Here is a 61318-nt window from a genome sequence, read left to right as displayed (position 1 = left end):
TAACCCGGTGTACGAGACAGCAAAAGAGACACTGATGTATAGAACAGTCTTATGGACTCTATGGGAGAGGGAGAGGGTGGGAAGATTTGGGAGAATGGCATTGAAGCATGTAAAATACCATGTAAGAAACGAGTTGCCAATCCAGGTTCGATGCACGATACTGGATGCTTGGGGCTAGTGCACTGGGACGACCCAGAGGGATGGTATGGGGAGGGAGGAGGGAGGAGGGTTCAGGATGGGGAACACATGTATACCTGTGGGGGATTCATATTGATATTTGGCAAAACTAATACAATTATGTAAATTTTAAAAAGAAAAGAAAAGAAAAAAAATGATAATAGTAAAAATATATCTAGGGCTTTCTCTGGAGCTGTTGCAGACAGTGTGGGGTCAGTTCATTTTCAGATAGTTCCTTGGTCCAGCTTGTACTTCTCAAGGTCTATAGGCCCCTTCCTATGTAGTTGGTGCAACTACAGGGTTTTAATCTATTGCACCTGTCACTTCCAAAGCGGTTCCCTCTATTTATTTTCGCTTCTTCTGTTTACTAGTCTCTTCAGTGTCTAATTTCCGCCCTGACACAAGGGGGGCAGTGATGGTCACTTTTTTTAGGCTCACTTGTTCAGTTGTGCTGTGAGGAGGGAGGAACACTGCAAACAAATATCACTGGCATGTGCTCACAGTGATTCAGCTACACTGGGTTTGCCTCCGCTCAGTGTGTGCGCTTTCCCAGTCTACACTGCTCAGGCTCTAGGTTTCTCTACCGGGAACTGTCTGATGCTGGCCCTGCATTGTAGGCACTCTCCAGGTCTAAGCCACTCAGGTTCAGGTTCCGGGGTACTCCATAAAGGCATAGATTTGGTTGGGCCTGCATTTTGTGCTTGTCCCAGGTCTGAGCAGCTCAGGTGACGAGGTGCTTGGTGAGCACAGTCGCCTCCAGTTAAAGGCTGTGACTTATCGCCTCCTCTATCCTAGCCACTCAGTTTTCTGGGTGTACAACAGGTGCGCCTTCTCAGATGTGCCGTGTGTCTCTTCTGGGGAGCTGATCTCTGGCTGCGACCCTCCCGGCGGATGTTGATCGTCCAGAATCCCAAGAAATCTTGGTTAGCAACGATGTCTGCTTGCAGTTTGGTACAGGATGCCTCTCTGGGGCAGCGATTGCCCCCTTCTGGCTCTGGCTGCCCTCGCCTGCCTGTCTCCAGTGGGGAATGTGCCGGTCTGCAGCCGGCTAGCTCTGCTCAATCCTTTGTTCTGTGAGTGGGCCTGGTGGTATCTTAGGTTAGGGCTTTTCACGGGATAGCTATCCCACAGTCTGGGTTGCTATCTCAAGCTAGTACCTTCAGATTGCCCTTGGCGCATTCAGACCTGGTCCTTATCCTAAGCAATGCAGCCTGCGCCTCCCTGTCCAGCCCCCGCTTGCTAGTGGGAGATGCGAGCATCTGGGCTGCTCCACTGGGAGTTGCTGTTAGGCACATAATCTGTGAGTTTTAATTATTTATTTATTTTTCCTTCCAGTTATTTTGCCCTTTGAGATTCCAAGGCTTGCCACAGACCTACCAGAGAGAATGTTTCCTGGTCTTTGGAAACTTCTCTCTTTTTTAAGTCTCCCTTCCTGGGATGCATCTCCATCCCTACCTCTTTTGTCTCTCTTTTTATCTTTTATATTTTGTCCTACCTCCTTTCAAAGGCAATGGGCTGCCTTTTTGGGTGCCTGATGTCCTCTGCCAGCATTCAGAAGTTGTTTTGTGGAATTTGCTCAGCATTCAAATGTTCTTTCGATGAATTTGTGGGGAAGAAAGTGGTCTCCCTGTTCTATTCCTCCTCCATCTTCTTGATATTCTCTTCTAATCTCAGATCTCTAGGGAAATAAACTAGTGGGGTTCTCTTCCAAACTTGTTAAAGAATCCTGATCTGGTCACTTTTATAATGAATCTAATGTGACCTTTAAACATTTTTGTTTATATTTTTTACTCTCTTAAGATTTGTTTTCTTATGACAACCTTTATTTTCATTTTCTGATTAGAAACAGACAATTTCACAGAGAAATAAAGTATTTAGACAGTCTAAATATCAGGCAGTAAGTGTTTATTGATTATCCACTATGGAGGATGTTATAGAGTATTCAAAAGAAACATGCAAAATTAGTCTAACTCTTAAAGAAGCTTAAAATCAGCTGAGAAGGCATATATATTTGGGAAATGAATAACACTGAAACACTGTATGATTAGGTAGAAAATGGCTAGCACAGAAAATAAGGTGGCCCTAAATCTTGTGCAATTTTAAATTAAGAAATCTAGTTAAAATGTGTTTGTCTCCAAAATATAAGAAGTAATTAGTGTCAGGGAGATGTTTATACAAGTTTCAGGAATCATAACATTAAACATACAGTCTCTGGAGTTAGATAGTTCGATTTAATCTGCCTTTTATTTGCCATTTATCAGCTGTGTGATTTTAGAAGCTCTCTTAACCTCTTTGTGCCTTGTTTTGTCATCTGTAAATTGGGAGCAGTTTATTTCTAACTTATACTATGTATGTGATGTGAGCAATGCTCATGTTTGCTATGTTGTGCTAAAGCTAAGTATGCTGCTACTGCTGCTGCCAAGTCGCTTCAGTCGTGTCCGACTCTGTGTGACCCCATAGATGGCAGCCCACCAGCCTCCCCTGTCCCTGGGATTCTCCAGGCAAGAACTCTGCAGTGGGTTGCCATTGCCTTCTCCAATGCAAGAAAGTGAAAGTGAAGTCGCTCAGTCATGTCTGACTCTTAGCGACCCCATGGACTTCAGCCTACCAGGTTCCTCTGCCCATGAGATTTTCCAGGCAAGAGTACTGGAGTGGGGTGCCATTGCCTTCTCCAGCTAAGTATGCTACAACTCAATAATTTAGACACTTGCAGGCAGTTAAATACTTGGCTGGAGTCATTAGATATTCAAATTATTTGACTAAGGAATTCTACTCATATGTTTTTATTATAAGCAAGAAGAGTAGGGGCAGGCTCCATTAACATTAGTTGAGATTATTATACTTAGTGAAGTTCACAGCATTAAAAAAATATTAATAACTTCAATGAAAACCCTGTGACTTACCCTTATTAGTTCCAGATAGGTAAATACTTTGCTAGTGAGTAATAAGTAAAATTAGCTTTCAACTCATAACATTATAAGTACAAGATTCTTGATATAAATATTAGTCATGCCACAGTAGAAACACATCTCTAGCTACACAAATAAGTTTAAGAAACACAATTATTATAGTAAAATAATTGGAAACAATTTAATAGTCAGTGTCAAAAGAATCTCCCTGCAATGCAGAAGACCTGGGTTCAATCCCTGGGTTGGGAAGATCCCTTGGAGAAGGAAATGGCAACCCACTCCAGTATTCTTTCCTTGAGAATTCTATGGACAGACCATGGAGTCACAAACAGTCAGACATGACTGAGCGACTAACACCTTCACTAACTTCATCAATGAACTAGTAAAATGAAATTTGGTAAATAAACATAAAAATAAAGTTGTTGAAATTAAATTTAGTACAATTATTATTCAAAAGTTTATAAGGCACGTAATTAAATAACACATAATCAGTACAATTATACAAAATATGTAAACATGGATGGTAGAGGCAAACACAAAATTATTGGTTTGTGCAATATATGATTCATATTTACTTTAGTCTGTATTATTTTTTCCATAAAAATCCCAAGGAAAGAAACTTAGAGGTAATTTATTAATACATACATTGTTGAAATCATTAATTTATTTATAAAATTACTTTGAAAATATATAAATTATATATAAACCCACTGAGATTAGTTCCTTGTATATGATAATACTAAGACAAAGTTATTTCCCTTAAGACATTCTAGGCTACTGAATTCAGTAAAGGCATTTATATTTTCAAAATTATTTTCTACTTAGAAAAAAATAATCTAGATTTGTATAACATTCTTTCTTTCCTGCAAAATGAAATCTAGGTGGTTTTATATATATATATAATAAAGAGGAGGCTCTATGGGCTCCCCTCGTGGCTCAGATGGTAAGGAATCCACCTGCAATGCAGGAGAACCAGGCTGGGAAGACCCCTGAAGAAGGGAATGGCTACCCACTCCAGTATTCTTGCCTGGAGCATTCAATGGACCAGCCCACCTGGAGCCTGGTGGGTTATAGTCCATGGGGTCACAAAGATTCGGACATGACTAAGTGACTAACATTATACCACTATATAATATATATACCTGGAATGTGTAATACATTTTAAGAGAAAAATTTTCCTAATACCATAAAGTAAATTATTGACAAATTCAACTTTATGAAAATTACTTTTCCATTAGAAAAATTACCGTGAATGAAGGCAATAAAACACAAAACGATACTGGATAATGATATTTATAACACATGCATGTGTGTATGCCAAGTTGCTTCAGTTGTGTCCAACTCTTTATGACCCCATGGATGTCATCCCTCCTGGTTTTTCTGTCCATGGAATTCTCCAAAAGAGAACACTGGAGTGGGTTGCCATGCCTTCCTCCAGGGATCTTACCAACCCAGGGATCAAACCCGTTTCTCTTGCAGCTCCTGCATTGCAAGTGGATTCTTTACCTCTTGAGCCACCAGGCAAGTCCCCTATAATAGGTAACGCAAATTAGTTTACTATATAAGATAGAAAAAAATTTAAAGGATCATCAGACAATTGGAAAACAGGGCCAAATAAATAACATGATACAGCAAGCATCCTGAGTTATGTTGTCATTATATTGGTGTATTCATTCAGTTCAGTTCAGTCACTCAGTTGTGTCCTACTCTTTGCAACCCCATGAATCGCAGCATGCCAGGCCTCCCTGTCCATCACCAACTCCTGGAGTTCATTCAGACTTACATCCATCAAGTCAGTGATGCCATCCAGCTATCTCATCCTCTGTTGTCCCCTTCTCTTCCTGCCCCCAATCCCTCCCAGCATAAGAGTCTTTTCCAATGAGTCAACTCTTTGCATGAGGTGGCCAAAGTACTGGAGTTTCAGTTTCAGCATCAGTCCTTCCAATGAACACCCAGGACTGATCTTTTTAGGATAGACTGGTTGGATCTCCTTGCAGTCCAAGGGACTCTCAAGAGTCTTCTCCAACACCACAGTTCAAAAGCATCAATTCTTTGGTGCTCAGCTTTCTTCACAGTCCAACTCTCACATCCATACATGACCACTGGAAAAACCATAGCCTTGACTAGATGGACCTTTGTTGGCAAAGTAATGTCTCTGCTTTTGAATATGCTATCTAGGTTGGTCATAACTTTCCTTCCAAGGAGTAAGCGTCTTTTACTTTCATGGCTGCAGTCACCATCTGCAGTAATTTTGGAGCCCAAAAAATAAAGTCTGACACTGTTTCCACTGTTTCCCCCTCTATTTCCCATGAAGTGATGGGACCAGATGCCATGATCTTCATTTTCTGAATGTTGAGCTTTAAGCCAATTTTTCACTCTCCTCTTTCACTTTCATCAAGAGGCTTTTTAGTTCCTCTTCACTTTCTGCCATAAAGGTGGGGTCATCTGCATATCTGAGGTTATTGAGATTTCTCCCAGCAATCTTGATTCCAGCTTGTGTTTCTTCCAGTCCAGCATTTCTCATGATGTATTCTGCATATAAGTTAAATAAGCAGGGTGACAATATTCAGCCTTGACGTACTCCTTTTCCTATTTGGAACCAGTCTGTTATTCCATGTCCAGTTCTAACTGCTGCTTCCTGACCTGTATATAGGTTTCTCAAGAGGCAGATCAGGTGGTCTGGTATTCCCATCTCTTTCAGAATTTTCCACAGTTTATTGTGATCCACACAGTCAAAGGCTTGGCATAGTCAATAAAGCAGAAATAGATGTTTTTCTTGAACTCTCTTGCTTTTTCCATGATCCAGCGGATGTTGGCAATTTGATCTCTGATTCCTCTGCCTTTTCTAAAACCAGCTTGAACATCTAACCTTCCTTAAAAGATTATTTTCAACTAAAACTGCTGCAGAAGAAATAGAAAACCTGGGTCATCATGTAACGATTAAGGAACAAAGATGTTAGATAAAAATATGTTCTCATAAAGAAAGCTAAGTCCAAATGTTTTTCTATGTGAATTATATCCAAAATTAAAAAGAAAAACATATACAAAGTATTTCAGAAAATAAAATAATAGGGAAAAACATCAAATTCATTTTATGAGCCTAGTATAAATCTGATGGGAGCTTCCCAGATGGCTCAGTGATAAAATATCTGCCTGGCAATGTAGGAGATGTAGGTTTAGTGCCTGGGTCAGGAAGATCCCTGGAGAAGGTAATGGCAACCCACTCCAGTATTGCCTGTAAATCCCATGGACAGGGGAGCCTGGTTGGCTATAGTCCATGGGGTCTCAAAAGAGTCAGACATGACTTACCAACTAAATAACAATAACACAAACCTGATATCAAATTTAGAGAAAGAATTAGAAACAAAAATTACAGGTCAATCTTACTTTGAATATAAATGAAAAATCACTGAATAGGCAACCCCAAATCCAGCAATATATAAGAAAGACACTACATCATAACCAACCTGCATGTAAGAAAGTGAAAGTGAAAGTCACTCAGTTGTGTCTGACTCTTCGTGACCCCATGGACTGTACAGTCCATGAAATTCTCCAGGCCAGAATACTGGAGTGGGTAGACTTTCCCTTCTCCAGGGGATCTTCCCAACTCAGGGATCCAACCCAGGTCTCCCACATTGCAGGTGGATTCTTTACCAGCTGAGCCACAAGGGAAGCCTAAGAATACTGGAGTGGGTAGCCTATCCCTTCTCTAGCAGATCTTGCTGACCCAGGAACTGAACAGGGGTCTCCCGTATTGCAGGCAGATTCTTTACCCATTGAGCTATCAGGGAAGCCCTGCATTTAAGGAAGCAGATTTAATTCAACATTCAACAACCTACACTGTAATTATCCACATTAGTAGAAATAGAAAAATTATATAATCATTTCAATGGAAGCTTAAATAAATCTGTGATCAAATCCAACAAACTTTACCTATTGTGTATGTATAAACCACACATATTGGTGGTGGTTTAGGTGCTAAGTCATGTCCAACTCTTGCAACCCCATGGACTGTAGCCTGCCAGGCTCCTCTGTCCATGGGATTCTTCAGGCAAGAACACTGGAGTGGGTTGCCATTTCCTTCTCCAGGGGATCTTCCCAACCCAGGGATCAAACCCGGGTCTCCTGCATTGCAGGCAGATTCTTTACCAACTGAGCTATGAGGGAAGCCCATATGGCTTCCATATATATATATGAAATATATATATATATATTACCAAATTAGGAATAAAAATAAACCTCTTTAACCTGATAAAGGAAATAAAAAAATATTCAAACAAATTATTAGAATAAGTAAATTTAGCAGTTTCTTGATAAAATGCCAATATATAAAATTTAATTTTTGTATGTATGAATACCATTTTTTAGTATATAATATTAATACACAGATATAATACCAACACACAAACTCAACTCAATATATAAAATATGATTTTATTTGTACACAATATATAAAAGTAACATTTCCAATAGGAACAACGTACACCAAAGTGCACCTAGGAGCAAAATAATGTATAAAAATTTTAAAGGAGAAAATTATAAAAATTTACAGAAAAATAGAAAATAAAGCATAAAAGTAAGAGATGTAAATACCACATTTGTGTATGAAAATATTAAATATCTTAAAGGTAATTTCTTTCTGAAGTGATCTAGTGAATAATGGGTAATTCTAAAAATTATTTGAAAGGATTTCTAAGTTGAATTAGCAATATAAATAATAGAATAAAGGACAAAAAACAGCTAAGATTTTTCAAAAAAGAGCCAGAGGAGCATTCATACTGTCCTGGATATAAAAATTTACTATCAATACATGAAAAATTAGAACAATATTTTATGAGCCTAGGGTAGACTGAGAGGTCAGAATCATATCCACCCCGTATTTAAAAGACTAATTCATGGCAGTACTTCATTGCATTATCAATGGTGAAAAATGGGTTAATAATTAAATAATGCATGGATTGCTCATTTAAAAAGAAAATAAAAGAACAAAAAATAGATCTTGACCCAATATCTTACACAAAACAAAATTCCTGATAGATCTAGTACTTAAACATGCATAGCCAACTTTACAAAAGAATGTTAGAATAAAGCCTTTGTGACTTTAAACTTGAAAAAAAGTTTATTTAAAAAGATAAAAGGCTAAAACCATAAAATAAAAACTAAATTAAAATTAAATTCCATTTCTCAAAAGTTGCCATATAGAGATTAGAGAAAGCACAAACTTGAAAATGCTGTTTGCAATCTGTAAAACCAGAAAAGGGTTAGAGTAAGAAATTGATAACCTATTTTTTAAATCAAGAAGAAAAAGACAAGTACTTTAATATAAAAATGGATGAAATATCCAAACAAATATTTCAGAATAGGAAAACACAAATGGACCAAGATTATATGAAAATATTCTCTCAACTTTATTAGAAATCAGAGAACAGCCAATTAAAAACTCTCACTTTTGTAACACTGCAACACCTGAAAATATCAAATAGTCTTAAGCACGTGAAGTAGTCACTGAAAGTGAGGGTCCAAGCTGAAACAATGACTTTGAAAAACAATTTTGGCATGATTAGTAAGCTTGAGAATATCTGATGACCCAGCAGTTCTGTTTTCCAAAATACATAGCCTTGAGAAACTTTTCTGTGTAGTTACCACAAGAGATATAAAAGAACATGTGCAGCAGCACTGCATTTAATTAAAAAAAATTATTCATCAATAGTGTACCACATAAATAACTAATGGACTATTCATTCAATGGGATACAACAGTGAAGATGAGTTAGTACAATACAGATTAATCTCAAAATCCTATGTTGTATGAAAGAAGCAATTCATCATAGAATATAGAATATTTCCCCCTCTACTTAATGCCCCAAACCAGCTAAAACTAAACAATACATATTTAGGGGTAAATACAGATGTGATAAAAATGCTAAGGCATGGGACTTCCCTGGTGGTCCAGCGGCTAAGACTCCGTGCTCCCATTGCAGGGGATCTGAGTTAGATCGGGGTCAGGGAGCTTGATCCTACATGCCACAAGTAAGACTTCACATGCTGTAACTAAGACCTGGCACAGCCAAATAAATAAATATTTTTAAACATGGTAAGGCAAAATTGCATTGTTAGCACAAAAATTTCAGTTACCTCTGATGGTGGTGAAATAGAATGTTAGCAGAAGAATGCAGGAATTTTTCAGGTGATTCTGAAGTTTGGTGTTAGGTACTGCCAAGTCTCTTCAGTCGTGTCCGACTCTGTGCGACCCCATGGACAGCAGCCTACCAGGCTTCTCCGTCCATGGGATTCTCCAGGCAAGAACACTGGAGCGGGTTGCCATTTCCTTCTCCAGGTGTTAGGTACAGGGGTGTTTATTTTATTTATTTTTATTAATGTGCTTTAAAATGTACTATATACATATTTATACATTTTCTTTGATATGATGTATTTCTCAATTTACACAGTGAAAAAAATATTTTTCTCTTCTACCAGAGCTCATTTTAATCTCTTGAACACTGAGCTAAAACTATTTTGTTGTTTTGTACATTCCTAAACACTTGTTCACATTTCTGTACAAAATACTTTCTTTCAGCCATTTGATACCCTCCAAACACCTTGGAGAGTCAAGACATCTTTATTTGCTTAGAAAGGATATGGGAAAATACACCAACCCCTGTACTGAGAATTTACCATCTACCAGGTATGCTATATAATTTCAATATCTGTCTTATTTAATTAACATATTAATATCCTGAGGTATTAATATTTCCATTTTTACTTGAAGAATCAGAGGGTCATCCACATGCAGAGTTGTGATTTGAGGCCAGGCTAGTTGGATATCAACTGTGTATTTTCATTCACTCCCTGTTTTCACAGATTTAGCATTTATTTCTGACACCTTGAGATCCTGAGCTACTTGTGAGCAAGAACTGTGGGAGTGTGGTTTGGGGGAGAATGGTTACCTGTGTATGTACAGTTGGATCCCTTTGCCATTTACCTGAAACTGTCACAACATTGTTTATTGGCTGTGAAAGTGTTAGTCGCTCAGTGGTGTCTCACTCTAAAGATGCTAAGGCATGGAACTTCTGTGGTGGTTCAGTGGGACCATCACCCACCAGATTCCTCTGTCCATGGAATTTTCCAGTCAAGAATACTAGAGTGGGATCCCGTTTACTTCTCTGGGGGATTTTCCCGACCCAGGGTTCAAACCTGGATCTCCTGCACTGTAGTTGGATTCTTTACTGCCTGAGCCACCAGGAAAGCCTGTTAATTGGCTATACCCCAACACAAAATAAAAAGCTGAAAAAACAAAGACAAAAAATAGCTATGGTACTTCATCCTCAGAGCCCTTAACTCTGACCCAGATTAGGGTTAGAGCAATCAGTGAGTTTTAGGACATTTTGGCCCATGTATTTATCATGAGTTATAATAGCCAGAATGAGAGAGGAACATTTTAAATTATTTAATTCAATGATCTTACATTATATTTAAGTAAACTGAGGCCTGAAATGTTTAATTGGCCAGGCTCTGACACCACATCCACAGAACTAAGAGATATATCCATCTTTGTATCTCTTTTCTCCTTGGTCTTCTCTTTCCAACACCTCCCACTGTGGATTTGGCTATTTTTTCCGTGTGGAGTTGGATAGGGTCCACTTGAAGAGTTTAACACCTATCTGTTTGTCCAATCTATTCCCTAACTTAGGTGTTTTCCTTAGTGAATAGAGCTGAGGACATTTTAATTAATTTATTATGTCCCTTCAATTAAGGGACCCAATTAATAATTGAAATGGAGTTTTAATTGGTTTATATCCTCTAGGGTATCATATTAATAACATAAATAAACTAACAGGTTTGCATTAAATTAGAATTCATCTATATGTATATTTGTTGCCTCCCAATACATTATCTATTCTTAACCTCCAAAACCGAATGTAACTTTTTAAATGAAGATATCCTAATGGGCTCGTTTTTTGTTATTGTTATTCCACTTTAAGGCAAGGTCATAGTGTGTTCTAGTTTGAAATGAAAAATATTGATGTTATTTTTACTTTTGTCACTAGATTCATAATTTCCCCAGTTCTCCAGTCCTTTCATGTAGAAATCACTTTTGAGTAGTCTCTCTTCTTCAACAGTCTATCTGATCATAGCCTTAGGTACCACCTCGGAGAGGCAGATCATTTGTTTTTAGGTAATGAAATTGAAAATCAGAGAGGTCACACAGCATGCCTGAGCTCACACAGCAAGTTAGTAATAAGGATAGTGGTCTGTATTTAGACATCTTGTGGATTTTTCCCTCAAATGTCGTTGACTTTGGCCCTCCATTCCCCTTTGGGATGTTATGACACAAGATTACATTGGGATGAATCTTCCCTTCTGTTGAGAATAACTGAATGACTTATCTTATTGGAAAAAATAATCAAATTTCTTTCTGTTATTCCCAGCACTTAGCAAAATATCTAGGACAATAGTGTCTTATTACAAGTTATTCAGGGTAAACTGCCCAAAGGCTTCTAGCATTTTCTCCTGCCTGAAGTGTTAAATGAATGCACCCTCAGAAGGACATTTCAGTACAATCCACCCTTGAATGGTTGGGCTAATTTATTTTTGCAACATTGTTCCTGATATTTCTCTTATACAATTTATCTTCCCTGCGTAGCTACCATGTTTCCCATCGGATCCCACTGACATTCTTTCTTCCCTGCCTCCAGTTCTGAAGACTCCTCTAACTCAGTGATTTGCAAAATGTAGTCCTCAGACTATGATCTGAGAAATTGGTAAAGAAGCTGATTCTTGGCCCTTCTCCTCACTAATTCTGGGGGTGAGTTCTACACTCTGTTTTAACAAGTTCTCCAGGTGATTGGGATGCATGAGAAAGTTTGAGAACAGTTATTCTACTTAATGGATGAAGAAAGGGATTCTTAGGTCTTACAAATCTTTCAAGACTTCAATTTTTCCTAAGTGGATAAATGAAACCCTTTCTAATACTCATGCACTCTAATACCTCAAAATCCTCCTTTAACAGAATCAAATTTTCTGTATTTGGGGGTATATGCCTTATTATTCCCAAGTGAAAACTGAGGGTAAGTATTCCAGGCTTTATTTCTAATTATTCTTCCACATAATGCCTCACACTTGTTAATGCATCAATATATACTTATTGAATCACTGTATGTACATGTGCTCATTCACATCTGACTCTTTGTGACCCCATGGACTGTAACCCATCAGGCTCTTCTGCCCGTGGAATTTTTCTGGCAAGAATACTGGAGTAGAGTGCCATTTCCTTCTCCAGGGCATCTTCCCAACCCAGGGATTGAACCCACATCTCTTGCATCTCCTGCATTAGCAGGCAGATTCTTTACCACTAGCACCACCTGGGAAGTGCTATTGTATCACTAGAGGCAGGAATAATGATGATGATCATGATAATTTTTAGAGTGAATATTTGTCCTGTTTGCGGTCCAGTGACATGTTTTCCATATTCTTTCTAAGGTTGGAAATTCCTTTTTTCCATGGCATTGGAAATTAGAATAGAAAAAATTCTATTTTCCCAAAATAAAAGGCCAAACTCCCCCAATTTCTCTTATAACTAGTGCATGGCTCAATCAATGGAAAGATTTAAAAACCCAGTGATACAGAAAAGAACAGATGGAGAATTCCTTTTATCTCCTGTAGTGGTCACAGTAGCAATGGCTATTTGTTAAATTCTGGCAAAGAAGTGGTCTTGGTGCTGGGGGTGCTTTAGGTAAATTCAAGTTCCTTAGCAATGGCAAGTTCCAAGAGGGCAGTGGTACTCTAATGTCCATGGTGGCACCAGCACATTCTTGCATTTCTTATCAGACAAGTTCCTGAAAGATTAGCATTTAGTCTGACTCCCCAGCCTACTCACTGATTCTCTGGGCAACCCAATATCTTTCCATGCTTTTCTTAATAACTGAGTCAGTATTTGTTGCTTGCACTATAGCACCCTGACTGATGCAGTAATAATAATGACTGTTCTATTTGATTGAGTAGTTGATATGTCTATTAGGCTGCCTATGCATCCCAAATATAACAGAAAATTAATTTATCTGAAAAGACAAAGATTGCAGAATAAGTCATATTTGTTTGCCTTCTGTCAGGCCTCCATACACAAATATGAATATTTGACACTCTATTGCTCCAGAGGGACAGCATGGAGTAAAGACTAACACATTCTTTTGTGTTGTAAACTACATCATCATTGCTCAAGGGGACAATGGGTGTTGCCCTCTACCACCTGTGTCTGGGTGTTGCTAAGGTCTTTCCTTTGTCAGCTCACATTTCCAATCTTTAAGGTCAAGGTTTTCTGCTCCAGGCACATCTTGGATGGGTAAAAGGAAGCATTCACATACAAAAGTTCAGGCAGCATGACTGGGAAAATCACCCATCTGACCCAGAGAGACTCTCTTCTTGGAAAATTACTAAATTGTATCCAACTATAAAAACCTCACTTTGAATTGTCTAACAATGTGAATCTCATTTAATGTTCACAAAATCTCTGAGGTGGATGCAGACGGTGTCATTCTTACTTTACAGATGAGGCTCTGAAAGGTAAAAATCAAGGTCATGGTTACACACCTTAATGTTAGCAGAATTAGGATTTAATTTTCTGTTGACCCAATTCAACAGCCTTTATTCTTCCTGATGAAATGCTGTCTTGCAAGGAAGGCCTCCTCTCTACAGTCTTTCTGTATACTCCACTTTCTCCTTCCCAGATTTTACTGATCACATTCTCCTTTAAGTCCTCAACATACTTCTGTTGTAGAACATAGAATACTTTGCCACTCACATTCCATACCTCTCTATCTGAAGTATAGATTACTGAGAACACAGATTATGCTTTACTTGTTTCCCATGTTCCTAGTACAGTGCATGGATTACAGTATTTGCTTAATAAATATTTATCATAAGAATGGATGGGTGAATAAAAGCAGAGGGGATAATCCAATACTGTATAGATAATTATGACATGTTCACTTAGCATTCCCCCGAAACACACAAGTCAAAGGGAAAAGAGAGCTCTGGAACTATCCCTTCTACTGGGATCGACTCACTATGGTTCACTTCAGAGAAAATAACTACACTCTTCTAGTTCATTACAAATAAACCCCAACTACTCCAACATTCCAGTGCAGCTGGCTTGCCTGGCTACTATCTAGATCCCTTCATAATAGCACACACTGCCATTTCATTACTGACAAGGGGCCTTGGAACCACCTAAAGAACGCTCTGTGTGAGGCTGAAGTGGCAGTATTGCTGCTCCATTGCAGCTGAAGGTGTCCTCATCTGGGGAAGGACTTCTGGATAATGAACCTTAACTGCCAGTCCCTATCAAGGAAGTCAAGCCACTTTTCAAAGCTTGGGAGTCATTTGCTTGCATTAGATGGTGTCTGAGCTCTAGAGGTTGATGTGGAACCAGCAATGTATGTAATGAACTTTTATGGAATTAAATGCTATGGCCATCATGATTACACAAAACTAAAAACAAATAAAGAAGTGACCATACAATCTGCTTGCATTGCATTCCACTTGGAGAATCCAATTTGTAATTCTGAGGGAGAGAAAATACTATCTCTCCCCATTCCTTTCTTTTAAAAGAGGTGGCAGAGGAGAGGAAGTAGTGCATAGGTTTTGAACTCCAAAGACCAGGGTCTAATATTGGCTTCCTCTCTCATTCATTGTTGACCTTCAGAAAGTTCCTTCCCATCCCTTAGACTCCAATTTCTCTTCAGCAAAATAAGTATCATAATATCTTCCTCTCACTCTGCCCATAAGGATTAAATGAGATGATGTACATGAAGTATCTGCTCTATTGTACCTGCTTGTTTAATTTTTTCTTATTTACCACTGATTTATCTGTGTCCTTCTTGCTCCTTTATCTCAGCACAGAAGTACATTGTGTTCTATTGAGGGTGACCTGCAGGCCTTTCTGAAAGAGAAGGTAGAAGGCAAGGGAAAACAAGAATTTATTAGTTATGCAAAGAATCCTTTCCTCCAAGGATGAACATTCTACAGGCAGGAGAAAAGAATCCATGGGGACCTGGGCAGATTGAAACAGCTGTACACTGAGGAGGTTCATGCTGGGAGAAGACATTTCCTTTAAAGTGTTTCTGCATCTTCAAAGCACAACATTGAAAAAGGCCAAATGATGTTCCCTCTGCTGAATAAAGCTGGGACAGCCGCTTTAACCTCACTACATGTGGAAAAAGGGCTTTGATGAACTGAGAGTGGCTTTATGGGCAGTGACTCCCTTCTTGGTCCTGGACCATAAGCAATTTGTGCAATGCGAATAGAACAGACTATTCCATTTCTAAGTTTTCTCTGTGTGGACTGCCTCTGGTCCACAGGGATGTTGCTAAAATGGTCTTTGAAGTAGGGAAGATTATTATTTGTGGGGTGATGCTGGGGATCTCGTTGTTTTGGTGTAAATGAGTATTAAAGATCATTTTGTCAATCATTTCAGTTCAGTTCAGTCGCTCAGTCGTGTCCGACTCTTTGCAACCCCATGAATCACAGCACGCCAGGCCTCCCTGTCCATCACAAACTCCCAGAGTTCACTCAGACTCACATCCATCGAGTCAGTGATGCCATCCAGCCATCTCATCCTCTGGTGTCCCCTTCTCCTCCTGCTCCCAGTCCCTCCCAGCATCAGAGTCTTTTCCAGTGAATCAGCTCTTCGCATAAGGTGGCCAAAGTACTGGAGTTTCAGCTTCAGCATCATTCCCTCCAAAGAAATCCCAGGACCCAGGCCCATTCAAGTGCACAGCTGAGTGGGTCTTTACATGTATATCAATAATTACAGTGGGGAATATAATTTTACATTTGAGTCTAAATACTCCTTCCCATTTTTGAGACAAATTCCAGAATTCTTAAATAAAAGAGTGATTTATGCTTATGTATCAGAATTCCCCATCATTGTGATATAATTCAACCCTCTGAGTTTCCTCTATAAAGTTGGATGAGACAGATAAGTCCATTCTACAGATGAGAAGAGTGAGGCTCAGTGAGGATGCATTTGTCTAAGATGGTGCAGCTGGTTAGGAGCAACATCAATATCAGAATAACCATCAAGATGTATTTCACCAAGATGGTCACAGATTCTATGGGTATTTGGAGCTGAATTTAATATAAATAACAATAGAAAAACATCCTGTTTTGTAAATTTTAAAAAACATGACTATGTGAACACATTTCTAGGTTCCTTCCTAGGACTATGGATGGAGTCTGGGCAAGCTAGGGTCCTGGAGTGTGACCTTCACTATCTTCACAGTAAATGGCTTCTGCAAAGGAACATGCTAGCAAGAGACTTTTGCCTGGCAACATGCACTTGAGTGATAACTCATTATCATTATGATTACTCTGTTTGGCTTATGTCATCTCTAAAGTGACCCAGAGGTATACTACTCAAGATGGGAGCAGTGGGAGACCTGGATGAGTCATGCTGAAGTTTACTGCTGCCTTTAAAACACCTGCACCCAACCTATTCATCCCCAGCACTCCCATTTCTTCCTTGGGGAGATTATTCTTCCCCAGAGCCTGCTCTGTTTGGCCGCTGGTTCAGGTCCCATGCCGTGCTTTACAGACTGAACATAGCTGCTCCTCATAACACACATAATCTGATTCAGCTAAGAGCCTACCCCTTCTTCATTCTTTCCTATCTCCCTTCCTTGGAAAGTTGTATTGTGTCATCTCATTTTCAGAGGTCATGACTTTCCCTTTCCTTTGGTTCTCTTTTTGCAGCTTTAAACAATGATTTTTGTTGTTGTTTTTGGAACTCCATGGAAGCTTTGTAAGCACCCATCTGCCTTTTTCATGCCAAGTCCAGTCGTCATCACTCATCTGAACCACGTGCTGGGCTCACGGGCTGTGCAGAGTAGGCAGAGCAGGCAGTTGCCTAGGTGTCAGGAGACTCAAGTTCTAATCTTAACCTTGCTCCCTTCTTCATATCTGACCTTGCATCATAGTCTTACATTTTCGTATTCTGGAAATAATGGATTCACAGTGCAATATGTTAGGTGGAAACTTTAAGCAATGACTTCCATGTGGTTGGGTTGCATAAGAAAATAATGATAGACCTTTTTTAAAAAAATTAATTTATTTTTTATTGAAGGATAATTGCTTTACAGAATTTTGCTGTTTTCTGTCAAACCTCAACATGAATCAGCCATAGGTATACATATATCCCGTCCCTTTTGAACCTCCCTCCCATCTCCCTCTCCACCCCACCCCTCTAGGTTGATACAGAGCACCTGTTTGAGTTTCCTGAGCCATACAGCAAATGACTTTTTTTTTAAAAAGCAAATTTTCAGGCTCAGTCTCAGATCTTGTGAATCATAGGAAGAGACAGATAGTCACGATGATGTTGCCCAAAGCATCACCAACAGCCAAAAAAGCAGATGGCAGTTCCAATAAGCCATAGATAAGTCAGGAACTCAGGGAATAGCATGATATCAACACTAACCCTTTTCATCTAAATCTTAGATAATGATCCAGCTGAACTTGAACTTTGATCTGTTGGCCATGCGTAGCTCTTACAGGCACTTTTGGGCTCCACTTGGCCAAGCAACTCAATGAGCTGCCTCCTTGCTTAGCTTCCACTGTTGTTGGCAGCAAAATTCCTGGGGACAGCAAGCCTTCTCAAGGGCAGAGCTGGTCTTTAAAACCCCCTTAAGTAAGTGGTGTCCTTGTGCACGCTGGGACACGGTGCGGCAGGGATCTGTGTGGCGCCTACTCTGAAATGCCACTGCTGATCCTGTGAAAGATCCAAGAGTAGATCAGATTCCCAAGGCCCCAGCTGGCGGGTCTGTAGGAAAATCAGATTCCTGTGAGTCCTTAGAGGTCACAGGAGGGTGTATGATTGCTCCTGGTCAGAGGCAGGGTGGCTCAGGACAGAAAGGATTAGGGGGAAAAGGGAATGAAATATGACCAGAAGAAACTGACTCGTTATCCTTTTTCCAGTTTCTCTAGAAGGTACGTGTGTCTCAAGTACTACCCAGAAGGTGGTCTTTAATCTCAGCAGCCATAATCACATATCAAGGGACAACACACACAAACACACACACCCCTCATAAATGACTCAGCTATGAGTTCATGAGTCTCACTCAAAGTAGGAACACAACTGAAAATTGAATGTGTATATAAACACCGCCGCCCACACCACCCGTCCCCCAACACACACTCATATATTCAGAGCATACTTCACTCCACCTTTGGCAGAACCTCAAATTCAAACCAATGTTTAACCCTTTATTAGACACATGGCCTTCAGATCCAAGAACTATAATTCATTCACATTTATATTTCCTTAGGCACCACAGTACCTGGAATTCTGCAGCAAGGGTTTTTAGGATAAATTAATAGAGGTACCAGAAACTACTTGGGTACATTCTCTCTTAGTGTTGAAAGATGGGTATGATAAAAAGCCTCCAAAGTCATTTACAGGATGAACTGTAGCAAGATAGAAATGTTCATTGTATCTTTAAATGGAGAACACCGGGCATCCATGAGATTTGAGAGCTCTTAACTGAAAGCAAGTGAACTTAAACTTAGTAAAACCCATGAAACAATTAATCCCAAGATAGATATAGGTCAAGATAAAAAAATTGCAAAGCCATATGAGTTAAATAGTAAAACAATGGTCACACTGTACTATCATTATTTGCATAAAACTCTGTCTCTTTTACTAAACAGTGAGTTACTTGAAGGTAGCAGACTTGCATTGCTACGTCTGTATCCCTGATACCTGGAACTGTGGACCAGATATACTGTAAGGGGTTGTTATATACTGATTAAAGTGCAAGGAAATGTAAATATTGACAAAAATCTATTTGAAGTGTTATGTTTACTCCAACATCACATATGTACCTTTTCCAATTGACCTTGGAAAGAAAACACTTTGTCTTTGAAAGGGAAGAGAATGTGTACCGAGACTTTCCAGTGTTTATTTTTACATTGAACATCAACCAGACCCCAAGGCTAATGCTATTGACCTGTAACATGCATAGAGACATGGCAAAGCAACTGGTCGCTTGGTCAGTGAGCTGAAAAGCCAGAAGGATCCTGTCCTCAATGGGACACTGCCATCTGGTGTATGCCCCAGGTTAGACAACCAGGGAGGATATGGGCCAGAAAGGTGGGTAGGCAGAGCTAGCATTTGAGTTCACACACTGCCAAGATGCTATGTAGACAAGAATGATCACCTATTGGTTAGCATCTTGGAGATGAAAGTGTAAATCTTCCAGTGATGGGATCGAGAGGATGCTTAATAGTATAGAAAAAAAATTCCTCAGTGTCCGCAATTGGGTTAAGTATTTCACATTGGTTATCTCATTTAATCCTTAGAGTCACCAGCAAGTTAAATATTCAAATGCTTATATTATGAAGGTGAGGAAATGGAGGTCCAGAGAAGTAATTTGCACAGGTAGAACTAATAATCAAACCACTGCTCTCTTTCCCCTGTTCCTTGTTACCCTATGACTTTTTCATTACAATAAACAGCCTCTGAAGAAGAATGTTCTTTTCTTTGTCCAAAAGTGGCTTTAATAGAGCTAGATAGTCCTCAACAATCAATAATCTATTGCAGTGGATAAATGCACTCAGAATTCCTGAATTCTAGTAGCTTATCATCCAGGTAGAAAGAGACAACCAAGTATTAAAGTGAGTCAACACTTGAAAATTAGTGCAATATCAAGGCCAAAAATATTATGCAAATAATATAGGTCAATAATTGCCATTAATTAAAAATTGCATGAGTTTAGGGAAAATCTGAATACTAATCCTGAGTTGATTTAAAATTTTGATATTTAAAATTGTTTTGATTCTACATATAAATGATATCATACAATATTTTTCTTTATCTGAATTATTTGACCTAATATAATGCCCTTAAGATCCATCCATGTTGTTGCAAATGTCAGGATTTTTTGTGTCCCATGGCTGAGTAATATTCCATTGTGCATGCCAGTGTGTGTGTGTGTGTGTGTACATCTTTTTATCCATTCATCTATTAACAGACATATAGATTGTTTCCATAGGTTTGCTATTGTATATATGCTGTGATGTGCATGGAAATGCAGACATCTCTTTATCATTTCCTTGGGTATATACTGGAAGTAGTAGTTCTATTTTAAATTTTTTGAAGAGCCTCTATACTGTTTCCATAATGGCTGCACTATAATTTTGATTTTTAAAATATCATCTTAAAATGTTATATATCTATGGGGGGCCAGGAGAGGAATGAATTGGGAGATAGGGATTAGCAGATGCAAACTGTTATACATACGTGTCACTGAATCATTTTGCTGTATAGCAGAAACTAACACAACATTATGAGACAACTATACTTCAATAGTGGAGAAGGCAATGGCACCCCACTCCAGTACTCTTGCCTGGAAAATCCCATGGACGGAGGAGCCTGGTAGGCTGCAGTCTATGGGGTCGCTGAGGGTCGGACACGACTGAGCGACTTCACTTTCACTTTTCACTTTCATGCACTGGAGAAGGAAATGGCAACCCACTCCACTATTCTTGCCTGGAGAATCCCAGGGACGGGGGAGGCTGGTGGGCTGCCGTCTATGGGGTCGCACAGAGTCGGACACGACTGAAGTGACTTAGCAGTATACTTCAATAGAATAAAAATTTTAATGTTATTCATCTTGATTACTGCAATTTGGAGCTACTTTAAATTTTATGCCTGGAAAGAGAGTCTAACTAGTCCTAGTCCTGAGGTATTTATAGTTGAATGGATGGCAACAGTCTAGAAAAAAATCCTAGTTCAGCGTAATAACTGTCAAAGACATTTTGACTTGTTCACTGTTACCAGGATGCGTCTTGCTTTCTCATATTAAAAATGTTATGGTTTCATAACAATCTTTTTGATGATAAGATGTTGGTAGAAACATAATATGATCTTCAGACTTTGTACATGTTTTAACTGAAAAATAAATGTTTTACCTCTACTCAAAATTCACTGGAAAATTAGATGGCCTATTGGATATAACATCATAATTTTAAAATGATGCATATCCATTAGAGCTTTTAATCATAGAATGAGGGACACTTGTTATGATGGACGTCTCAAGAGATTTTTTGTGAGTGTCTATATAGTGTTAATGCAGAAGATACTTTTGTGTCTGATTTTCAAATTAAACCATAAATATCACAAGGGAAAAATATTTTCTACCAACATGTTACAAATTTAGAATAATGCTGATAGTGCAGGAGACCTAAGAGATGTGGGTTTGATCCCCGGGTTGGGAAGATCCCCTGGAGGAGTGCATGGCAACCCACTCCAGTATTCTTGCTTGGAGAATCCCATGGGCAGAAGAGCCTCGTGGGCTGCAGTCCATGGGGTCACAAAGAGTTGGACACGACTATAGTGACTTAGCATGCATGCACAGAGACTCAGACAAAGATTTAAAATATTTCCAAACAATATAGTATCCTTAGAAAATTTTCCTATTGATGTTTGAGGCTTTTTTCCCAGAGGGCACAAATTATAAAACTGAAGAGATGCTGTCAAGCTTTTGTTTATTAAATTAAGTCGTAGTTCTTCTCAACTTAAGTTACACTAACTGTGTTTCAACACATAGCAAGCAGAGATTAAGAAGGATGCATCATGGTAAATAATTGCCTCATATTCCCTAATGCTATGTCACAATCTAGATCTTTCTTCCGAGAAGATTTAGTTGAAGCTTCCATCCCACACCTCCCGGTAAGAATACCATTTAATGTTCCATTAGCAAAACAGAACATTTGGAAGACATAATGAAGAAAATTCTCAGAAGAACTCAAAGATTACTTGAGGGAAGACCCTTTTTTCATATTAATCTTGTGGCTAAGTTGGAGTCTGGGTAAAGTTGTACAAATCCCTTTGTAATTTGTCTGGGAGAATAAGATTTCAGTCAGGCATGGTACTTACAATTGTGAAACCAACTTCTCCCCAGACATAAAGCATGCTAATTGGAAAGCTGTGGGCAGAATTCTTGCCAAAAAGCAGGGAATCTTCTCAAATATAAATGATGCCCTCCTGCCAAACTTTTGGATGCTATCATGAGTCTGGTAGCCTACAGTTTTAGGTTACTTCATCGTGTCTTTGATCTTGCTGTTGGTGACCCCTGAAGAAGTATTACTGTCCTGTGGTGGGGCTGTGAGACACAATGCAGAACCCTCTCTGTTGCTCTGTGTGTGTGTGTGTGTGTGTGTGTGTGTGTGTGTGTGTGTGAGATGAGCTAGTGTCTATGTGAGTGGACACATCACATACAGGATGTGTTATATTGTAAAGAATGCATTGGAAGACTAAAATAGCTATTAATGAATATGTTTAGAAGTCATACTAAGCTCAACAAGGAATTGAAGTTGTTCTAAACTCAGAGGATGTGGCATTGAGTAATTCATGTGGAGACTGGAGATTGTAAGATAACAAATTATCACAGAGGAGAAGCAAGAAGTCTTCCAACTATGTCAGGGGAAATTCTTTTAAGAGAACAATAACATTGGCTGTAAGATGCAGCTGCCTGATCACATAAGCAGCATATGGGATGCTGAAGTGCTCCTAACTTATTTTTGAGCAGCTTAACAAAATCAATGCTATTTCTCCAGTTGCCCAATTTACTCCACAGAAGTGGTCTCCACCTCGAATCTCAACCAGAAGTTGATTTGGCAGGCAGGCACCCTTGGCAACTGGGAACATCAACAATGAGGAAAAAGCCTGGAACCTTCCCCTTTGCCCAGGAAGAGGTCAGAACCTTGGCATCTCACTTCAGGAAGATTGCCAACTTTGGGTTTCAGACAGCCCATTTAAATGATTGATCTGAAATGCCTATTAGTTCATGGCTAAGGGCTTCACCATTCAGCAAAGTGGTCAGATAGACACCTGATGAGTATTTAAGTTGTCATGCCAAAGTCATTTTTGGCCTTTGCTTTTGGACACTGGTAAGAGCAATTGTCAACTCACTGAATAATTGATTGCAAAGAGGGCTTCTCTAGATGGGAACTCAAAGTTCTTATGAAGCATTCCAGAGAAGAAATTTCCTTGTGTAATAATGGTATAAGAAAAGGCATAATAAATCCTTACATTTATATAGCACTTTATAGTTTAATATAATGGTTAAGAGCACAGGTGTTAGATTTAGACTGATACAGATTCTTGAGTTATGTTAACTCCTATGAAAATCAATTGCTAAAGTCAGATTCCATAATTTTTTAAGGGCTTTGCCACTTACTACTTGTGTGGCCTCAGGCAAATATTCTCATCTCTTCAATGACCTTGTTGGTGAAACTGCAATAATAATGCCTAAATAATAGGGTTAGTTTGAGGATTTGAAAACATGCTATCCACAATATAATAGGTGTAAATATAATTTTATATTATAGCTCCTTACAAGTAATTGATCAGTGGAAAATAACAAATCTATCTTATATATATGAAGACCTTCAAATTAAAGCTTTAGAGTCAGGAATAGAGTTTTACAAGGATGATCCAGGCACACTTTCCAAGTTGGTTGAGCTATTTAAACTTTGCTGAGATTAAACAAAGAAACAGTGCCCACTGGTAAGAAACACCTTAATATCCCAGCTAGTGGAGCCTGGACAATATATTTGTCATCTATCTACAGTGTGATTGAAGCCTAAGAGTGCAATTAAGTATTCCTTATCCCTCTTGTAGCATCATGGAAAAGTGTGGAATTATGGTGTCAGATAAATCTAATTTGCATCCTGGCTTGACTGCTTACTGACTGTGTAATCTTAGAAAAACAATTTAACTTTTCTAATCTTCACCTATAAAATAAGACTAATAAAAGTTCCTAGCTCACAGGGTTGAGAAAATTCAATGAGACAATGCTTGTAGCATGCTCAGCCTTGAGCCTGGCATATAGTAACAATACAACAAATATTAACTACTATTATTACATCTAGAGAATAAAAGTAAGCAGGAAGCAATACAAAAATATATTGAGTACTGACTATATAGGTCACTCTGCCAGATCCTTTATGTGTATTATTCTTTTTTATTCTCTCAGCTTCTCTGAAAGATGGGCAGTGTGATTGTTATCTGTATAAATGAGAGATCTGAGGCTCTGAGAGGTTTTTGAAACAGAGCTGTTATACCCATCAAATGTTCAGGCATTGGTTTAAAGAAACATATACTACTACTCTTTGCCAGGCACTGTTTTAGGTACTGTGGAAACCCCTATTTCCTGTCTTCATAGAGCTTAACCTGTAGTGTGAGTGGAGAGAAAGCTGAGTTCAGAGTGGCATTGGGGGCACTAGAAAGGTTGGGCCATGGCAGTCAACTCATGAGAATCTTGTAGGCCATGGTAAGGATCATGGCTTTGACTTTCAGAAGAATGCAGGACCCCTGTATTTTTGATGGTCTTTTTCTTTTTTCTTTAATAATCATCATATTGGTTTTAACATTAAGATTCTGACCCACAGTCTATAACCTAGAACTCTAAAGTTATTAGAAGACCATTGCAGGCAGTCACCAGACAAGAAGCCCTGATATGTGTTTCCTGGGCAGGTAACAGTGCTGCCTTGGATGCTCCTTTATGGTGAAAACTATTTCAAGATACCCAAAGGTCTCTTCTGCTACTTTGGCTATCCCAGGGATGCAGGCAGTGGTCAGAATCAAAATTGAAATGGGACTTGACTTTATGACTAGTATTATTTTTCTCTTTGGGAATCTTGGATTCCTTCCTCTAACTTAGACTCCTCTTTGCTTTGTGCACCAGGATGTCTCATGTGGTGCTATTGCTTCCATCGGACTTAAGATGAGCAATCAGCATTTCCTATGGCATTCAAATCCACAGTGGGAAAGTAACAAACCATGTTTATAAAGAAAAAAAGGAATGCTTGAAAAAAATGAGTGGTTGAGTAAGTGAATGCTCCCTATTATCAATCTAATCTTACCTGCCATATGCAACTTCTTTAATGGACAGACTAAATATATCAGCGTACTCAACAGTGTCCACACATGCATAGCTCTAAATGTCTTGACTTTATAGAAGATGTGCAATATTAGGCATTCTTTAAAAAAGTACTACAGCCTAAAGAAATGATAATTCTTTGTAAAGAAATGATAAGCGTCATAGAAGATTGGTCAAAAAAATGGATTTTTCAGAACAGAAACATATCTTTAAGTCAGTTTTGGAATTTGACCATAATCCATCAACATTTCAAAAATGTTATCTTATTGAGACAAAAGGATCTCTTATACTCTCTGAATCTTTAAAATGAGAATACCTTGAACATGAAATCCATGGCTTGTCATTTAGTCCATTATAGTTGCCAATTCAGAGTAATTGTACAAAAAATTAATGGAAAGAACAAATCGGCACATAAAGCAGAGGTTCTGGGGATATATGCAGATACTACTGTGTATTCTCCAGACTTCCTCCCTGAAAGGGAGAAGAAGACTGGAAAAGACTACTTGAAGGATCTACTGGTCACCTCTGGCAAAATAGTGTTGCTCTCCCAGTTTTGTAAATTAAATATGAGTGGCTGTAAAAGTACCTAAAATGTACCTGTATATTTATCACCCCACACACCATAGGCATACTGTAGACTCTATTTGCAGCCATAAAAATAATTGATTTTTCAATACGAGTAGGTGACCTTCACTCCACCCTTCAGGTGCCTTATTTTCCCAAGCATCTGAACAATCCCTCCCCTGCTAAAAAAAACTCAGTATGGCATTAACCCAATACCTCTTATTAAGCATGGTGAACATTCCTTTGGACATGGTGAAACTTAAGCTAGCATAATTTGTGCATGCCAATGGATAGACCTCCTTGCCAAAGGCCTTTTCCCTGCTGCATATGGGAGGTACTTAACCTGTGTCCCCTTGCCAAGAGGTGCTGATTATGCACTGTATATAAATGCACAAACAACTTTATGGAGCGTGACACTCCCTGTGGGTCTCTAGAGATATTAACTTGACTCCTCCATTTTCTAGACTTGAAGTTTCCATGAACTGAGGAACATGTAACATTCTTCTCAACATAACCACTGAGCCCTGTATCTGCTGTGACCGAAGAAAAGAAGCATAATCCAGGAAATTTCCTTTTAAAGATGACTGAGCAATAACCACTTGCATAACAAAGAGTGATGTGATTTCTATAGTTTTTTTCTCTCTCTCTCTTCATAAACACACACACACGTACATATATATATATGCACACATATATGTACGGGTGCACGGGTTTGTTCCCAGGGTTTGTAAAATACCCTAGAGAAAGGCAGGGCAACCCAACCCAGTATTCTTGCTTGCAGAATCCCATGGGCAGAGAAACCTGGCAGGCTACAGTTCATGGTGTCACAAAGAGTTGGACACAACTGAAGCAACTGAGCATGTGCATATATATACATATATACACATAATTTTCCGTATATATTTCAATATGTGTAAAATGTTAAGCATCTAGAAAAGTCTTTATGCAATATGAAACTTACCTTCCCAAGCACCTCAGAATAATTGCCAAAGACCTGTACATTAATGACAATTTTGATGTGTATCTAGAAGTCCCTTCACCTTAGTGCTTCTATCAGAAAAAGAAAGGTAAAAACTACTTTCACCCTCTCTGCCAAACCAGATTATGAGATAAAATCAATAATATGAAAGCACTTGGAAACACGAAGCACATTTCAAGTCCTAGGCAAGAGTTGGGGGATTAGAATGTACGAATATAAATGTCTGTAGTATATTTGCATGACCTTCAATTTAGTAGTACTTTTAAAAAGAAATGTGTTCATCTCCACCCATAATTCTTAAAATGACTTTGAATTCTGCAGCTTGGTATTTGGTGCATTATACATGAGGTAGAACTAGTTTCACAGTTGGACTGGATAGCATGGCTGTACTTAGAATATTTTTGTGGAAAATGTAGTTCTCTTAAATGTTTCTCACTTTAAATTTTGCAAAACAAAGAAGACCAAAGAATGACATTTCCATTCCCAACAAACCCTAAGTTGGTTTAGGACATGTTTCATCTAATGTCAAATGTCCTATATTCTCTTTCATATGTATATTTCCTGCACAGACTAAAATGCAATTTATACTTGGGATAACTTGAGGAGTCCAGAAGTAAAATCTTGAGGAAAGATCTAGTTTCCCAATCAGAAGAAGGTGCTTAAATATTTGTAAAAGCTAGAAATACTTATGTAAGCAAACCTTGATTCAGCAAAGTGACGGCTTGAGATTCACAACTCAGTGACAGTGGGAAGCCGTGTGTGTGTGTGTGTGCGCGCACATGTGCTCAGTCATGTCTAACTCTTTGCAACTGCATGGACTGTAGCCCGCCAGGCTCCTCTGTCCATGGAATTCCCCAGGCAAGAATAGTGGAGTGGGTTGCCATGCCCTCCTCCAGGGGATCTTCCTGATTCAGGGATCAAACCCGAGTCTCTCGAGTCTCCTGCATAGGCAGGTGGATTATTTGCCACTGCACCATCTGGGAAACCCCATTGGGAAGCCAGCCCCAGAGTAATAACAGTGTCACATTTCACAGGAAAGGGACTTTCTCTGTATAATCCTCTCAGAGATCTGTTTGTAGGTGACATTATTCCTATCTGTCAAGTAGGAATCAAAGCTCAAGCAATTATGTGATCATCATCTCATATATTAATTTTAATTTGTATATACCTTGTGCCAGAAATAACTTAAGGAAGACAATACATGAATATCCATGTCCCATTTTGCAGATATAAGAACTTTTTGATAGTCAGTATGTCTACCTCTAGTTTCTTACTCTTCAAGGCAGAGTAGCAAATCATTTTGTAAAAGGCCAGATTGTAAATCATTTTGGGTTTGTAGGCTATATCAACTCTGTTGAAACTACTCAATTCTGCCCTTGTGACATAAAAGCAGCCTTTAACAAATAAATATAAACATAAACAAATAGCAATGACTATGTTCCAATAAAACTTTACCAAAACAGCCAGCAAGCCAGATCTAGACTATAGTTTATCAACCGTGATCTAAGTTATCTTTCAAATGTCTTGAAGTTTTTCCTTCCAAATTCCACTTAAAGCTCACTACCTGAGTAATACTCCATTGTGTATATGTACCACAGCTTTCTTATCCATTCATCTGCTGATGGACATCTAGGTTGCTTCCATGTCCTGGCTATTATAAACAGTGCTGCGATGAACACTGGGGTATATGCGTCTCTTTCAATTCTGGTTTCCTCAGTGTGTATGCCCAGTAGTGGGATTGCTGGGTCATAAGGCAGTTCTATTTCCAGTTTTTTATGGAATCTCCACACTGTTCTCCATAGTGGCTGTACTAGTTTGCATTCCCACCAACAGTGTAAGAGGGTTCCCTTTTCTCCACACCCTCTCCAGCATTTATTGCTTGTAGACTTTTGGATCGCAGCCATTCTGACTGGCATGAAATGGTACTTCATTGTGGTTTTGATTTGCATTTCTCTGATACTGCGTGATGTTGAGCATCTTTTCATGTACACTAACGCATATACATGGAATTTAGAAAGATGGTAATGATAACCCTGTATGAGAGACAGCAAAAGAGACACAGCTATATAGAACAGTCTTTTGGACTCTGTGGGAGAGGGAGAGGGTGGGTTGATTTGGGAGAATGGCATTGAAACATGTGTACTATCATATATGAAACGAGTTGCCAGTCTAGGTTTGAGGCAGGATACAGGATGCTCAGGGCCGGTGCACTAGGATGAACCAGAAGGATGGTACGGGGAGGGAAGTGGGAGGGGGGTTCAGGATGGGGAACACATGTATACCCGTGGTGGATTCATGTTGATGTATGGCAAAACCAATACAATATTGTAAAGTAATTAACCTCCAATTAAAATAAATAAATTTATAAAAAAATAAAGCTCACTGCTATCAAATTTCTTCTGAGATGCTGTAACCAACAATCAATCCAATATTCCAGGAAATCCCATTTCCCCACATCTTCTATGAATGTTTTATGTGAGTGTATGGTAGCTCAGCTGGTAAAGAATCCACCTGCAATGCAGGAGATCCCAGTTCAATTGTTGGGTCAGGAATATCCACTGGAGAAGGGATAGGCTGCCCACTCCAGTATTCTTGGGCTTACCTGATGGCTTAGTTGGTAAAAATTCTGCCTGCAACATGGGAGATCTGGGTTTGATCCCTGGGTTGGGAACATCCCCTGGAGAAGGGAAAGGCTTCCCACTCCAGTATTCTGGCCTGGAGAATTCCAAGGACTGTACAGTCCATGGGGTCGCAAAGAGTCCGACAAGACTGAGCAACTTTCACTATGCGTATATTGGACTTCTTAGGTGGCGCTAGTGGTAAGGAACCTGCCTGCCACTGCAGGAGATGTAAGAGACATGGGTTCAATCTCTGGGTCAGGAAGATCCCCTGGAGAAGGGCATGGCAACACACTCTAGTATTCTTTCTTGGAGAATCCTATGGACAGAGGAGTCTTGTGGGCTACAGTTCATAGAGTTGCAAAAAGTTGGACATGACTGAAGCAACTTAGCATGTATGCACATGTGTGTATTGTTTGCTTTATTGTTTTCCTTACAAAGTATTTAGAATTTATTCTCCTTCCCTTTTTAGGTTGTACCTTCTTTAAAGACAATGGACCTGTCCTACCATTCCTACTGGGATTGCTCAAATGATCAGTCCACTGTGCTGATGAATGTTCAGTAAATGTAGCTGAATACTGAAAGGGAATAAAGGAATTCAAAACTATTGTGAATTTTGAAAAAGGGAAAATATAAAACTTGAGTGGGAAGAATAACAGAAATTCTTTTTAGAACTATGGAAGTAATAAAGCTCAAGTGTGATCATTGACATTTGCTTAGAACTCCTACTTTGGTAAGGAGCTCCATAAGTGCTATTATTATTTTTTTTGGAGGCGTTGTTCTTTTCCCAGTAATAATAGTCACTGTATCATTGCATCAACATCTCCAAGGTGCACCACTCACACTGCGTGCTGTGTACAACCTAACAATAGCACAGGAAATTACCCTCAATATTTTGTAATAACCTATAAGGGAAAAGAATCTGAAAAAGAGTATACATATACATGTATATATCAGTTCAGTTCTGTTCAGTCACTCACTTGTGTCCCACTCTCTGCGACCCAATGGACTGCAGCACACCAGGCCTCCCTGTCCATCACCAACTCCTGGAACTTACTCAAACTCATGTCCATTGAGTTGGTGATGCCATCCAACAATTTCACTCTATGTCGCCCCCTTCTCCTCCCATCATCATTCTTTCCCAGCATCAGGGTCTTTTCAAATGAGTTAGCTCTTCGCATCAGGTAGCCAAAGTATTGGAGTTTCAGCTTCAGCATCAGTCCTTCCAATAATATTCAGGACTGATCTCCTTTAGGATGGACTGGTTGGATCTCCTTGCAGTCCAAGGGATTCTCAAGAGTCTTCTCCAACACCACAGTTCAAAAGCATCAATTCTTCGGCGCTCAGCTTTCTTCACAGTCCAACTCTCACGTCCATACATGACTACAGGAAAAACCATAGCCTTGACTAGATGGACCTTTGTTGGAAAAGTAATGTCTCTGCTTTTTAATAAGCTGTCTAGTTTGGTCATAACTTTATATGTATGTGTGTATATATATATATATAACCTGAGAAGTGGATAACTGCTGGGAAATTTTCTGTTCTATCCTAGGTTGTTTCTCAGTTTGGGAATGTGTTTGGCCTTCATTAAATGCCAATATAATACACTATGCTTAATCTTATAACTAAAAAAATGTACTTGGGCCAGTTTAGCTATACTTTTTGCTGTCTGTCAATTCAATTCAACTTTAATTTCAATAACTTTATGGTTATGACAAGGCAAACATGAGCTCAAGAATTGCCAGTGTCAATAAATCAACACTTGAACTGGAGATAGCTTCTGTGCTATCTTTCTCAGTATTAAGAGTGGGGTGTAAACCAATTGCCACATGTTTAGAAAGGGTCTTTTGGCCTTGTGTACGAGTAATCCATCAAGACCAATGCTCACCTTCAGTCCAGCATGTAGAAATGCTCTTATTTGCCAGATTTGCTTTCATAAGCCAACCAGCTAAGAATATTGTCAGTGCCAACCCTATGTGATAGAACCAGAAAGAATAGCTTTTAGTGCTCATCACACTTAAATTTATGAGTATTTCTGCGGTTGTTATTAACCACTTATAGACCAGAGGTCAGGAACTTTTTTTTCAGAGGGCTAGATAGTAATATTTTAGGTTTGTAAGTCTTCAAGTTTTCTATCACAACTGTTCAACTCTCCCTTGTGGAGAGAAAATACACATAGATAACACTTAAAAGAATGAATAGAGCTGGATTCCAAAAATGTACTTACAAAAACAGGCAGCTGGCCCACAAGCTACAGTTTGCCAACCTCATGGTGTAGATCTTCCATTCATAAGTGGGTTTAAGCAGTTTACAAATATTGCTCTTTGCTGCCTGAACTATATTTTAGGCTCCCAGAGGGCTCTTTACATTCACTTTGGTAGCACAGATCACACTTGGAATTACTTGGTTAGTGTCTGGATTGGTCATGTCCTCTGTAACCATGGTGTCTGCCACAGTCTCTGGTTCATAATAAAATACCACAAATAATTGTGGACAAATGAGTTACCTGGTTTAGGTACTAGAATGTAATCTAAATGTGAGGTATATCACTTAAGAATATAAGCATGACCTAAGATTCTGGGAATACCTAGTGGGTCTCTTTTTACTCACTCTCATCAAGAAACAATTTTTTATATAAACAGAATTGCATGATTTTCTTGGAAGTGAAAAGTGAACATGTTAATGAGTCAGTCATGTCTGACTCTTTGCAGCTCCATGAACTGTAGCCAGCCAGGCTCCTCTGTCCATTGGGATTATCCTGACAAGAATACCGGAGTGGGTTGCCACTCCCTTCTCCAAGGGATCTTCCTTACCCAGTGATCCCACCTGAGTCTCACGCATTGCAGATGGAATCTTTACCATCTGAGTCACCAGGAACCATATGTTTTTCTTAGGTTCATTCAATAAATTCCAATATAATATATGATGCACTCCTTTGAGGGTTAACCCATAACTTTGAAGAAGAAGTGGATAATAGCAGATAATCTAAGAAAAATTAAAGGATCTGCAACTAGATACCAGTAGTTTATAAAACAGTTCTAACATCACCACCATCTGGAAAGGGTACACATCAGAATAAGCAAAGCCTTCTACCCTATTTTACTATGATTCAGGGAGCAGCTCTGTGACTTCATTTTCCCTCTAATGCTACTCTTGATATTCTCCTCAGTTAATGTCTTCTATGGAGTACACATTCTGTCCTAGACAAAGTTCTAGACTTCAAAGGAAATAGAGAAGGAAAAGAAATAGCTTCTTTCTCTGTTATTCTGTTTAGCCAGAGAGGAAATTAAGTAATATAAAGATTAAAATTGAAGTAAGCACATGTAATATAAGATTATAAGAGGCAGAGAAATGAAGGGGGAAACAAGCATTGATATTGCCTTGATTTTTCCTATTACCATGGGAAAATTCTGTCCACATCATGCAAGTTTTCTTATAGGTCAGTAGTATCTTTTTTCAGTCTCTACTTTTTAATGTTGTTGTTTAGTCATCTAGTCATGTCCAACTCTGCGAACCCATGGACTGCTGCACGCCAGACTTCCCTGTCCCTCACCATCTCCTGAAGTTTGCCCAAATTTATGTCCATTGATCAGTGATTCCATGCAGCCATCTCATCTTCTGACACCCTCTTCTCCTTCTGCTCTCAATCTTTCCCAGCATCAGGGACTTTTCCAATGAGTTGGTTGTTCACATCAGATGACCAAAATACTGGAGCTTCAGCTTCAACAGCAGTCCTTCCAATGAATATTCAGTGTTCATTTCCTTTAAGAGTGACTAGTTTGATTTCCTTGCTGTCCAAAGGACTTTAAGGAGTCTTCTCCAGCACCACAGTTCAAAAGCATCTATTCTTTGGCACTCTGCCTTCTTTACGTTCCAGCTCTCACACCTGTATGTAACCACAGGAAAGATCATATGTACATTTTTGTACCTTGACTATATGTATCTTTGTTGGCAGAGTAATGTCTCTGCTTTTCAACACACTGTGTAGGTTTATCATAGCTTTCCTTCCAAGAAGCAATTGTCTTCTGATTTCATGGCTGCAGTCACCACCCGCAGTGATTTTAGAGCCCAAGAAGAAATCTGTTACTACTTCCACTACTTCTTCTATTTGCCATGAAGTAATAGGGCTGGATGCCATGATCTAAGTTTTTTAAATATTTAGTCTTAAGCTGGCTCTTTCACTCTCTTCCTTCACTTTCATCAAGAGGCTTTTTAGTTCCTCTTTGCTTTCTACAATTAAAGGGGTATCATCCTTATGTATGAAGTTGCTGATGTTTCTCCCACCTATCTTGATTCCAGCTTGTAACTTATCCAGCCCGACATTTCTCATTACTTTTTAATACTGAGACTCAATTAAAATCCTTATTTGAAAGCTAAGCCATTAACAAATACATTGGGCATAACTTCAAAACATATTCAGAATCCAACTTCTTACTGCTTCCAGTGCTACTGTGGTCAATGCCTCCATCCTATCTGATCTGAATAATGAGATGCTTACTGATCTGTTTTTGCCTTGCTCATTCCCAAGTCTTGAGACTTTAAAATATGTTTGATCAGGTCACCCTTTCCTCAAAACACAAAGTAGGTTCCGCCCTGTGTGATATGTTCTTTCCTCTACATTCCTCTCTAACCTCACTCCCTACTACTCTCCTCCCTTCCCACCCTTTTCCAGTCATGTTAACCTTAATTCTCTGCAAGAATACCAAGCATCTTCCTGCCTCGGGGCCTTTGAACATTCGGTTCCCTCTGTCTAGCATGCTTGTTCAATAGATAGTTACCCATGGCCTTGGTTACCCTCTTAACTATTCCACAAACTTAACATTTCATTTATATAACATTTCATATTCTCAGTTAAACCTCCCCTAGCAGTTTATATACAGTTGCAGTCTCTCTACTTCAGACTGTTTCTATCCATTTTCTTGCTATAATATTATCTGTCACATGCATATTCATAACATACTATATAATCATTAGAGCATAAGTTTTATAAAAACTCCTATGTCCTCAACACTTAGACCATTTCTTAAGACATGGTAGGCTTTGCTTATGTAGGAGGGATTAATAAACTGAAAAGAGATAGACATTACATTTCACCAACACTTTCCATCTACCTCCAGGCACATGGCAAGAGTTAGGCATGACCATGTGACTTGTTTTGAGGGCTACCCTGGTGGCTCAGATGGTAAAGAGTGCACTTGCAGTGTAGGAGACCTGGGTTCAATCCCTGGGTCAGGAACATCCCCTGGAGAAGGGAATGGCTATGCACTCTAGTATTCTTGTCTGGAGAATTCCATGGACAGAGGAGCCTTGCAGGCTACAGTCCATGGGATCACATAGAGTCGAACATGAGTGAGCAACTAGCACAACAACAATATAACTTGCTTTAGTCAAAGAAATGTAAGCAAATGTGGCATATGCCACTTCCTGGAAGCAACTCTAAGGCTATAATGTACAATTTATGCAATTTACTGCATGTTCTTGATGGATATGTATATCAAAGGAAAACTTCTGTTTTGGTTGATTCCTGAATGACTACAGGAGAAAAAAACCTTTCCTGCCTATGTTGGTTGGGCATATAGTGTGAACAAGAGGTACATTTTTCAGCCACTGATACCTGAGGTTACTTTGTTCTTGCAACATAAGCTAACCTAAACCTAACTGATACAAAATCATTTTTAATATTCCTTCACATATAAGTGTTTTTCCTTATCTGCTAGCACAATAATCCCCTGATATTTTAACCAGTCTAAACAGGTATGCATATTTCTCAAAAAAACAGAAATAGGAAAGCCCTTGCACAGTTTCTTCTAAGTCAATTGGATAAAGAGAGAAGTTGGTGAGCACTAAAGGCTCTACAAATATCATCCTTGTGCTCTTCAGTTCTGCCAAGAAGAATGACAGTAATATCAGATGGAACTCTGCAAAACTCTTTGATGTATTGTGGGGCCCTCATGAGTGAAATGAACATGCCTTGATATAATGGAGGGAGTTTCTCTTCTCTGCAATTCATAATTTATAATTAATATTAATATAGATTCCAAAAATAACTACAATATAGTATGGTATGATTAGAGTTTAAAAACTGCTCTTGTCATATGGCATGTTATTTAACAAAGCTTTATAAATAATTAGTATCCCCATTTTAAAAGAAAATATAACATGAATATCCTAGGTCAGGAAGGTCTGTTGGAGAAGGAATAGGCTGCCCACTCCAGTATTCTTGGGCTTCCCTTGTGGCTCAGCTGGTAAAGAATTCACATGTAATGCAGGAGACCTGGGTTCAGTCCCTGGATTGGGAAGATCCCCTGGAGAAGGGAAAGGCTTTCCACTCCAGTATTCTGGCCTAGAGAATTCTACAGATTGTACAGTCCATGGGGTTGCAAAGAGTCGGACACAACTGCGAGACTTTCAATTTCACTTTCAGACTCAGTTACAAGGAATTTAAGCAGCAATACTTTGTTCTCACATTTATTCACACCACATATTATATACTTGCTATATTTACAGCATTGATCTCATTTATAATTTAAGTATTTGGACTCTTCCCTACCTCTTGAAGGATAAACTTCAATAAGAAAGCAGGTAGAATAAATTGCCTTGGGCAACATTTCCATATCTGGAAACCTCAGTCAATGAGATGCTCTGCACAATGATGGGGTCTTATGGTCCTAGAACTCCTAACAGGGTGTGGCAAAGAGAGGGTGATCAATCAATAATTTTTTAATGTAATGAGGACCTAGGTGCTTTCTATGGTCCTGAAATGCCATGCAATAGTGTAATAAGCACAAGATCATTTTTGTGGAAAGATCTGGATTATGTCTCCATCAAATTTATATGTCACTGTCCTAAACCCCAGGACCTCAGAATGGGACCATATTTGAAGGCAGGGTATTTAAAGAAGCAATGAAGCCAAAATTAGGTCATTAAAGTGGCCCTAATCCAATTATGATCAGTGTCTTCATAAGAAAAGTGATTAAGATACAGATATGCCCAGAGGTGGGAGCTTTCCTAGTAGCTCAGTGGTAAAGAATTCACCTGTCAATGCAGGAGACATGGGTTCAATCCCTGAGTTAGGAAGATCCCCTGGAGAAGGAAATGGCAACCCACTCCAGCATTCTTATCTGAGAAATCCTATGGATAGAGGAGCCTGGTGGGCTGCAGTCCATGCGGTTGCAAAGAGTCTGCTGCTAAGCTGCTAAGACACACCTTAACAACTAAACAATAACAACAATGCCCAGGGATAAGCCAAGGGGAGAAGATGGCCATCTACAAACCAAACTGAAAGCTTCAGAAGGAACCAACCACCCTGACAACACCTCAGTCTCAGACTTCTAGTCTCTAGAACTATGAGAAAACGAACTGCTATTGTTTAAACCACCAGTCTGTGATACTTTGTCATGGCAGCCCCCAACAAACTAGCACAGTTAAATTCAAAGACGTGCATTCTAATTCATAATGAAATTGCTTATTTATGTACAAGTATTTCAAGTAACACTCATAGGGGCTGAAGAGGCTGAATATAATCAAATTGTATCAAAGGGTACCATAAATATTCATTTGGTTCCAAGTGCAACCTTGTTACTAACATGTAATGATGCATTTCTTTTTTCATTTATGTATGTAATTTTCTGAATCTTGGTCAACAATTTTAGATGTGAAAGAGATGTAACTTTATTCTTAAAGTGAAATCAATCTCTCTCTACTATTCTGCTGTGGTGGAATAAATGGAATTTCAGCCAAGCTGGGGCCTTTGTACCCTTTCCATAGAATTGTGTCAAGTTCTCAGGGACTTAGGCGGTATTTGCTTACACAGTATCACATATCCGGGAAAATCATTTCTCAATATGTTTATTTTCAACTGTCAGGAATACTGCTGCTACGCTGTACCTCCCTCTTGGCCTTATGGCCTTCTGAGTCTGAATATCTTTGAGCTAACTTTGGATCATCTGACATTCAGGAATCTCTCCAATTTTACTGGGTCATGCTGTTTCTTGAGAACCATGAATGAGCTGTTTTGCTTCTTCTGCCATTCTTGGGTCACTGGATTTCTTCAATTACTGGTTTTGTCCACTGCTGCTATATGGGACCATGGTTGAAATGGCCAGTCCATAGACAATATCTATTCTCTCCTTATCTTAGTTAAAAAACTTGTATTTTGTTTAGGAGTAACAATATACCTAATAAATGCCTATACTTGTTTACAGCCTTGCAACCAAATGTGGCAATGTGAATAAATTCTGGCCAATTGAGATATAAGTGAAAGTTATTGAATTGGACTTTGAGAAAGGGCATAATCTTTTGCTCTTTTTTTTTTTTTTAACCTCCTTCTTGCTTTTAAATATAAATGTTATGGCTTGTACAGTCATTTTAAAACAAACAAAAAGAAAAAAGCCTCTTATTCATTTGAGCCTCTCTTATTTTGAGTTTTTGTTATGTGGACATGGACCAAATCCTAGGTGATCCCTGTTATCTCAGAAAGAAACTCTTAGATCATCCATAAGGTGATTTCTATTCTGGGATCCTGCCCTATCTTGGGTCTACTTGGAATGGAATGTAAATCTATTCTTCTTCAGATTCCCTCTAAACACATCTTGATTTTTTTACCTGTTCTTCCCAAGGTTTCCCTGAAAGACTGAGTAGTTACTGAGCCTCTTCTCAAGCAATGACTGCCATCTAATTCCTCATCTCTTTCCCTCCAATCGACCCTCTCTCTACAATCAGTGTTATCACTTTCTGTTGAGCAGGGCCCAGTAATGAAGAGCACAGGGTGGTGGAGTCCAGTTGTCTGATGCTGAATATTGAATCTGCCTGTTTGAACTTAGAAATTTATTCAGTCTCTCTGTGCCTTAGTTTCCTCATCTGTAAAATAAGGCATACACAAGTCATATAGAAATTTTAAGATGACACTTGTAAAACACGTAGAAAGATGTCTTAAATACAGCAAGTGCCCAACATAACTTAGCTACCAACATCATCATGATTTTCCAGGCTGTGAGTTCTTATTTATACATCATCATATATATCACTGAATTTATTGTCCTTATTAAAGACTTTCCCATTTCTTAAAGGAACTAAACTTTAAATAGACAAAGAAACAACTCTTCCTGATTGAAAGCTCTACCTTGAAAACAATGAGCACAGAATGTCCTAGCTCATTGATTCTAGGAAAGGGCATGTGTACAAGCAAACACAGCAGAGAAAAACTTTGGTTAATATTTTTTAAATAGTGTCCACTTCATACTAATATTTACTTTAAAAAATAATTGATTTGGCAAATCTATAGATTAAAGCTTAGCATGGACTAACAATGTGGTACTGTGAGAAGAGCCTAAGATTTGGTAAGGTGACTGGCCCAGATTACTAAAGACTGACAGGGTGAAAGATCTTCAGTGCTAAAATAAGAAGCACTGGGAAAATCAGAACTAACAGGCCACCCTAGATTTGTTTCAGACAGAACAGGGATTAAAGCCAGGTATCTCCTTTCCTAATGGAGGAAGCTAGTACAATTCTCCTCTTCATGCCATTCTACACCCAAGCTAATATGCTTCACCTATTGTTCCTCAGTTTATTCATCTGGAAAATAGAAATAATATTAGAAGATGTCGTGCCAAGTACTGGGTACAGAGAAAGGATAATTATTAATGATCACTATTATTTCCCTCCCCTCTATGGGATACTTGAAGACTACATCACTTCAGTAATAAATTTAGGAAATGCAGGGCAGAACTTGCCATCCAGGTGTCTTCAGTCATGTATGACCCGAATGAAACTTTTAACGAAAACAAATGGCATACCGCACCTTCAGCAGTGATATGCAGAAACCTTCCATAAAAGACCCTATTTTAAAACCAATGAAAAGAAACTCCATCACTCTAGTTGAATGAACATAGTCATCAGCAACTGAAAATGGAAATTAGTTAGCAGAGGGTCCCTGGAAACCTGTGGAGAAATGACTTAATAATCACAGTGACTGAGACAGAGGTTTCCCTTTTTACCACAGCAAATAAAAAGAAATGTGAAAAATATACTTCCTCGGGCGTTTAGAAATAGCTTACTTAAAACTAACTTATTTATAATAGATACTTACAATTGAAAAGTGACTAGGGAAAAACTAATCTGAATTCAGAAGAAGAGGACCTGGCACTGCATCTTATAGATGCTAGTACATCTATTTTAATCAGCATAAACACTCAGTTATCCATTGTGGTCATGAGGTGAAGTTACCCTCTTAATCAACACTTCTGCCTTCTGAGAAAATACTTTTTAAAAAATCTGTTGCCAGTTTCCTTAAAAAAGAAGGTTTAGTGCATCATTCATCTCCATTTTCTTTCTTTGGTCGACTATGGAAGTTCCCTGGAGGAAAATTCACTTTGGAGGGTTCATGGTAGCCCCGCTGCCCACCCTGATTTCCTGACGGCCCAATACACACACATGCACAGAAACATCTTTCTCTACAAATTGACTGCATGACTCATGTGGGATGTATTTGAATAGAAGCATGCCAAGTTATTCTAGGAAAATATAGAGGGTCTCTGGTCAGTAAGATCAAACTCTAATTTTGTTGACTGTGTTAGTTTTGCTGTTCAGTGACTCAGTCATGGCTGACTCTTTGTGATCAAATGGACGACAGCACACCAGGCTTCCCTGTATTTCACTCTGTCCTGGAGTTGGCTCAGACTCATGTCCATTGAGTCGATGATGCCATCCAACCATTTCATCTTCAGTCACCCCCTTCTCCTCCTGCCCTCAATCTTTCCCAGCATCAGGGTCTTTTCCAGTAAGTTGGCTCTTCTCATCAGGTGGCCAAAGTATTGGAGCTTCAGCTTCAGCATCAGTCCTTCCAATGAATATTCAGGATTAAAAAACAATTTATAAAAGGAATGAATCCACCAAAGGGAGAATGGGTCAACCAATGAAGTAAAGAAAAAGGAGTTCAAGAGTCTGTCCTTGGAAATGCCCATTTAAGAACTTTCAGTCAGAGCATTTACTTTGGCAAGTATGGATGGCCCTCTTTTCGGAATCTGATAAATTAAACAAAGGTCCTCTTATAATGATGGAATACAACTTCCAGGGGAAATATTTTTATCATGCTAAAGACCATCATATTGACTTCATCTGCCACTTACAATTTTTTTTTTTTAATATTTTAGCCTCTGTTGTTAGTCTGCTCAGACCACTATATAGAATACCACAGATTGAGTGTCTTAAACAGCAGAAGCGTGTTTTCTCACAGTTTCAGAGTCTTAAAGCTCAAGACCAAGGTGCTCACAGGGTTGGTTTCTGATGAGACCTCTCTTCCTAACTTGCAGACATCACTTTCTCACTGTGTTCTCATGTGGCCTCTCCTTGTGCACATGCGCTCACGGTGTCTCTTATTCCTTTTATAAGGGCACTTCACTTAACCTTAATTGCCTCTTTTAATACCTAATCTCCAAATACAGTCACATTGGGAGTTAGCATTAAAACATTTGAATTTTGAGGGCACACAACTCAATCCATAATACCCATGGTATATATGAGTCGGCCAAAATCTATCCATTAAGGTCAATTCTTTTCTATGATAGCAAAAAATTAAAAGAAATTATAAAATTTTATGTTAGATACTTTTGATTATGAACCAATATCTTTTAAGTACTACCTATATCCATGTTCCTAAAAATAACTGCGATGTTTATTAAAAATTCAAATTTCTGGATCTCACCCAATATATAATGTGCTGAGTCAGAATTTCTGGGACTGAGAGAAGAGAATCATTTAAAATTACTCTCCCAGACATTTTATATATACATTTTAAAATATTGAAAACCAGCTGTAGGCATTTTATCCTATATCTACTTAGACATGAATTTCAAGATATTATTTTAAAACAAAAACCATTCCTAGAGTCCCAAATAGAAATATAAGTCATATACTATGGCCCGGGAAATGTCTAGATCTATATTATGGAGACTTCTAGAATGCCCCCTATAAAACAATTTCCTTATCATGGTGTATGACATGCCATAAAATTCTCCAATATGGCCCTGGTTACCTCTGAGTTCTAGAGAATTCAAAAGGGCACCTTCTTATTCATTTCTCAAAAGGATGAAGAGTCTAAAGCCATAAACACAAAATGTGATTATTCATCCTCTCACTATTACATAGATATAGAAGAAGTGGAGCATGAGAATTATTATAGATATTTGTGACTCCCATATAGTACCAAGATAGAATGTTCACCCTTTTTTATCTAATGAGAGACAACCATACATATCCTTTAATTTAAGCAGCTATGCAACAACACAGGCTTACCTTACATTTGTAGGTATAAATAGAGACCTCCTAACATTTGTAGAGTATAAATAGAGACCTATGTACCACATGTATAAAAGTTCATACTTTAAAATCACAATATATTAAGTAATTATGATTTAATGCAGTAGAATGAGAATCAATGTTTAACAACTGGGTCTTTGAGGAAGGGTGGGCATGCTGATTTGTAACACTTGTTGATTTCTATGGTGTAAATAATTTCCCATGGCTAGTTTCAAACCACTAATGTGATATCACATCACTCTCCAGTTATGAGAGCAGCAGCAACATTAATGAGTTTGGAGCACCTTGGCATCGGGCAGAAGGACTTGTGAGAAGACACCGAGATCCTTCTGTTTCAAAGAAACTATTTCTGGCCTTGGGAATGATTTCCAACACTCTCTTTAATTTTATTCCATTGTGCATACATGCTAAGTCACTTCAGTCATGTCCAACTCTTTGTGACCCTGTGGACTGTAGTCTGTCAGGCGCCTCTGTTCATGGGATTCTCCAGGCAAGAATACTGGAGTGGGTTGCCATGTCCTTCTCCAGGGGATCTTCCTGACCCAGGGATCAAGCCTGCATCTCTTACCCCTCCTGCACTGGCAGGCAGGTTCTCTGTCACTAACACCATCTGGGTATCCCACCAATCTCTTGTCCCTTTGCTTCAGTGTCCTGGATGCAATACAACTCTTAGGGCTCCAGTCTTTTCTCAGTACTACCTTTACTTGCTCTCCTACTCTACAGTAACAACTCTTTTCTCTCCTACTCCTGGTCCATGCTGTGCCTGGGTGATGTCCACTCAACTTTTCAGACATTGAGAAGCTACATCCTGAAGGAGCTTCCCAAATTTATGTACCAACTTTTCCTAACTCAAAGCATACTGATCATACTTTTGAAGACCTAAGATATAGGTCCACAAAGGGAAATTATTCTCCATCCATCTTGTAAAGTAAAGGAAATGAAAGAAAAATAAGCAAAAGGAACCTAATTAAACTTAAAATCTTTTGCACAGCAAAGGAAACCATTAACAAAATGAGAAAATAACCTACTGAATGGGAGGAGATATTTGGAAATGCTATGACTTGTCAGAGATTAATATTCAACATATATAACTAGCTCATACAACTCAACATCAAAAAACAAAACATGGCATGATTTAAAAATGAGCAGGAGAATTGAATATATATTTCTCCAAAGAGGAAATGCAGATGGCCAACAGGAACATGAAAAGATGCTGAACATCAGTCATCAGGGAAACGCAAAGCAAAGCCACACTGAGATAGCACCTCACACCTATCAGAATGTATATCATCAAGAAGAACACAAATAACAAATGTTGGCAAGGAGGTGAAGAAAAGAGAACCCTTGAATACTGTTGCTAGGAGTGTAAATCTGTGCAGCCACTATGGAAAACAATATAGAGGTTTCTCAAAAATAGAACTAACATATGACCCAGCAATTTCACTCCTGAGTATATATCTGAAAAAAACAAAAACACTAGTTAGAAAAGATACATGCACCACCATGTCCATAGTAGCATTACTTATAATTGCTATAGTATGGAAGCAACCCATGTATCTATCAGCAGATGAACGGATGAAATAGATGTGATATATGTATACATATATATGTATATGCATATATATTTAACACTCAACCATAAAAAAGCATGAAATATGCCATTTGTAGCAACATGGATGGAGTTGGAGGGCATTATGCTAAGTGAAATAAGTCAGATAAAGAGAAATATTGTACGCTATTACTTATATGTGGAATCTAAAAAATACAACAAACTATTGAATAAAGCAAAAAAGAAGACGACTCATAAATACAGAAAATAAACTAGTATTGCCACTGGGGAGAGGGAAGAGGAGAGAAGCAATAAAGGCATAGGAGGTAAAAAGGATTATTAGGGATTATATAAAATTATGTGAGTGAAACTTCTGAAAATTATAAGGCACTATACAGTTTAAAGAATGTTTCATTCAATGAAAAAGAAAAATTTCTTTTTTATCTTCTAAAACTCAATTTTTCTACATTAAAAATCACTCTATCACTATAGTTGTTTTTATATTTCTGTCTTTCCCATCAGACAGTCTCTAGGTCCCTTGAAAAATCATTTTCTGTCATACTCATTTCATATCTAGAGAAGGAAATGGCAACCCACTCCAGTACTCTTGCCTGGAGAATCCTGTGGACGGAGGAGCCTGGTGGGCTGCAGTCTATGGGGTTGCACAGAGTCAGACACGACTGACACGACTTAGCAGCAGCAGCAGCAGCCTTTCATATCACTGGAATCTAGCAATGTCTGATATAGTCATAGAATTCAGTAACTATTTATCAAGTGAATAAATAAATGAAAGATCAAACACATAAAGAAGGGGAAAAAGCAGGAAATAGTAAAGAGAGGGTAAAAAGATGATGGGAACATAAGAAAAATATGTGTTAATGAATAAAGGAGCGGCATCTAAGAAAATGATTTGTTATAATGAATAATTACCACAATAACTTACATAAAGTATCAAGAATTTTATTTTAAATAACTAACATTCACCTTTCACTTTCATGCATTGGAGAAGGAAATGGCACCCACTCCAGTGTTCTTGCCTGGAGAATCCCAGGGACGGGGGAGCCTGGTGGGCTGCCGTTTATGGGGTCGCACAGAGTCGGGCATGACTGAAGCGACTTAGCAGCAGCAGCAGCAAAATTTATAATCTCTATTTCTGTATAATTTGATCTTTTAGCATGATTTGGCAATTTTGGAAAAGCAAAGTTGGTTATGGTTTAAGCTACTGGAAAAAGTTCAAAAATCGACAATCTTTGAGTCTCCTGTTTTATGAAAAAACTCCATTGATGAAAATATAAGATGTCATACCAAAGAGATAAAAATTTAGAGCTCACTTTCTACCATTAAATATCCTTAAAGAGTCTTGTCAGAAGGTACTTTGTATTTAAAGCCAACTCATGAGGGCACTGGTGTAAACTGATAAATTATTAATTACTTAGCAGACACATGGCAGCTAAGAAAACCTAACCTGACAGAGAACTGACACTTGGATATTCAAAAGTTTACACAAATAATTTAAACAAAGCTATGGATAGTGAAGGTGCTAATGTAGGTAGTCAATACCCATTTTCCTCCAATGGAAATATATTTACTGCTGATGTTTTAAAATGATACATGTAACATGCACTCATACAAAAGAATCAACATGAATAGTTTTGTGTATTTCTTTCCATGCTTTTCTATGCACACACTGCATGCATATGTATATGTATTTAACTTTTTGTTTTAGCAGAACATGTACTGTTATTTAACCTACTTTTTCACCTAACAACATACGACAGACATACTTTCATGTCAGTAAATATAAACTCACAACATCAGTAATAATAACTGTATATTTTGCCCACAACTTATCAAAGTATCTTCATATTAATCAACATCTGAAAATTCCCCATTCAGTTTACCAGCTGTTTTTTATTTTACCTTAAGAGTGATGTTTTTGTTCCTATAAACATATATATCTATATATATATATCTGCTATTCCAATTTAGATACATTTCTAAAAGTTGAACTCATTTATCACATGTAAAATTGGACTTAACATTCAAGACAGTATGAAGTCATTAGTAATCCCTGTATTTTACGTCTAGAATACGTCCTAGATATGACTCTTTATCACTAACTGCACCATTTCACCCTAGTCCAAGCCTCTGTTATCTCTCCTTTGGACCATTGCAGTTGGTTACCTTCTATATCTGCACCCATGTGTGTGCATCCTTGACCTAAAAGCCAGTGATTCTTGAAAACTCTGAGTCATATTCTGTAATTTTTCTAGGGAAAATTCTCCAGTGGTTTCTCTTGTTTGGAGTATCATTCTGTCCCCTTGCTCTGATTAACAAAACCCTGAATGATCCCTGTCTAAATCCTTAACTTTTTCTCACACCATTTTCCCCCTTCTTTTATTGGACTTTTTTCTTTTCTATAAGAAGCCAAAGTTTATCCCTCGTTTTGGTCTTTATGTTTGTTCTTCCTTTAGCCTTAAATGCTCTTATCTTTTCTTTGAAGATGGCTCAATCCACTGGGTAATTCAGATCTTAATGTCATTCTCTGACATGCCATGTATTCTTTGTCTCAGCTGAGCACCTATTACTGTGTAAAATTCTTATTTGCTTATATAATTCCAGGATTTCCACTACTAGAACACTACTTCCACTTATTCCTTGCAAAACCTGTCCTACTTATTCTTTGCAATACCTGGCAGATAGCAGGAGCTCAATAACTTTTTCAGTTGAATTCCTGTTGCTTCTGGAGTGCTTCCTCTTAGATGTACGAAGTACACTGAAGTAAAGGAGTCTATGTTGGAATATAAATGCTCATTACAAACAAATCAGAGCTATGTTGGAATAAAATTATCTTCATGAACACATTTATCCAGGAAGGATAGGTGCCTGCATGCATGAATGCTATCGCTTCAGTAGTGTCTGACTCTGTGACCCTACGGACTATGGCCCACCAGGCTCCTCTGTTCATGGGATTCTCCAGGCAAAAATACTGAAGTAGGTCGCCCTGCCCTCCTCCAGGGAATCCTCCCTTCCCAGGAATTGAACCCTCATCTCTTACGTCTAACCTACATTGGCAGGTGGGTTTTTTACCACCAGTGCCACTTGGGAAGTCCAAGTTTAATGTAGCTAAAGAATATTCCTTTTCTTTTTTTAACTTTTTATTTTGTATTGCTGTATAGTTGATTAACAATGTTGTTTTAGGGGACTTTCCTGACAGTCCAGTGGTTGAGGCTCAGTGATTACCCTGCAGGGTGCTCAGATTTTAATCCCTGGTTGGGGAACTAAGATCCTATATGACATTTGGCATGGATTAAAAATAAATGAATAATAGCAATGTTGTGTTAGTTTCAGCAAAGTGACTTACTTATACATGTGCATATATCTATTATTTTTCAAAAATTTTTCCCATTTACATTGTTACATAATACTGAGCAGAGTTCAGTTCTGCTACACAGTAGATCCTTGTTGGTTATCCATTTTAAATATAGCAGTGTGTACATGTCACTCCCAAATTCCTTACTATCCCTCCCCCCAACATGTGACTCAAATTCTGGCACACCAGTGCCATCATGGTTCATTTTATGGTGATTCCTTCCAGGTTTTAGGCAACTTTGAGTTTAAGCTAATACATGTCAGTGTTACTGAGTCCATGAAGGTCAAGTGAGTTGGGTATTTTTATGTCCTCCAAGGATATTCTCAGTTTGGAGAAAGTCATTGGCGGCATTCCACTGAAATACCAAGGATTGGTTTGTTAAGAAGATTATTAAGAAAAGATTCTAAATCTACATTTTCTTTTCTAAAAGATTATATGTTCTTTCAAAGTTAGAATGATGTGATATGTTTCTGGTAACAGGAAAAAAAATTGGAATTTAAGTCCATTGTAATCTTTTATTCTTTGTCATTCACATTTGAATGACCATCCAGGCATGTTTTTTTCCATATCGTGTATTGTTATTAATCATCACTCTATCAGTACACCATCAATAAAATATCTAAGAATTGCTATGCAGATGGATCTAGAGAGTTCAGTCACTAATGTGTGACTAACCTCTTTCTTTTAGTCTTCACGTGAATGATCTAAATGCTGCAAAGAAATCCAGCCCAGTGTGATGTCTCTGGTTTATCACAGGGCTGAGCTTGGGCACAGCTCCAGCCCTGGAAGTAACTCATCCTAGTACCCATTAAGCTATGAAATGTGAGTCCTTGTGTCACTTTCCTGCTTGAAGACATCCATCTGTGCTTATTTCCATCCTTCAATTGATGAATTGATACGGAAACTTAAATACGTCATTTGTTTTCTCATCCATTCCCTTTGTAGCAGTTGTGGATTCACTTCTGATGCCAGATTGAGTCCAGGGCGATTTTAAAGTCTAATAAAGCAAGGAAAATCTCTTCTCCTGGTTCGATTTTTTTTTTTTACATGTTTGTTAATATGCAGCAATTGGGGGAGAGATGAAGTCCGTGGCTCATTTTCAAGGGAGGAATCCAATTTGGTTTTTATGGATGTTGCTGTCACTGGTCCAACATTGCTTTATTCTTTCACCAAGGATGCAGCTTTGGGTTCACCGCTGGGCTGTTGCTGCTAATGTAGATATCTCTGGCTATTGGGGTTGAGAGCATTTCCATTTTTATATATTGGAATAATTAGCCCCCCTGACCATATCTCAGAAAGTGTCTGGATTGGAGGATTAGGATAAACATCTTCAGTCAGGCTTTCTGAGGTGATCAATGTGGGGCGTTAGCATCTCATTTGATGCATTTTTATCAAGGCGATGGGGTTTCCTAGCTGTCCCTTTGAAGAGGCTCTCTTTCATTTCTTAAATAACCAGGGCTGGGATTAAATAACTGGGACAAAGTTAAAGAGACTTTTTCAAGCAATTTATATGTTCAAGGCCCTGCCTAATCACAGTCTCTGTCTGAGTTCTTTTCTAAGCATCTGCGAGTGGGTATGGACTTGTTTCACCTTTGCATCCCAAGAACTACAATTCTTAGGTGTCTCAAAAACACCTATTTACCCAATACAACTTTGATGCCTATCTTAGAATTGACTAGGCTCAGTATTTTGAGCATAGACCCCATGCCCTTTACTCCATGTGTTTTTTCTCTCAACAAGATATTTATAAATCACCAGCTAGTTATCAGATGAGGATCCAGTAATAAGCATAGTAGGTAAAAATTCATGCCTTTTAGTTAAGCAAATAGGCAATAAGCAAACAAATTAGGAGGAAAATAGCAGCATTAGTGGAAAGTGCTCTGAGAAAAATAAACCAAAGTCTTATCATAAAAAAGTGTCTATAATAGAGGGTGGTAATATTTGAAGTGAAACCTAAAAGACAAAAAGATCTGGATGCAGAGAGATCCTAGCATCCCCACCCCTTGACCACCTGTGTGACCTAAAGCAAGATACATATATTCTTTGAGTTATGGTTTTTATTGCTATTATCTGAGGATAGGTTCTAATAGGTAATAAGTTAATGCATATAAAGCACAATGCTTTACACATAAAAGGCACTTAAAAACTGTTCCAACATCATTATTATTATTAACAATATTATTATTATTGCCCCTATTAAGACAGATAGATTTTATTCTAATTCAAAGTAAAATCATTGACATATTTTCAGCATGGGGCCATGTGAATTCTTAACAAGTCTTAACCGTGTGCATGCTAAGTAGTTCATTTCACATTCTATAATTCTCTTTCTGATATTTCTAGGTAATTTAAACCAGCTACTCCATGGCTACCTGGTTGGTAAGTTTTCATTGCTGAGAATACAAAATGTAGGACATGGATCTTGATTTCAAATATACTGCTGTTAGTTGAAGATTTTATGAAGTTTGTTTGTAATCTTTTCTGTAGAATGTATCAAATTAGCTCCTCATCATGACTGGCAATGCTTATTTCAGCCTTTTTTTCATGAAGAATTATATTAGTGAAGAAATGTAAAAAACTGCAATAGTTAACCATATAGCATTGGTTAAATAAATTATAAGCATGAACACCTCCACCAATAAATTGAAATAAGGCTGTATAACACATTACAATGATATGATAGATTTTATAAAAACAAATTAGGTTATGCAAAAATTCTGGAAGAAGATGCTTCAAAAAAGTAACAGTGACTAAGTCTGGGTAGTGGAATGGTAAGTTTATAGATTAATTTCCTTCTTTGAACTTTTCTGTATTTTGTGAATGTCTCAAGAAAAGTATGCATTAGTTTTGCAATCCAATGAAATAAATTAATTACAAGCAAGGTTATAGAAAATAAGGAGATTCACAATCCCTACCAAAATAAAAGCAAAGAAAATGACAGCAGATTACATAATTTAACAAGATACATTTCTAAGATAAAATACAGCCCAAATTTTCACTAAATTCTGGTATCTCCCATAGTCTTAGGACAATAAACTGTATTTCCAGAAGACATAGAAAATACCCTCTGGTTAATATGCATTGTCTAACCATTTTCCAACTCAAGATCATACAGACAGGAAATTATCTGATGACACACTTCTTCCAAAGTCCCTACTTATTTCCCTACGTTGCACATGTCTATATTTATGCTGTCAAAATAGACTTGAAAAGGAGACATGAGAAGAACATTCTATTATGTCCATGTCATCCTACTCTGAACTGCTCTTCAATCCTTCCATACCCTGAGACTGCACTTCTGTTACAGTCAGTAGGGCATAAATTGTTCTCACTAGCAACTGGGCTACATGAAGCCTGAGATGTGGTCTAAATCAATCTCACGCCAATGGAGCCTATGTGGTGCATTGCCTATAAATATTGCATAAATGCTTATAGAATTCAGTGAGTTGCTTCCATTTTCTTTTAATCCCCTCTAGATATCATTGGTATAGATGCCATTAAATTCTTAAACTCCAGATTCCAAAAGAACCTGAGAATGAAGTTGCTCATTTTCTTAAGGGAACTTTTATATTGTACTAACATTTCAAGGATTGTCTTGCTTTCTGGATTCCTTTCCTTGTTTAGAAAATGTTGGCAATGAAATACTTTAGAAAACAGTCTGATGTCTGGCAAAATCTTTGTTTTCTTACCTGTAACAGAAATTAAACTCTCAACAAAAGCGCATTTCTCTACTATCAGTCCTAAATACAGAAGTTCAATGTAAATGACGATCTTAGGATCCCTTAAAAAGGAGATTAGAGAAGAAGGTGAGGTCACATGACAAGATTTCCACTAGGTCTCAGCCCTTTCCTTTAGCATCTGGAAAAGCTGAATGATAGGTAAAGCATGGGACTTGGGCTGTCTTGAAAAAAAAACTTGTGGGTAATTTTAATCATTTGCTCAAGTCTTTAAATATCCTGTATAGCTTTTAGGCACAAAGCAATCTTCCTATAGAGAAACAAACCCAGGATGTGGTTATAAGGTAGAGTTTTACCTCTTTGTGTTAAAGTGCCTTAATGATCAAGAAAAAAAAATAGATTTGCATGAACGCTACTTATGGAAAGCACTTAACACAATAGTTACTCAAGACAAACTTCAGTGCAAGTGGATATAACCGGTATGATGAGTCATCCTATGTGGTTTAAAGCTACCACAAGTGAATTTCTTTTAATTCAGCCTTCATGAGCCCAGAACAGCTTTTATAAGACTTTGAGAATAACCATGGCATTGACAAAACACACTTCACTGCGTATATTTGACTGAATCATTTTTAAATGATTCAGGTAAGTGGCCTGTGAATGCCAAAGCTTCTGTGGAAATCAGCCTGGATATTTCCCTTTTCTCTCCAGGTCTCATGTCATAAGATACACACATGCACACACACACACACACACACACAGAGTGACATCATCATAAGATCTGAGTAACATAGTCAGAATAGAAATATAATTAGCAACAATATCTTCCCATGTAAGCACATTAGTGGTGTTTACATAATATTTTGACATCAAGTCACTCCCTGGAGTAAGAAGTATGGTTTTCTGCCTCAGTTTCATACCTTAAGTTTGGAAAAACCCTTGATCGTTGAAGAAAGGTGTAGTGTGAGATGTTTATTACTAAATTGTCTATGTCTTGGTTGCTTTTCTTAAACTATTTGGAGATGCCCTGAAAAATTTAAACTATGTGTGGGAAAACCTGGTCTGGTTGTCATTATCATGCCATGGCAGTCATTATGAATTGATCCTGGCATTTACTTCTGTTGACATCAGAAGAGATGAGAATACTTCTCAAGAAAGTGCTCTAGGAAGACATGGCAAATCAATGAGAATCATCTTGGAAAATAAAATATACTTTTCATTCACAGTTTCCATCAGACAACCTAAAAATCAAGATTCTTTTTCTCTCCATAGCTCATGTCATAAGATACATACACACACACACAAACACACACACACATACACACAATGAGAAGAACTAATAAAGAAATTCCCCTGAGTCACTGCTGCTGCTGCTGCTAAGTCGCTTCAGTCGTGTCCGACTCTGTGCAACCCCACCAGGCTCCCCTGTCCCTGGGATTCTCCAGGCAAGAACACTGGAGTGGGTTGCCATTTCCTTCTCCAATGCATGAAAGTGAAAAGTGAAAGTGAAGTCGCTTGGTCGTGTCTGACGCTTAGTGACCCCATGGACTGCAGCCTACCAAGCACCTCTGCCCATGAGATTTTCCAGGCAAGAGTACTGGAGTGGGGTGCCATCTCCTTCTCTGCCTGAGTCACTGACCCCCTAAAATTCTTAGTTTTGTTTACCACTGAGGAACTACTGGAAACAGAAATCCCACTGGTGTCATGTCCAGAGAAATCTCGCCATTCCTCAAATAATGCCTTTCATGTTTGCATATGCTCTTCACTTCCCCAGAAAAGCCCTTCACCAGGCAAACTCCACTGCCTCCTTCAAGAACAAGCCAGAATGCTAGCTTCTCAACGAAGACTGTAATTCTATTCAGCTGTTGGATACTCTGTCTACAGTGTTTTCTTGGTATTTAATTAAGTACCTAGTACTTAATTATCTCTGCAAAAGCAGTTACATATTGCAATTTTTAGATTATGTGTTCATGTCTGTCCCTCTCCATTACTTAAAAGCAGTCATAGTTCAGGTATATCTAATAGCTTATCCTGAGTATGTATTAGACATACTCCTTTAAGATTCTGGAGCCCACCTATCTCCCATTTCGAGGTAGGTCCCAGAATGCTCTGCAGTGCTGTTTTTGACCTCTTTTTATTACTATGAAAACAAGTCTCTGATACTTGCATATTTCAAGTCCAGAATCTCCCTTGAAAATATCCTGAAAATATTATGAAAGGTTTTATCTTTTTTAAAAATGGAACTTACCAGGGAAGGTGAACAAGAAATCTTTAAGTCCTGTGATGTTAATTATTTAAAGAATAGATTATCATATTTTAAAACTAAAATCATAATTTTTCCTTATGTTACTTCTCTGATTATCTGCGTATAGCACTAAAGAAACTGTAGTCTAAACTCTTAGAGTCCTCCTTGCCCCTGGCCCCCCAGTCTTCACATGAAAGCTGATTTACACAAGTGCCTGACTGACATTTGACAATTCCCAAAGCAGTGACTTTCAAGGTATGGAATTTTGCATGAATTTTCTGATGTCTAAATTTACTTCAGATGTCTGTCTTCATGTGGGTATCAATCTGTGCATACAGATTTCATATTTAACAGTACACTGGATCATTTAAAGCATCAATTAACAACTAGCCTGCAGTGGCAAATGTGCTTGCCAAAGTGTTAGAATAAGACCCTTTCTTTCACCTCTAACCAACACCCCTTCCCAGACAAATCACTGTTATTGGTGATCTCTGACAACAGACCTTTCCCAAGTCTTATTCTGTCATTTACTTGGTAGATTTGTTGACTGCAACATACAATCCCCTATCATCAAGTTTTCCAGATGTTTGCACAGCGGGTTCGGTGTTTTTAAAGTATCTAAATGACGGTCCCAAATGACAAATGTTCATTTTCAAAATTAAATCTTATTACAAATTACCTGCCAAGTACAATGTGTCAGGAGAGACTGAAGGAATTAGAAATTTTGTCCATTGAGAATGAGTGAAGAAGAAAGAACATAGATGAAGTAAGCTATTACATATCCTGGAGGTATATACAAAGAATTTTAAATAACAATGGTTTACTGAAAGCTGTTGCCTTAATACTAAGACTTACTTTTAAAAGGTCCATGACTACCTTTTGCTGTGAGTCAGGCTTCAACTTTGTTAATGAAAAGAACAATGGCTAGGAAATACAGAGGTAATCTCTAACACGAACTTTTTTTCTCCTTTTAATCATCATCCACACAGGCTCAGATTTAATATTCTGAGAAGAGAACAGGGCTTAATATAGCCATCAAAAAATAGAACTTAGTTTCTTCTGTCTGCTTTCTAGCTTGTGGTCTGCTATTGACCACTGTTGAACTCCAGGTTCCTCATCTTTAATGTAGGAGTAGTTAACAACTTAAATAAATAGGTCGTGCAAAAAATTAAATAAATGAAAGTAATTTTTGAATGCACCTTATAAACTCTAAAGTACTATGGATATATATTGCTATCAGAATAATATTAGCCATATATGAGCTACTTACTTATATCAGATGCTCTGTAAAGCTTCATACTTTTTTCAATCTTTACAGTTGTTTAAAATAGGTCACAGCATCTCCATTTCATAAATGAAGAAGTTGAGTCTTGTACAGAGGTTAAGTAGCAGGCCTAAGTAACTGCTAGCCTGGTTTGAACAAGATTGAACCAAAATATCTGATTTCAAAAACATGCCCCCAATCAAAATATGCCCTCCATCTCTATGCTATGCTAGCAACCTTTAACCATTAAACCTTAATGCTCAGTGATGCTACTTTGGCTCAAAATATTTTGGAAGCACCATTAGAAACTGCCTTTAGATCCAAATTTATTAAGGCACCCAAAGCAAGCAGCCTGCTGACTCTGTAGACAACTTTACTTTTTGACCCTAAAGAGAATTGTCTAGTCTGATCATCCTGCATTCTAGGCAGGAAGACAGTATCTGTTGTCGAGACTTCTATCATTTAGAAGACTCTACAAGACTGAAATTCCATTCCCTCATGTCTTAATAATGGTGGGTATAATATCAACTGAAACTCTAACCACAGGATATTTCAACTGTCTACTTACCTATCCAACTTCCAATTAACCAGAATTTTTGAGTTACTGTATCCCAGAACCAAGACTAGAAGTTGCATGCTAATATCTGAAGAAATGAACAATGTAAATTCTCTTGTTCTTTCCTAGGAAAATTTTTGGTCCCTGATAGAGAAATATGAAACCAGACTGACCACAGAGTCAAGGATTGCTTCATAGGACAAAATAAAACATCCAGATTTTCCATCTTTAAAATTATAATCAGCAGCAGGAAGCAAAGCAATACCACTGTCCCTGTTATAGGAATCTAAAGGCTTTTTATAGAATGCACAGCAGCAAATGTTATCGCTTTGCTTGAGAAAACCATTTTCATTATCAGTTGCCTTTTTTTTTCAATTGATTATGACTTTTCCTTTAAAAAATGCATTTAGGCAGAATTTTTCTATGCTTGATTTAGCCCAAGGGAAAATTTTTGGAGGGTTGAAACAGAGAGAATAGTCTGAACTGAATTCTTTCTGCTGCCTTTAAGCTATGCACACAGGGACAAAATATATCACATTTTACTGAATTTTTTTTTCTTTGCTCCTATTACTTAGAAAGAACTTAACAATGAAAAATCCAGCTTTATGGTATTACATTCCTTATTGTGTAAACCAGTGAACAAACACAAGATAAAGTTTTTTTTCAAGTTACTAAGGTTTGAGTAGAGGGGAGGGAGGATGCTATTAAAGCCATCTCCTCTTGATTTAAAGGGGTTATGTTGGACTGAAGCCTGTTAAGAAACAAAGGATGCCCCAATTAGTGTTGCTGCTGCTGCTGCTGCTAAGTCTCTTCAGTCGTGTCCGACTCCGTGTGACCCCGTAGACGGCAACCCACCAGGCTCCCCCGTCCCTGGGATTCTCCAGGCAAGAACACTGGAGTGGGTTGCCATTTCCTTCTCCAATGCATGAAAGTGAAAAGTGAAAGTGAAGTCGCTCAGTCCTGTCCAACTCTTCGCTACCCCATGGACTGCAGCCCACCAGGCTCCTCCATCCATGGGATTTTCCAGGCAAGAGTACTGGAGTGCGTTGCCATTGCCTTTTCCACAATTAGTGTTAGAAGCCTCCAAAGTGAGTCAACAAAGTTAAGGCTAGCATTTAGTTATGGAAAACCTAAATTAATGGGGCCCATTCAAGGTGGACTATGAATGCATTTATATGTCTGGTTTAGTCTGTGTTTTCTTTTACCATAGAGGGAAGGCTGGGATAGAGCTTTTTTAAGATGATCAAAACTCTTTAAGATTGTTCAGAAAAAATTGCATAGATAAGAAATCTGAGATTATACCCATTATGCTGAACAAAGAGTTAGTATACCTTCAGAGTAAACACTAAGAGTTTGAGTAAAGCAAGAAATTTAGAAATCTAGGATGAAATAGCCTTTCCATTTCATAGGGAAAAAAAGACAATTTTAGAACAACACTGATCTAGCAGTTGGGAGGGACCTCTGAATTTAAATTTCAATATATAAATCTCAATTTTGCCAAGTAAAATTAATAATGGATTTATCTAAAGCCAACCCTCTTCAACCTCTGCTATATTTCTCTTAAGAAAGCATTAAATTAGAGTATTTCACTTTAGCTGAAAATCAATGGCCCTTCAGTGAAGCATACATCTCCCAAGTAATATAGAGTTAAGAATCATACAGTTCTGCTAGTAAGACATGAGGCCCTGGCTTTGGTGGTAATAACTTCATGCAACATACAAGTCTTTGAAAATACTAACACAGTATGAAAGGATTGAAAATCTAAAGTGAGCATGCTCAAATTGTCTTTGAAATGTCAACCCAAATATTTGTAATACAGTTAATGATGATAATATGGAAATAAGGAGTAAATATATTACTGAGTAGAAATAATATTTAATTACCACTTGCCATAGGCCAGACATTTGTTAAATACATGCATCATCTCTTTAGATTTTCTTAAGAACCCTGTGACATTGTTTTACTAGCTATACTTTTAGAGTAGACTTGAAGTAAGATCTATTGATACACATGGAGACATGTGTAAAAAAAAAAACTAAAGATGGATTAAAATATTTCAGTGTATACTTATCTATGATCTCTTGGTAAATGAATCAAAAGGTATCATAATTTTATCTCCTTGGAAATTTCTTTGTTTGTATACTGATAAAATTATATTCATCTTTCATTGTGGTGATTATGAGGATAAATAAGATATAACCCTTGCCCTCCGGTAACTCACAGTTTGAAAAGGGGATGTAATGTGCATCAAAAATCCAAATATAATTCATGGTGGTTTGTTTTAAACTCTGTAACACAAGTGTGTTGAAAGCTATAGGTAGCTAGAAAAAAATAATTCTTAGAGCTGGAGACTGAGTTAGAGAAAAGAAAGATCAGAGAAGTATCCTTATAGAAAGCAGTTCAGTTGGGTTTGGAAGGTGGATAAAGTTTCAACACACAAATATGAGAACCTTGGAAATACTGACATGTGATGCCTTCAAGCAGAGAGTAAGTTCAGAATGCCAGTGTTGCTGGAATTTTTGACATATGAATGAGCAATAATGTTGATACAGACTAGATTATAGAAGACTTTCACTGACAATCTAAGGAGTTTAAACTTTATTTGACATTCAGTAGGGAGTTTTGTTCACTTAAATATAGTCAGTGTTCTCCTTTGGAAATATTAGTCTATCAAAACATTAAACTAGTTTATCCAATGTTTTGTTACTCCTTTGATGAATAATTATTGTCTTGTTATCATCTGCCAGCACCTACACGAGGTGATGGGGTATATGATAAATATGACTTATTTTTTGCTTTCATAAAAATTATAATTAAAAAAATTAAACAAAAAGCAGTGCCGTAAAACATTAAAGTGTCACATAAGACATATAAGAAAGTGGGGTAGCACCTAGGAGGAATACCTTCTCTATCACTGCACTCATGGGAAAAACATTCTATAGAAAGTGACTTCAAATTGTGTGTATGGCATGTGTGTGTATATGTGTGTAGGTTTATTGGAGGGGAGGGTCTGTCAATAAATCCACACACATGGACAGACTCAGAGTGGAAATTGTTTTTTTAGAACTTGATGCAAGTTAGCTGCTTTCCAGTCACGTAGATTCTTAACAACCTCAGATATGTGTACAAGGTTCTTGGCCATTCGTCCTGCAGAGAGGGTCTGACCATCAGTCAACTTCCAAGGGAACCAATCAAGCATTATGAACAAGACCTTATGAAAGCAAATTCTGATGAATTGAATTGGCTCTCTTCTTGGACCTGGAAATCATATGGCCTGACTTATAAAAAAATACTGAGCATGAATGATTCAGTGAAGCCTGAAATCAGCACCATGACCAAGTGTGTCTTTTAGTGATCATTCATTTACTCAGTTTTTCAGTAAGTCTTTGTTGTTTGTCAGCACCATGAAACTCACTGTACTAAGCACCTAACTTATCTCATTTTTAGTCATAATTAGTCACCACTGTCTTTAAACATTTATCTTCATTTTTCCCACCCTCTTATAACATTTACTACAATTTGAGTCTATCACTGTGAGTTGCATATATGAATGTCCTCAAGTAGACTGTGACATTTTGAAGGGAGGAACTGTGTCCTCATCCCTGTGTTCCATTCAGGCAATGGCACAGATACAATAGGGTTTTGGTAACTGTTTGTTGGATGGATGGATAGATGGATGGATGGATGGATGGATGGACGGTTGGAGAGAGAGAAATCTGAATAAGAAACGTCTCCTGTCCTCATGAATCCTATAGTCTAGTACAGATCAAGCATACATAATTAGGAATGCTTTTCAGTTTAGGTTTACTGCTGTAATACCACAATTTACCGTGATCCTAAAGACAGAATAAAAAAGGATATCTAGAGTTTGAAATGGTTCTGCATTAATTGAAGCTTGATTTTTTTAAGTCTTCAAAAGTACTGATTCCTGAGTTTTCTATTTAAACTCATCAAAAAAAAAAAAAAAGCCCTAAATCTCCCATTAAACTATTTTAATATGCTGTTCCTTTCCTCAAGTTAAATGAAACTGAGAGGAATAAGAAAAGATTAGATATTTTAGAGACTGTCTACAATAAACATTAATCCAAGAGCAAAACAGAAACATTACTTTGCGCACAAAGGAATTAACATCACTTCTAACTCCTTTATTCAATGGTCACATTTGATTGTCAGTTTCCCAAAAATACTGCCATATTTTTTTCTTTCCATTCAGCAAACTCAGCACATGTTTGTTGACTACTCTATGCTGTAGACATTGGTTGTTTGACCAGGCATAACAGATTCAAAAACTTCAATAGAATAGTCTACATAGTCTTACGTTGCTCAGTAACTTAGTTTGAGAAAAATAAGTGAGATTTTTCGTACTTTCTTGTGCATTATTGAGGAAGTATATCTTTATTTTTCATTACAGAAAAGTGATTCAATAATACAAAGGATGTTTTCTCCCTTTAAAATTGGGGATGTTAGTTGTAGAATATACCCTAGAAGTTAGGAAATTTTATCACGTGACATGAAAGAGATGAAAAAGATGGAAATAAACTAAAGCTTAGATCCCAGATATCCTACTATTGTGTATGATCTGGGGGAAAATTCCTTAAGCTTAGTGAGCTTCAGATGCCTTCTTTGTAAAAAGATAATAATAACAGTTTTGAAATATTGTTATTTTATTGCTAGAATTTTATAATAGATATAAAAATACCAGACATTATTCTAGTATATGGTAAATTATCATTTATGGGTAATTATTGTGTGGAAATAATAGCTAAGCACTTGACCTGAATTTCCTTATTTTTAGGTATTTCCCCAATCCTATGAGGCAGATTCTGCATTTCTAATTACTGTAAATGAGAAAACTGATATGAAAGAAGGTACTGTTTGTCATAGACCACAGAGCTAACGCATGGCAGAACAAAGATTCAAATCCAGTTATTGATAGAGTATGATTAAAAGGTAATGTTAACATTTTTGAGCCTTCCATTTTTTGCCTTCCTTCTGCCAAATAAAAATAAATCTGGACTTAGTCAGTAAAACTCTCTTTGGAGGGGGAATGTGATGTAGGAGAGGACTAGTACAATGGGGAGAATGGGACCATAAAAACAGCAAGTGTGTCTAAGATTAGGCAAAGAAAGAGTTTGTTTTATAGAGAGGAGGGAACGAATGTGGGCTACAAGTTGTATGATTTGATATTAGATCATCCTGTTCTCAGGAGGAGGCTGTGTACTGGTTCAGGCTGAGGGTGAGTCAAACTTCAGGGACCTGGGGGAGGAGAAAAATTTAACCGAAGGTTGAATTGCAAACATTTTGTTATGACTGATCACTGTCAATAAGCAATTCAACTAATTATTTATGAGGCAAAAATGAGAAATTTAGAATCTGTCTAATCATAGGTTGGAGGCTTCCCAGGTGGCTCAGTGGTAAAGAATCCTCCTGCCAATGCAAGGAGATGCAGGAGACACAGGTTCCATTCCTGGGTGGGGAAGATCCCCTGGAGGAGGAAATAACAACCCAGTCCAGTATTCTTGCCAGGAAAATTCCATGGACAGAAGAGCTGGGCGGGCTCCAGTCCATGGTGTTGCAAAGAGTGACCGAGCACACACACACAAATGCACTAATCATAGGTAAACAGAGGGGCATCCATGAATCTTACCTATGTCATACTGGGAAAGGTAATTCTTTGCACTGGCTATTCTCTAGAACACAGAAAGGTAGGAAGAATTCTTAACCTTCATTTTTTCCAGACTCGTGGGGTTCAGGCAAAGTATCACATTGTCACTTCCCACTATTTAGACAATGTGTTGATGAGATTAGCTTTGAAAGAGTCCCTGGATGAACTTGTGTCTGGATGAACTTGTGTCCCTAGTCTGGGTTGTTAATCAAGTCAGTATATTTTAGGAATTCTTTGCTACAGAGATTTAACTAGTAACAAATAGTAATGCATTCAATGTTGAAACATACATCCACTGTAGTTCGAGTCAAGTCACTTTTCGGCTTGAAGCTTAGTTTCGTTATCTGCTAAATGAAGTTGGATTGAACAAATCCTCTCCTAGCTCTGACCTTCAGAAATTTATGAAACCAAAAAGATTCGTCCAACTGCCCTGTGACTTGATATGTGGAATCAGAGACTGAACCATGCTTTATTCTTCCTCCCAAGACTCAGGGAGCATCAGCACAGGAACCGCTTAGAAATACTCTGGCTTTGGATGTCCGTAGACTGTCCATAGCTCTTTCATCAGCAATTCAGAATAATGCCATCCAGATTGCTTTTGTCTTCCAAGCTTCCAATCAATCATTTGTTCTTCTTGAACCTGTAGTACCCCTTTTACAGTGCCTTTCATAAATGGCGTGATTCTTTGATTGCCTCTTCAAACGTTCTGATTTTCTACATTTTCCATTCACAGTCTCTCTGAAATTTTTTTGGTGTCATGAAAACTCAGTTTTGGGTGTTGTTTCAGGCCTTCCCAAAGACCAGGTTCGTTTTCCTACTTAATATTCAAGAAGCATTCTTGAAAGGTATCTCTTTCAGAGAAAGCCCGGGAAACTTACCAGTACTCAGCTGATGACTTCCTTCAGGCTCTGCTGTGTCTCTGCATTGGATTCTTAGTATCAACTGCTTAAAGCAGGACTCTGTAGGTCTTTTTTATCACCCAGTGTCTTGAGAGTAGCATGGCAATAGATATAAAACTTACTCAATTACCAAACCTTTAGAAACACTTAGTTTATTTTTTTAATGTATAATGCTACAATAATATACCAATGTTGTACTATAAATATGAGTGATAGTCTAAAGTGGACTTTACTGAAGTAACAGTAAATAACCTTAATAGGATAGGGTATCTAAATTTTACTATTATTTTGCCCAAATTGGAAAACATTGAGTACAATTTTGGTGGATTATGACATGTAACAAGGATAGTAGAGGAAGAAGCACAACTACCATATTAAAATACTTAGGTAGAGCAGAATGGAAAAGACCTAAATCCAAAGAGCATGAGGTGGCTCAGTATCTCTACAATCTTGAAAAAGCTATTCATCTTAGTTCTCTTGACTGTAAGATAGGGACAATAATTACCTTAATGGACTGCATAAGGAAATAAATAAAATAAGTGTGTGTAAAACACCCTTAATACCATATATCTGTTAATATATGGTAGACATCCA

General features: G+C 38.0%; 1 long non-coding RNA gene across 1 annotated transcript; it reads left to right on the top strand.

Annotated features, from left to right (window-relative positions):
* Positions 1-1061: 1061 nt before the first annotated feature.
* Positions 1062-29824, top strand: LOC104988557. Its single transcript, XR_825255.1, has 3 exons — positions 1062-1100; positions 9663-9770; positions 29654-29824. It is a non-coding gene; the product is annotated as an uncharacterized LOC104988557 (long non-coding RNA).
* Positions 29825-61318: the final 31494 nt, after the last annotated feature.

Source organism: Bison bison, unplaced genomic scaffold (genome assembly GCF_000754665.1).
Source record: "Bison bison bison isolate TAMUID 2011002044 unplaced genomic scaffold, Bison_UMD1.0 scf7180017864136, whole genome shotgun sequence".
NCBI lineage: Eukaryota > Metazoa > Chordata > Mammalia > Artiodactyla > Bovidae > Bison > Bison bison.
This window is presented reverse-complemented; position numbering and strand designations above follow the sequence as displayed.